The sequence below is a fragment of the Phyllobates terribilis genome, unplaced genomic scaffold (assembly GCF_046119375.1).
Source record: "Phyllobates terribilis strain yellow unplaced genomic scaffold, ASM4611937v1 Scaffold_12__6_contigs__length_324123572, whole genome shotgun sequence".
Classification (NCBI taxonomy): Eukaryota; Metazoa; Chordata; class Amphibia; order Anura; family Dendrobatidae; genus Phyllobates; species Phyllobates terribilis.
In genome coordinates, this window is record NW_027362772.1 from 155,163,632 (window position 1) to 155,235,720 (window position 72,089).

The 72,089-nt window shown below is 48.0% G+C and overlaps 1 protein-coding gene across 1 annotated transcript; it reads left to right on the forward strand.

Moving 5' to 3' along the window:
- The first annotated feature begins 5,307 nt into the window (after positions 1–5,307).
- Positions 5,308–31,967, forward strand: LOC141171738 (NADH dehydrogenase [ubiquinone] 1 alpha subcomplex subunit 3-like). Its single transcript, XM_073655382.1, has 5 exons — positions 5,308–5,357; positions 21,036–21,124; positions 29,531–29,662; positions 30,875–30,952; positions 31,670–31,967. Exons 1-5 carry the CDS (start codon positions 5,308–5,310, stop codon positions 31,759–31,761), a joined length of 441 nt encoding a protein of 146 aa, XP_073511483.1. The 3' UTR covers positions 31,762–31,967.
- The last annotated feature ends 40,122 nt before the right edge of the window (positions 31,968–72,089 follow it).

Sequence of the window (72,089 nt, forward strand, 5' to 3'; positions counted from 1 at the left end):
CTGCCTGAGCATAGTGTTTTCCTTCAGTGTGTGCTTGCACTCTGAAGGTGCCAGGTCCCGTCTCTTGTCTCCTGCTTTTTGTATCAGTTCCCGTGTCTGAACTGAGTCCTGTATGTCTCCTGCTTTTCGGTATCAGTTCCCGTGTCTGAACTGAGTCCTGTATGTCTCCTGCTTTGCGGTATTAGTTCCCGTGTCTGAACTGAGTCCTTCCTGTGTTCTCTTGTCTGTCCTGTCTGAACACGCTCCTAGCCTGTTCCTCCCGCCTTCTAGGGGCCGATTTCCTAGACCCGCTTCTGTATCTTGTCTGTCCTGTCTGAACACGCTCCTAGCCTGTTCCTCCCGCCTTCTAGGGGCCGATTTCCTAGACCCGCTCCTGTATCTTGTCTGTCCTGTCTGAACATGCTCCTTGTCTGTTCGTCCCGCCTCTCTGGGGGCAGTATTCCCAGACCCGCTCCTGTATCCCGCTGCAGTGTCGGTCTCCTCCGTACACTCAGTTCCAGTCTGAACTCTCTCCTGTCCTTTACCTGTTTTGCCTCTATGTCCGTTCCCTTCCTTTTTCTGCAGAGTCTGAACTCGTACCTAACTCCTGCTTGTTGTCTCTGCAAGTACTGTGTGAGTATCTGGCTCTGTCTTTCCCTTCCTGTCTGTTCCGTGTGAACAGAGCCCTGTCCTCCCTGCTCAGCCTTGTCTGCACTCTAGCTGTGCTTGCCTGTAACCCTCTGCCTGTATTGTTCCTGAGTCCCGGTGTGTACTGGGTCCTATCCCGCCTGTGTTCCTATCTGCTAGTGCCTCCCTGTCTGCACTCTAGCTGTGCTTGCCTTTACCCCCCTGCCTGCATACCCGCCTGCCTGCATACCAGTCGTGCCTGCCTATACCCACCAGTCTGTGTGCCAGCCTACCAGCCTGTTCCTGTATTCCCCTGTGTGGGTCAACAGCCGTGTCCGGGGTCTGTCCTGGAGTAGCACCTGGTCCCTCTGCTCGGTTCCTCCTTGGTGCACTGGCGTCGTATGCCGTCGTGCGACCCTGGTCGGATCGGGTGAATACCTAGTCACGCCCCTCCAGGCATTCACTCTCCGGCACGGTCCAGTGGAATCACTACCAATCACACGCACACGCCGCTTAGCCCGGGCGTGTGCATAACAAATTGTAACAGCCTCATCTAAAACGTTGATACATCTGACTGGCACCCGTCCATTCTTCACAATAGCCAGAGACCGGGCCACATGCGCCTTGGCGAACGAGGACTTCTCTGGGCCTGGCTCGATGAGTACTTCAAGCCCATTTAGTCTCTGCGCAGCCCCCACCGGTAACATTAAGAGTTCTTCATACCGGGGCGCTAGCGAGATCGTGGTCCGCGATGGCACTCGGACCAGGCCCACCCGACCCCCAGGGACCGCACTCTTCAGGAGATCGCAACTCAGCACTAGACGGTGTAACATTCTCTGGGTGGGTCGATGGTGGGTAGCACTTGCCCAGTATCGGGGTCCCTCCCTGGCATACATCTGATGATTTAAATCTCGCAGAATGTTCATTCCGAGAGTCACCTCCATCCCTCTTCTGGGAGGGTGGTCCACCAGCACTATCCCTTTCTGATCCAGCTCTTGATCAAACATTTTCAGTTGCATCCACACGATCCCCTTCACCGTCAGTTGGCCATTGTTAGCGGCTGTAAGCCTTATCACTCGGCCGTCCTGGGAAACCACGAGTTGACTGAAGTGCCTTTCATAGACCTCTAAGGGCATTATGGTACATTCGGATCCTGTGTCGACCAAGCATCTCATCTTCCGCCCTTCAAACTCTGCTTCCAGCACTGGACTGCATGCGAACAAATCTTGTTCTTCCCGTCGAGGGCTTTGTGGGGGGTTGGCCGCTGCTGCTCGCCCTCTCATGGCAGCGGCTGGGAGTTTAACGCCAGAGAAGGAGGCTCCGGGGCTGCAGACATCCGGCAGTATCGGGAGATGTGTCCCCGACGCCCACACCTCCAGCGGGTGACTGCTCCTCGTGGACAAGAACTTGGATCATTCGAGGGGAGCGACCTGGCAGACTGTGGAACCACCATTCCAGAGGACGGGGCGGGTGGCCCTTCCGTAGGAGTAGGGACCGGCCCAGCTCTGAGTTTAGACACCTCCAGCTTTAACTCCTTCAGTTCGGCACGCAGAGCCTGTACAACGTTTACCAGTCCACCCCCTCCTGAAACTGGTGCCAGACCTCCCTCCAGCTGTGCACTGTCCACTGCCCCCTCGGCCACTAGAGTAGACTCCTCCTCCCTTTCCACCGCGGCCCGATAAATCTGCCAGAAGGATAATTCCGGGGTAGCTCGGGACATCTCCATCAGTTTGTCTCGAAGGAGTCTATTGGCTAACCCCGTTATGAGTTGATCCCGGAGTAGGCGGTCAACCTCTCGGAATGCCCCCATGGCCCCTGGGTCTAGTCGCTGCACCTCATTCAATGTTTCCTGTAAAGTGCTCGAGTACTGCATCAACGTCTCACATTCCCTTTGGGGCCGATTGAAAAACAAGGAACGAAGCTGGGCCACACGAGCCTGGCTTCCTGAATTCCCCTCTAACAGCTCCAAGATTTTCTCTATCGTGCTCCTCTCTGACTCTGGATGTACCATCACCATCCGACTAGCGTCGCCCTCTAGTGCATTTAATGCCAACTCTGCCCGTAATGCGGGGGCCAGATTACACATCCGCAGCACACTCCGAACCCTCTCAGCCCAATCCTGCAACGGCATGTTACGCCCGTCGTATTTCGGCATGTGCTGGAGTAAAGCTCCTACCGGCACATATCCTCCCACAGTCGTCGCGGCTGCCAGGGGTTCCGCTACCAGAGTAATTTCTTCCCTCGTCTACGTCCATGACAAGCATTGGATCCTGCCGACTACGCCAAAAATGTAATGACCGGAGGTCCGAGAGAGATCCAGTGAGTCACAAATTGAGACAGAGACAGAAATAAACAACACTTTCTTTACTAAAACAGGGATTAAACTAAAATTCAGTATTGCATGAATCAGTCTCAAAAGCTGAAATCAATGTGCCAATCTCAAGGTTTCCAGCTCATGTAAATTATTCTAAAGATCTGGAACAATTTTACCTAAACACAGTGTCAGTCTAGTGAGGGCGTTCTATAGGGACCCTCCTGAGATGGCACACTGAGTACATTCCTACCACTATTAACAATAACAATGCATGAAACTATATCAATTGCTCTTATACCCTTATTATCAGGATATCCGTATATCTTAACGTTATGGTACCATTAACCTCAGATGCAGTCTATCACAGGCCTGTGAATCGCAGTGGCTGCAGCTAGTCCCGGAAAACTTTGGCGCCAAAACAAAAACAAAGTTCACAAAACAGCAAAAATTCCTTGTCTTGTCGGCCGATGCCGAGCCCACACGCCGGGGACTTTAGTCCTGTAGCCCCAGATTAAGGTCTGGGAAGATCTCTTCACAAAGTCTTGTCAATAACCTCTCAGTGGAAATGGCACCAGAAACCTGCTTTCCTCCCGAAGTCTTTCACTGTTATCCATTACACCAACCGCGTGCTCAGTCACAGAAATGGATTTCTCAGTCCCTTCATCACTCGACACGTGACTCCTTCAGCACAAAGTCTATAATCCACTCAGCATGGACTTCCACAAAACTCCACAGAGCCACACAGCTTCCCCAGCTCAGCACTTGTCCTTAAACAGAGTTAGGGGTAAACAAACTCCACACAGAAGAGTGTAAAGACAGCGTCTTCTTGCAGCTCCTTTTCACAGACTTCCTGTCTAGACTCACACATCAGATGCTCTCAAAATACACACAGTTTCTAGCACTGCCCCTCCTCTGAGCCCAGCCAGGCAAAAGTCACAGGGTCCTAGTGCTCTCCTGTTATCACATTTCACACTCTCACACGTGTAGTCATTATTATACAGCCCCCTATGTCTGAAGGTCCCATACACATTAGAATGAATATGGTCGAACCCCCGATATCATGACTGTCCTGTGGTGATAAATCAGCTGATTGCTCTGATTCCTGGGAGTGTCAGGTCTGGAGCAGGAGATGCTGTTGCCTTTCTCAATTCGGCTAATAAATGAGAACACTGAGCCGGTTTCTTCTCTAATTCCTTAAAAGGACATAGGAAAGACTGGGTTTCGTAAACCAGACATTAATTGTACTGGTCATTTAATAGAGGAGAGGGTTTGTTGCAGTGTGTCAGAGCAGCTGGGAACTATTCAGCTTACAGAGCATAGCCTGTTCTGGATACATTGGATGCGGCACAGTGGGGTATAGAGGATCTGCTACAACGCTGCCCCCTGAAGTCAGGACCCCCCCCACTCCAAGTAATCAGATCCTCCAGAGAACATTCACATAGCTCCCAACCATCCCAGATTCAGCGGGACTGTCCCACTTCTATACTCCCCTCTCCGAGGTTTTCATCACTCCGTTGCTGCTCCTCCTCCTCGGGGCAGGGCCGCTTATCTCTGCTCAGTGCATAAATTTAATTATATATTCACTTCCGCTCCCTGCTGTGATCAGGTCTCACCAGGACTTGAACTCGCATCTCAGTTCTTGCAGGCTACTGCTCTACCAACGCGCCACAGCCCACAATGATGTGAATAGGAGAATTTGGTAATCTTGACCACTATTGCAGGCAGTGAACCAGAAGCAGAGTATACATGGCCATAGAGATACATTGTGTATAACTGTATTTTTATGGTTCCTGTATACTGAGGTGAAGAAAGCACTTGTGGTCTCGCGGCTCTGGTGCGGTTGTTGTGTCATGTGACACCAGCGCCCAAGTCTCCACCGACGTATGGATTGAACATGAAGAGGAATTGAGAGATCACCTGCCGCCTGGACTCTCTCTTCATGTTCAATTCTTACATAGGTGGAGACAGTGACCCCAGCGATGATTGGGCGTCGGCGTCACAACAACTGCACCAGAGTCCCGGGACCAGGAGTGCTGACACGGAGCAGGCACAGGAGGGGAGTATAGGCTTTTTCATTTTATCAGCGCCAAACATTTAGTTCAAGAAGGGGTTTTTCTAGTAGTGCACAACCCCTTTAAGCTGCTGAGCCACCAGCTCTAGTGATGTAAAAGGGAGACTTTTGTTATTGTGTAGTATGGTGAGGACATCTGCAGAAAACAAAAAACACAGTATATATGCAGTCTGTGAACACGACCTTACAGATACAAGAAAGCCGGATGTCGTATAGTGAAGCTACATAAAGATGAGACAGTTCTGGCGGCTCCGACAGTGAATGAGGACCAAAAAATAATCCACAGGTCCCAACTAGAGATGAGCAGGACGCACAGATGACGGCGCGCTGCCCGGACAAATCAAAAGCCGCCGGGGACGCTGGAAGGTAAGAGCTTCACGGCCTCCTGTTCAGCCGCCAGGTAACCCTGATCTGGACACTGGACAAGAGACCCAGGAATCCATCCAGTCATCTCTAGTCCCAACTGTCCCCGATATAGAGGACAGCCCCAGATTTGGGTCTACACCCTGCAGTTTCGAGCGTCTGCTGAATGTCATCCACTACCACCGCCCCTCTGACAACTCCTCTTGCCAGGGGAGAAAGAAATGGTAAATGAGCGTGGATTGGGGTGTGGCCAAAATTTGCTGCAATGCGCACTGCATGATCTGTCCCTTTTTCTGTCCCTCAAAAGTTGGGAGGTATGTATTCATGAGGAAGGGGAATCACCTGCCTGTTAGTTCTTCGACCCATAGTAAAAAATGTAAATAATTCTGGATACCCCATTTAAGCCTACCCAGTCTTTTTTGTTTGCCCCTCCCAAAAATAATGCCCCTAATGAAGCCCCTTAGTGTTCACACCAAATGTAATAGCTCGTTTATGGCTTCAATGAAGTATAACACCCCAAAGATACTAATGGCCCCCTACAGACTGTATGATGCCTCCACAGTGATCTCCACGCAATGATGCCCCCACATGAGGATTCCCCTAGCGCCCCCACACAATTATACTTGCTCCAAAGTGTAATGCCCCCATAGTCCACCACCGCACTTTATAATTCCCTCAGTGACCACACACATATAATGCCTCATGTGCCCCCACACAATGATACCCACCACACAGTATAAGACCCCCACACAATGAGACCTACCACACAGTATAAGGCCCCCACAGTCCCCACACACATTATGATGTCACCTACACTTTATGTCCTCAAGGCCCCTCAAATAATGATGCCCCTACAGTCCTACCCCACACAATATGATGCCCCTAATTCCCCCACCAGTCTATTACCAGCGCAGGAGTCTTGATGAAATGAGGCCATTAGGCCTCCTGCGCCAAACCTCAGGCGACAGAGGTAAAGATGCAGATACAATTGAAATTCGGACATGCACCCTTCTTCAGGACTGCCCTACAATCATAGGACCGTCCAGAGGGAAACCGAATGGTTGGAGGCATGTATTTTGGAGTCATGTAGCAGGAAAGACACTCAAAAAATACATCTGCAATGATCAGCTGTATAGACTGGACGGTTAAATATGGTTGCACATTTTAGGTATTGGTGATTACACTGAAAGAGCAGGTTACTATGAGGCCTCCATCCTCCCTTCTTGTGAGGAACACATGGGTCAAGTGGCAGAAGTAGTTCTTCATAGCAGGCAAGTGAGGACCTACAGCAAGCGTGACCTATACTAGATAAGTCCGAGTGTGGCCAGACATGAGGGTTAAAGTGAAGACAGGCCGGGCTGGGACACATTATCGAAAAAAAACTATTATTCACATAGAGCAGGATCTCAGATACTTGAAAACCAAAAAACAAACTAAATCTCTAAAATGTAACTTTTATTAATATTTTAAAAGCATGCGGACTCACAACAAGACATGTAAAATATCCCCATGTGGATTGGTCACATTGCATAAGGGTATCTACATATATATTTAGGTAGTTTAGATTAAAGATGTCCTTAATAATCCTTGGCAGTCACACTACCCTATTGCGAAATATCTATTATCTAATAATATAACGCCCTCGATAAATATATATACTCCCGAATACCCTAAAGAACAAACTACCAGTAGTACAAATATAAAGAGAATAAAGCCATAAAACAATAATATACAGTATATACCACCATAATAAGCGATTTAAATATAAAAAGAAACACGGTGTCTCAAAAAATCACACATGATTGGTTCCAAAGGACCAAAGTGGGGTCAGATGAAGCTACAGAAGGTCAACTGTGCATTGAGTCCTTTAGAGACTCCAACCAATATATCCAACATGTTCCTCGTTGGAGTATTTTCTTGTCCCAATCTCCCTTTCTATCTGGTGGTTTGATAACTTCTATGACACAAAATGAAATACATCCCGCATCACCACCATGTTCAAGATTTACATGCCATGGCACTGCCGAAAAACCATACAGTCCAGCTAGTACTAGTACAGACGGGACTTGATATTATGAGCTCTTAACCTTTTCTAGATGTCATGGTAGCCCCTTCTAAAAAGAACTAATTTGGGATGAGATGCAAACGATCTCCAGATCTGCCATTATTGGTTCAAAATAAATAAATACGATGCATCGGAAATAAGAAAATAACACACAGCCAGTGTCTGTCAGTGTACAATTCGTGTCTGCCCTCAAATCTCAAGCAACAAGTATTTTATTACACCCCCAGGAGAAAGGGGAATGACTAATACATTACCTAAGAAAGTATTTGAATTGGGAATAACAAAATCGTAAATTATGGATCCTGCAGAAGTCCTTGAACTGGCTCCTTCCAATTAACTATACTTTTAAAAACTAAGTGTCATACTAGGTATGGAAAGAACCCAGCACATGCCGATGGGAAAAGGGGGAAAGCCCAGTACCTAGGGAAAGGGAGAGTGGAGACCCCTAAGAAGATCTAACAACACTCTGACTCCCCTATCGTCTCTAAATAGGTTCCGCACCCATCGCCGAGCAGGATACCTTAGCCCTGGCTGACCCTAGAGCTATGTCTTAGCTAGGGAGGGGGAAGGGTGAGCACTAGTCAGCGCCAATGCAACTAAAGACAAACAAGGGAAACAGACAATGGGATACACTTAGCTTTGAGAAGACACCAGAGAGATCACGACCACAATCCACAAAGGAACTCCAAGGAGAATCTAGCTGACTGCTAGAATACCAGACCTGAACAGAGGAATTTACTCTATCACCAGCAAGTCTCTGGAGAAACTGAGTGCATTTAAAGATCCAGCATGGGTGTGTCAATTAGCAGCAGAAGATGGAGATCACAACTGGGTCCTAGAGAGGGAAAGATGGTGAAAGGATCAAGAAGGTGTCTGCAAGGCCAAGCGTAGCGACCTTCTACGGCCGGATGCAGAATGACTGTCTGTGACACCTGACACACTAGTGACACAAACAAGGAAAACTTTAAAACAAAGACACCTCTATATCAGAGACAATGCCCTATGTTATTGCTTTTATCAACCCTTATAAAGCTAATACTAAAATACAAAATGATCAAAGATATATAGGTAGATTTAATTGTCTAAATAATAATCACAGCAAAGTATAAATATTTACCATAAGATAGTGATGGTCCAATTAGAGATGTAATATTATTCCGGTGGTTTCTGACTCTCAGAAAAATATTTGCGGGGCCCCAGTCCAGTGGCTATTTTGGTAGTCCATGGCCACCAAAGTACAGCCGTCCAAAACTCCACACACCTACCAAAATCCCTGGCTGTGAAATTTGATTAGCCAGTCTTGTGAGCTGCAACGATGACGTATAATCGAATGAAGAGCCTGGGATTCTGCACCGCAGGCTTAGTAGTGTCTGGTCTTGGTATTGCAGCTGTGCTCCATTCACCTGTATATGTCAAAGCCACAATAACAGTCACTAATGATACAATGACGTTCAACAGGTGCACTGAGTTAGGCCTGCCCAACATAGCATTGATAGCATAGATAGGTCATCAATTTTCAAGAATGGGATTATGAACAATCCAATATGGTTGCCTGTCCTGTACCTTCCAATATTCTTTCTACTTCCCAGGCAGGGGCTTATATAGAAACTATAGCAGAAGTCCTAATTGGGCTCTCCATAAACAAAAACAATTATAATAACAATAATAATATTCGGTGGGGTCACAGAAGAGCAGATCTCACAACTTTGTAGGACTCACAAAGCCATTTCCCCCAATTGAAACCCATAGATTCCCCATTCATTGCCCCCATAAAGTATGATGCCAACAAAAGTGTCCCCAGACACAGTATGATACCCCCATGGTGAATTCCTCCACATGTGCAGTATAATGACCCTACTACACCCCACCTCAATTCCACCGTCAAAGTATGGTGACCCCAACACAGTATAATCCCCCAACTGTGACCCCCACACAGCTCTCCGTGCACTATGATAGGCCTACAAACAGTATAATGGCCCGCACCAGCGATCCAAACAGTATAATGCCCCCCTCACCTCTCTACACAGTATTATGATGGCCCCAACACAGCCCTTCACACTGTATAATGGCTCCCACTAGCCCTGAAAACAGTATAATGGCCACAAAAACACAGCCAGGCAGAATAATGACGCCCAAAAAGCCCTCCACACAGTATGATGAACCCCACACAAACCTTCAAGCTGTACAATTGATTGCATATAACATAATGGCCCCACATAACCCTCCATACAGTATAATAGCCCCCACATAGCCCTCCAAATAGTATAATAGCCCCCACATAGTCCTCCATACAGAATAATGGCCCCACATAGTCCTCCATACAGAACAATGGGCCCAAATAGTCCTCCATACAGTATAATGGGCCCCACATAGTTCTCCGTATAGAATAATGGCCCAACATAGTCCTCCATACAGAATAATGGCCCCACATAGTCCTCCATACAGTATAATGGGCCCCACATAGTCCTCCATACAGAATAATAGACCCCAAACAGTCCTCCATACAGTATAATGGTCTCACATAGTCCTCCAAACAGATTAATAGACCCCACACAGTCCTCAATACAGTATAATGGCCTCACATAGTCCTTCAAACAGAATAATGGCCTCACATAGTCCTCCATACAGAATAATAGACCCCACACAATCCTCCATACAGCATAATGGCCTCACATAGTCCTCCATCCAGAATAATGACCTCACATAGTCCTCCATACAGAATAATAGACCCCACACAGTACCCTATACAGTATAATGGCCTCACATAGTCCTCCATACAGATTAATAGACCCCACACAGTCCTGCATACAGTATAATGGCCTTACGTAGTCCTCCATACAGGATAATGGCCTCACATAGTCCACCATACAGCATAATGGCCTCACATAGTCCTCCATCCAGAATAATGGCCTCACTTAGTCCTCCATACAGTATAATGGTCTCACATGGTCCCCCATACAGTACAATGGGCCTCACATAATCCTCCATACAGAATAATGGCCTCACATAATCCTCCATACAGAATAATGGCCCCACATAGTCCTCCATTCAGAATAATGGCCCCACATAGTCCTCCATACAGTATAATGAGCCCCACATAGTCCTACATACAGAATAAGAGACCCCACACAGTCCTCCATACAGTATAATGGCATCACATAGTCCTCCATACAGAATAAAAGACCCCATACAGTCCTCCATACAGTATAATGGCCTCACATAGTCCTCCATACAGATTAATAGACCCCACACAGTCCTCAATACAGTATAATGGCCTCACATAGTCCTTCAAACAGAATAATGGCCTCACATAGTCCTCCATACAGAATAATAGAATAGACCCCACACAATCCTCCATACAGCATAATGGCCTCACATAGTCCTCCATCCAGAATAATGACCTCACATAGTCCTCCATACAGAATAATAGACCCCACACAGTCCCCCATACAGTATAATGGCCTCACATAGTCATCCATACAGATTAATAGACCCCACACAGTCCTCCATACAATATAATGGCCTCACATAGTCCTCCATAAAGAATAATGGCCTCACTTAGTCCTCCATACAGTATAATCGTCTCACATGGTCCCCCATACAGTATAATGGGCCTCACATAATCCTCCATACAGATAATGGTCTCACATAGTCCTCCATACTGTATAATGGACCCCACACAATCCTCCATACAGCATAATGGCCTCACATAGTCCTCCATCCAGAATAATGACCTCACATAGTCCTCCATACAGAATAATAGACCCCACACAGTCCCCCATACAGTATAATGGCCTCACATAGTCCTCCATACAGATTAATAGACCCCACACAGTCCTCCATACAGTATAATGGCCTCACATAGTCCTCCATACAGAATAATGGCCTCACATAGTCCTCCATACAGAATAATAGACCCCACGCAGTCCTCCATACAGCATAATGGCCTCACATAGTCCTCCAACCAGAATAATGGCGTCACAAAGTCCTCCATACAGTATAATGGTCTCACATGGTCCCCCATACAGTATAATGGGCCTCAGATAATCCTCCATACAGAATAATGGCCTCACATAGTCCTCCATACAGTATAATGGGCCCACATAGTTATCCATACAGAATAATGGCCCCACATAGTCCTCCATACAGTATAATGGGCCCACATAGTCCTCCATACAGAATAATGGGCCCACATAGTCCTCCATACAGTATTATGGGCCTCACATAATCCTCCATACAGAATAATGGCCTCACATAGTCCTCCATACAGTATAATGGGCCCACATAGTTCTCCATACAGAATAATGGCCCCACATAGTCCTCCATACAGTATAATGGGCCCACATAGTCCTCCATACAGTATAATGGGCCCACATAATCCTCCATACAGTATAATGGGCCCCACATAGTCGTCCATACCGTATAATGAGCCCTACATAGTCCTCCATACAGAATAATGAGCCCCACATAGTCCTCCATACAATATAATGGCCCCACATAGTCCCCCATACAGCATAATGGGCCCACATAGTCCTCCATACAGTATAATGGGCCCCACATAATCCTCCATACAGTATAAAGGGCCCACATAGTCCTCCATACAGAATAATGAGCCCCACATAATCCTCCATTCAGAATAATGGCCCCACATAGTCCTCAATACCGTATAATTGGCCCCACATAGTCCTCCATACAGTATAATGGGCCGCACATAGTCCTCCTTACAGTATAATGGGCCCGCATAGTCCTCCATACAGTGTAATGAGCCCCACGTAGTGCTCCATAAAGTATAATGGGCCCTCATAGTCCTTCATACAGTATAATGGGCCCCATATAGTCCTCCATACAGTATAATGGTCCCTCATAGTCCTCCATACAGTGTAATGAGCCCCAGATAGTCCTCCATACAGTATAATGGCCTCACATAGCCCTCCATACAGTATATTGGCCCCACATAGTCCATCCATACAGTATAATGGGACTTCATAGTCCTCCATACAGAATAATGTGTCCCACATAGTCCTCCATACAGTATAATGGCCCCACATAGTCCTCCATACAGTATATTGGCCTCACATAGTCCTCCATACAGTATAATGGTCCAACATAGTTCTCCATACAGTATAATGGGCCCCACTTAGTCCTCCATACAGTTTAATGAGCCCCAGATAGTTTTCCATACAGTATAATGGCCCACATAGTCCTCCATACAGTATAATGGGCCCTCATAGTCCTCCATACAGTATAAAGGGCCCCACATAGTCCTCCATGGAGTATAATGGCCCCACATAGTCCTCCATACAGTATAATGGGCCCTCATAGTCCTCCATACAGTATAATGGGCCCCACATAGTCATCCATGCAGTATTATGAGCACAATATTGTCCTCCATATAGTATAATGGGCCCCACATAGTCCTCCATACAGTATAATGGGCCCCACATAGTCCTCCATACAGTATAATGGCCCCACATAGTCCTCCATACAGTATATTTACCCCACATAGTCCTCCATACAGTATATTGGCCCCACAAAGTCTTCCATACAGTATAATGGCCCCACATAGTCCTCCATACAGTATATTGGCACTACATAGTGCTCCATACAGTATAATGGGCCCACATAGTCCTCCATACAGTATAATGTGCCCCACATAGTCCTCTATACAGTATAATTGCCCCACGTAGTCCTCCGTACAGTGTAATGAGCCCCACATAGTTCTCCATACAGTATAATGGCCCCACATAGTCCTCCATACAGTATATTGGCCCCACATAGTCCTCCATACAGTATAATGGGCCCACATAGTCCTCCATACAGTATAATGGCCCACATAGTCCTCCATACAGTATAATGGGCCCCACATAGTCCTCCATACAGTACTATGGGCCCCACCTAGTCCTCCATACAGTATTATGGGCCCACATAGTGCTCCATACAGTATAATGGGACCACATAGTCCTCCATACAGTATAATGGGCCCACATAGTCCTTCATACAGTATAATGGGCCGCACATAGTCCTCCATACAGTATAATGGGCCCACATAGTCCTCCATACAGTATATTGGCCCACATAGTCCTCCATACAGTATAATGGGCCCCACATAGTCCTCCATACAGTATAATGGGCCCCACATAGTCCTCCATACAGTATAATGGGCCCACATAGTCCTCCATAAAGCATAATGGGCCCACATAGTCCTGCATACAGTATAATGGCCCCACATAGTCCCCCATACAGTATAATGGGCCCTCATAGTCCTCCATACAGTAAAATGGGCCCACATAGTCCTCCATACAGTATAATGGGCCCCACATAGTCCTTAATACAGTATAATGAGCCCACATAGTCCTTCATACAGTATAATGGGCCCACATAGCACTCCATAAAGTATAATGGGCCCCACATAATCCTCCATACAGTATAATGGGCCCACATAGTCCTCCATACAGTATAATGAGTCCCACATAGTCTTCCATACAGTATAATGGGCCCACATAGTCCTCCATACAGTATAATGGGCCCCACATGGTCCTTCATACAGTATAATGGGCCCACATAGTCCACCATACAGTATAATGGACCCCACATACATAGTCCTCCATACAGTATAATGAGCCCACACAGTCCTCCATACAGTATAATGGGCCACACCTTGTCCTCAATACAGTATAAGGAGTCCCACATAGTACTCCATACAGTATAATGGCCCACATAGGCCTCCATACAGTATAATGAGCCCCATATAGTCCTCCATACAGTATAATGGGCCCACATAGTCCTCCATACAGAATAATGGGCCAACATAGTCCTCCATACAGTACAATGGGCCCACATAGTCCTCCATACAGTATAATGGGCCCACATAGTCCTCCATACAGTATAATGGGCCTACATAGTCCTCCATACAGAATAATGGGCCCACATAGTCCTCCATACAGTATAATGAGCCCCACGTAGTCCCCTATACAGTATAATGGGCCCTCATAGTCCTCCATACAGTAAAATGGGCCCACATAGTCCTCCATACAGTAGAATCGGCCCCACATAGTCCTCCATACAGTATAATGAGCCCACATAGCCCAACATACAGTATAATGGGCCCATAGTCCTCCATACAGAATAATGGTCTCCACATAGTCCTCCATACAGTATAATGGGCCCCACATAGTCCTCCATACAGTACAATGGGCCCACATAGTACTTCATACAGTATAATGGACCCACATAGTCCTCCATACAGTATAATGGCCCCACATAGTCCTCCCATGCAGTATAATGGGCCCACAGAGTACTCCATACAATATAATGGCCCCACATAGTCCTCCATACAGTATAATGGGCCCACATAGTCCTCCATACAGATTAATGGGCCCGCATAGTCCTCCATACAGTATAATGGGCCCCACATAGTCCTCCATACAATATAATGGGCCCACATAGTCCTCCATACAGTATAATGGGCCCACATAGTCCTCCATACAGTATAATGGGCCCCACATAGTCCTCCATACAGTAAAATGGGCCCCACATAGTCCTCCATACAGTATAATGGGCCCACATAGTCCTCCATACAGTATAATGGATCCTACATAGTCCTCCATACAGTATAATGGGCCCACATAGTCCTCCATACAGTATAATAAGCCCACATAGTCCTCCATACAGTATAATGGACCCACATAGTCCTCCATACAGTATAATGGGCTGACTTAGTCCTCCATACAGTATAATGGGCCCCACATAGTCCTCCATACAGCACAATGGGCCCACATAGTCCTCCATACAGTATAATGAGCCCACATAGTCCTCCATACAGTATAATGGGCCAACATAGTCCTCCATACAGTTTAATGGGCCCACATAGTCCTCCATACAGTATAATGGTCCCCACATAGTCCACCATACAGAATAATGGGCCCACATAGTCCTCCATACAGTATAATGGGCCCCACATAGTCCTCCATTGAGTATAATGGGCCCACATAGTCCTCCATATAGTATAATGGGCCCCACATAGTCCTCCATACAGTATAATGGGCCCCACATAGTCCTCCATACAGTATAATGGGCCCCACATAGTCCTCCATACAGTATAATGGGCCCACATAGTCCTCCATACAGTATAATGGCCCACATAGTCCTCCATACAGTATAATGGGCCCCACATAGTCCTCCATACAGTATAATGGGCCCCACATAGTCCTCCATACAGTATAATGGGCCCACATAGTGCTTCATACAGTATAATGGGACCACATAGTCCTCCATACAGTATAATGGGCCCACATAGTCCTTCATACAGTATAATGGGCCGCACATAGTCCTCAATACAGTATAATGGGCCCACATAGTCCTCCATACAGTATAATGGCCCACGTAGTCCTCCATACAGTATAATGGGCCCCACATAGTCCTCCATACAGTATAATGGGCCCCACATAGTCCTCCATACAGTATAATGGGCCCACATAGTCCTCCATAAAGCATAATGGGCTCACATAGTCGTCCTGCATACAGTATAATGGCCCCACATAGTCCCCCATACAGTATAATGGGCACTCATAGTCCTCCATACAGTATAATGGGCCCACATAGTCCTCCATACAGTATAATGGGCCCCCACATAGTCCTCCATACAGTAAAATGGGCCCCACATAGTCCTCCATACAGTATAATGGGCCCACATAGTCCTCCATACAGTATAATGGATCCTACATAGTCCTCCATACAGTATAATGGGCCCACATAGTCCTCCATACAGTATAATAAGCCCACATAGTCCTCCATACAGTATAATGGGCCCACATAGTCCTCCATACAGTATAATGGGCTGACATAGTCCTCCATACAGTATAATGGGCCCCACATAGTCCTCCATACAGCACAATGGGCCCACATAGTCCTCCATACAGTATAATGAGCCCACATAGTCCTCCATACAGTATAATGGGCCAACATAGTCCTCCATACAGTTTAATGGGCCCACATAGTCCTCCATACAGTATAATGGTCCCCACATAGTCCACCATACAGAATAATGGGCCCACATAGTCCTCCATACAGTATAATGGGCCCCACATAGTCCTCCATTGAGTATAATGGGCCCACATAGTCCTCCATATAGTATAATGGGCCCCACATAGTCCTCCATACAGTATAATGGGCCCCACATAGTCCTCCATACAGTATAATGGGCCCCACATAGTCCTCCATACAGTATAATGGGCCCACATAGTCCTCCATACAGTATAATGGCCCACATAGTCCTCCATACAGTATAATGGGCCCCACATAGTCCTCCATACAGTATAATGGGCCCCACATAGTCCTCCATACAGTATAATGGGCCCACATAGTGCTTCATACAGTATAATGGGACCACATAGTCCTCCATACAGTATAATGGGCCCACATAGTCCTTCATACAGTATAATGGGCCGCACATAGTCCTCCATACAGTATAATGGGCCCACATAGTCCTCCATACAGTATAATGGCCCACATAGTCCTCCATACAGTATAATGGGCCCCACATAGTCCTCCATACAGTATAATGGGCCCCACATAGTCCTCCATACAGTATAATGGGCCCACATAGTCCTCCATAAAGCATAATGGGCTCACATAGTCGTCCTGCATACAGTATAATGGCCCCACATAGTCCCCCATACAGTATAATGGGCCCTCATAGTCCTCCATACAGTAAAATGGGCCCACATAGTCCTCCATACAGTATAATGGGCCCCACATAGTCCTCAATACAGTATAATGAGCACACATAGTCCTTCATACAGTATAATGGGCCCACATAGTCCTACATACAGTATAATGGGCCCCACATAATCCTCCATACAGTATAATGGGCCCACATAGTCCTCCATACAGTATAATGAGTCCCACATAGTCTTCCATACAGTATAATGGGCCCACATAGTCCTCCATACAGTATAATGGGCCCCACATGGTCCTCCATACAGTATAATGGGCCCACATAGTCCACCATACAGTATAATGGGCCCCACATATATAGTCCTCCATACAGTATAATGAGCCCACACAGTCCTCCATACAGTATAATGGGCCACACCTTGTCCTCCATACAGTATAAGGAGTCCCACATAATACTCCATACAGTATAATGGCCCACATGGGCCTCCATACAGTATAATGAGCCCCATATAGTCCTCCATACAGTATAATGGGCCCACATAGTCCTCCATACAGAATAATGGACCCACATAGTCCTCCATACAGTACAATGGGCCCACATAGTCCTCCATACAGTATAATGGGCCCACATAGTCCTCCATACAGTATAATGGGCCTACATAGTCCTCCATACAGAATAATGGGCCCACATAGTCCTCCATACAGTATAATGAGCCCCACGTAGTCCCCTATACAGTATAATGGGCCCTCATAGTCCTCCATACAGTAAAATGGGCCCACATAGTCCTCCATACAGTAGAATCGGCCCCATATAGTCCTCCATACAGTATAATGAGCCCACATAGTCCAACATACAGTATAATGGGCCCATAGTCCTCCATACAGAATAATGGTCTCCACATAGTCCTCCATACAGTATAATGGGCCCCACATAGTCCTCCATACAGTATAATGAGCCCACATAGTCCTCCATACAGTATAATGGGCCCACATAGTACTTCATACAGTATAATGGACCCACATAGTCCTCCATACAGTATAAAGGGCCCCACATAGTCCTCCATACAGTATAATGGCCCCACATAGTCCTCCCATGCAGTATAATGGGCCCACAGAGTACTCCATACAATATATTGGCCCCACATAGTCCTCCATACAGTATAATGGGCCCACATAGTCCTCCATACAGTTTAATGGGCCCGCATAGTCCTCCATAAAGTATAATGGGCCCCACATAGTCCTCCATACAATATAATGGGCCCACATAGTCCTCCATACAGTATAATGGGCCCACATAGTCCTCCATACAGTATAATGGGCCCCACATAGTCCTCCATACAGTAAAATGGGCCCCACATAGTCCTCCATACAGTATAATGGGCCCACATAGTCCTCCATACAGTATAATGGGCCCCACATAGTCCTCCATACAGTATAATGGGCCCACATAGTCCTCCATACAGTATAATAAGCCCACATAGTCCTCCATACAGTATAATGGGCCCACATAGTCCTCCATACAGTATAATGGGCCGACATAGTCCTCCATACAGTATAATGGGCCCCACATAGTCCTCCATACAGTACAATGGGCCCACATAGTCCTCCATACAGTATAATGAGCCCACATAGTCCTCCATACAGTATAATGGGCCAACATAGTCCTCCATACAGTTTAATGGGCCCACATAGTCCTCCATACAGTATAATGGTCCCCACATAGTCCACCATACAGAATAATGGGCCCACATAGTCCTCCATACAGTATAATGGGCCCCACATAGTCCTCCATTGAGTATAATGGGCCCACATAGTCCTCCATATAGTATAATGGGCCCCACATAGTCCTCCATACAGTATAATGGGCCCCACATAGTCCTCCATACAGTATAATGGGCCCCACATAGTCCTCCATACAGTATAATGGGCCCACATAGTCCTCCATACAGTATAATGAGCCACACATAGTCCTCTATACAGTATAATGGCCCACATAGTCCTCCATAGAGTATAACGGGCCCACAGAGTCCTCCATACAGTATAATGGGCCCACTTAGTCCTCCATACAGTTTAGTGGTCCCCACATAGTCTCCATACAGTATAATGAGCCCCACATAGTCCTCCATACAGTATAATGTGTCCAACGTAGACCTCCATACAGTATAATAGGCCCACATAGTCCTCCATACAGTATAATGGGCCCACATAGTCCTCCATGCAGTATAATGAGCCCACATAGTCCTCCATACAGTATAATGGCCCACATAGTCCTCCATACAGTATAATGGGCCCACATAGTCCTCCATACAGTATAATGGCCCACATAGTCCTCCACACAGAATAAAGGGCCCACATAGTCCTCCATACAGTATAATGGGCCCACATAATCCTCCATACAGTATAATGGCCCACATAGTCCTCCATACAGTATAATGGGCCCACATAGTCCTCCATACAGTATAATGGCCCATATAGTCCTCCATACAGAATAAAGGCCCCACATAGTCCTCCATACAGAATAATGGCCCCACAGAGTCCTCCATACAGTATAATGGGCCCACGGAGTCCTCCATACAGTATAATGGCCCCACATAGTCCTCCATACAGTATAATGAGCCCCACATAGTCCTCCATACAGTATAATGGGCCCACATAGTCCTCCATACAGTATAATGAGCCCCACATAGTCGTCTATACAGTATAATGTCCCACATAGTCCTCCATACAGTATAATGGGCCCCACATAGTCCTCCATACAGTGTAATGAGCCCCACATAGTTCTCTATACAGTATAATGGCCCACATAGTCCTCCATACAGTATAATGGGCCCACATAGTCCTCCATACAGTATAATGGGCCCCACATAGTCCTCCATACACTATAATGGCCCAAATAGTCCTCCATACAGTATAATGGGCTCACATATTCCCCCATACAGTATAATGGGCCCTCATAGTCCTCCATACAGTATAATGGGCCCCACATAGTCCTCCATACAGAATAATGGCCCACATAGTCCTCCATACAGTATAATGGGCCCCACATAGTCCTCCATACAGTATAATAAGCCCACATAGTCCTCCATACAGTATAATGGGCCCCACATAGTCCTCCATACAGTATAATGGGCCCACATAGTCCTCCATGCAGTATAATGGGCCCCACATAGTCCTCCATACAGTATAATGGGCCCACATAGTCCACCATACAGTATAATGGACCCACATAGTCCTCAATACAGTATAATGGGCCCACATAGTCCTCCAAATATATTTATTGCATTTGTTTCTAGCACTCAGTGCACACAAGGGCCCGGCCTTCCTTCCTGTGAGCTGGGTATTAGGTTTATGTAGCTTCCTATCCCTGTGTCCATAGTCGGCCCCGCTCCTGCTCGGCCCTCATTCACATTGAGGTAATTTTTTTATTACCAGAGATTAGAACTGTTCTGATTGGGTACTTTTATTGGTGCCCACCTTGTCGTGGTGGGATGGCTTTTATGCTTTTTTTTATCAAAAATGGTGTGAACTATTGCTTTTTCTTACAGCAGGGTATAGGCTCATTTTGTTTCTGTTAGGTTTTGCCTTATGACCAGTGTGAACGTGCGCCTACAAGCTGCATGTATACCAACTCCAGCTCATTGCTTTACGTTGGCTGCAGTGCCACAGACTAGACGGTCCTTCTCTCTTGGCGGCAGAGGAGCGAGTTACCACTGCGCTGCTATTAGGCCTTAGGTCTGGGTTCACACTACGCTTATTGCGCATGTCAGGGGCTCCATTAGACTCCACTTCAGTAAGAGGGATGTTACCAGACTCATCGTCAGAAAGCATCTGCTCTAGCAGGGCTGCGGGCTGAGCCCGGAAAATAAGCCCCGCCCTCTGACATGTAGAAGACTACAATTCCCGGCAGTCATAGCGTGCCGCACTTCCGCTTCCGCTCGCAGGTCAGAGGGAAAGGTGGAGGTGTTCTCCCTAAGTGTCGGTCAAGGAGACTCCTGGGATTCGCAGGTGCTGGGCGTTACGGTGCTGACAGGTGTGGGCTCGTGCAGGGCCGGGCAATGACGGTCGGGTGAGAGGGCTCCGTGACGTCATGTCATTGCCCCGTCCACACTGACAGCAGCCGGGACTCGCTCACCCCAATAGCTTCTTTTTTTGTAATATGTTTATTGGCAGTGAATTATAACACTACTATGATATATATACATATATATATATAGTTAAAAAGAATATATCTGTATATGCAAAATATCTACTATATAATCGGCTTATCCCGTCTGTCCGTCCAGGAAATCCCGCTTCGCTGATTGGTCCGGCCGCGGCCAATCAGCGACGCGGTATTTCAGAACAAGATGGCGGCCGCTAGCGGCTCATCTGGCGCATGGAGGTCAGCGGCGATGCAGCCGGGAGATGACTGGTGCTAGCCGGTCATCTCCCGGCTACTCGCAGCAGAAGTAACCCGACCGGCGGCCTCGCTCCCCGGTTCTCCCTTCACACTTGCCATCGGGAGATCAGCGGGCCCTAGCCGCTGATCTTCCCGACGGTAGCCGCATGGAGGTCAGCGGCGATCTCCTGGCTTAGCGCCGGTCATCTCCCGGCGGCTCTCAGCGGAAGTACCCGCACAGACAGCGCCACTCCACAGTCCTCACTAACACGGTTTGCTATTTGCGGCTGCAGCCAAGGGGGTCTCCTGTTTCACGTTCCACGGTGAGAGATGGGCTGTGGGCGGGGTTATCCCCCATCCCGTCACACCCGGCATCCACCGCACGCGCATTCATTGACAGAGCGCGCGGTGGATGCTGGGTGTGACACGATGGGGGTTAACCCCGGCCACAGCCCGTCATTCACCGTGGTACGCGGAACAGGAGACCCCTGGCTGCAGCCGCAAATAGTCATGATGTAAGCGGAAGCAGGAGCCAGCTGCAGCCGGGGGAATTACGTGCTGGCTGTGCGTGGTCAGCGATGTTGTCACAAGCAGTATTGACAACGTGACATAATTGCAAAATTCATTAGGGGCCCTGGGGGGATACATTGGGGGGTTAATTTAACCCCTTTACAACCCAAGGTGGTTTGCACGTTAATGACCAGGCCAATTTTTACAATTCTGACCACTGTAATTTTATGAGATAATTATTCTGGAACGCTTCAACGGATCCCCCTGATTCTGAGAATGTTTTTTCGTGACATATTGTACTTCATGATTGTGGTAAAATTTCTTCGATATCACTTGCGTTTATTTGTGAAAAAAATGGAAATTTGGCGAAAATTTTGAAAATTTTGCAATTTTCAAAATTTGAATTTTTATGCCCTTAAATCAGAGAGATATGTCACACAAAAGAGTTAATAAATAACATTTCCCACATGTCTACTTTACATCAGCACAATTTTGGAACCAAAATTTTTTTTGTTAGGGAGCTATAAGGGTTAAAAGTTGACCAGCGATTTCTCATTTTTCCAACAAAATTTACAAAACCATTTTTTTAGGGACCACATCACATTTGAAGTCACTTTGAGAGGTCTTTATGACAGAAAATACCCAAAAGTGACACCATTCTAAAAACTGCTCCCCTCAAGGTGCTCAAAACCACATTCAAGAACTTTATTAACCCTTCAGGTGCTTCACAGGAATTTTTGGAATGTGTAAGAAAAAAATGAACATTTAACTTTTTTCACAGAAATGTTACTTTAGACCCAATTTTTTTTATTTTTGCAGGGGTAACAGGAAAAAATGGACCCCAAAATTTGTTGTGCAATTTCCCCTCGGCACGCAGTTACCCCATATGTGGGGAAAAAACACTGTTTGGGCGCATGACAGGGCTCGGAATGGAAGGAGCGCCATTTGACTTTTTGATTGTAAAATTTGCTTGAATAATTAGCGGTCGCCATGTTGCGTTTGGAGAGCCCCTGATGTGCCTAAACAGTGGAGCTCCCCCACAAGTGACCCCATTTTGGAAACTAGACCCCCCAAGGCACCTATCTAGATGCATAGTGAGCACTTGGAACCCTCATTTGCTTCACAAATTGATTCGTAAAAATGAAAAAGTGGAAAAAAAAATACTTTTTCATTTTTACGAATCAATTTGTGAAGCACCTAGGGGTTCCAAGTTCTCACTATGCATCTAGATAGGTGCCTTGGGGGGTCTAGTTTCCAAAATGGGGTCACTTGTGGGGGAGCTCCACTGTTTAGGCACATCAGGGGCTCTCCAAACGCAACATGGTGTCCGCTAACAATTTGAGCCGATTTTCCATTCAATTTGTTAGCGGACACCATGTTGCGTTTGGAGAGCCCCTGATGTGCCTAAACAGTGGAGCTCCCCCACAAGTGACCCCATTTTGGAAACTATACCCCTCAAGGATTTTATTAAGGGGTATAGTGAACATTTTGAACCCAGAGGTACGACACAGAATTTGATAACATTAGGTCATCATATTGAATAAGTTGTCATTACTCTTGAGCGCAAGTGCTCACTACTTGAGTTTGCATCGGGTACTCAGGTATGCACCATGTATCACGGGTGCTCAAGTGAAATGCTCGAGTCCCCGCCCGCATGTTTCACGGTTATTAGACACCCCAAAAAAACCACGCGGGGATCGCTCGTGCATGGCAGGCAATCCCCGCGAGGTTTTTTTGGCCTAGAAGCATATGGGGCGGAGACTCGAGCACCCGCGATGCTCAGTGCATACCTGAGCACCCGATGAAAGCTCAAGTAGCGAGCACTTGTGCTCAACACTAGTTGCCATATCGTCATTTTTTTTTTTTTTTTTTTTTACTTTTGAAAAAAAAACAACCCCAACCCTAACATTAGCACAACCCCAACCGCAGCCCTAGCGTTTATTTTTTACGCCGTTCCTTGTGCGGTATAAGTGATGAGATTACTTTATTCTTCGGGTCGGTGCGATTACAGCGATACCAGAATCATATCGGGTTTTTATGATTGACAGCTGTCACACACTAAAAGACACATTTTGTAAAATCTAGTTTTTGCATCGCCATATTTTGGCCGACAGAGTCATGTGATGGCTTGTTTTTTGCGGGATGAGTTGACATTTTTATTGGTGCCATTTTCAGGCATGTGACATTTTTTGATCGCTTTCTATTCCAGCTTTTGGGAGGCAGAATAAACAAAAACCAACAATTCAGGAATTGTTTTTTTGTTTTTTTTTTATTCTGTTCCGCGTGTGGTAAAATTGATAAGGTAGCTTTATTCTTCGGGTCAGTACGTTTACAGCGGTACCACATTTATATCGTTTTTTATGGTTTGGCGCTTTTACACAGTAAAAGCTATTTTATAGAAAAAAATATTCTTTTGCATCGCTTTATTATGAGAGCTGTAACTTTTTGATTTTTCGGATGATGGAGCTGTATGGTGGCTTGTTTTTTGCGGGACGAGATGACGTTTTCAGCGGTACCATTTTTATTTATATTCGTCATTTTTATCGCGTGTTATTCCATTTTTTGTTTGGCAGTATGATGATAAAGCATTGTTTTTTGCTTTGTTTTTTATTTTATTTTTTTTACCGTGTTCACTGAAGGGGTTAACTAGTGGAATAGTTTTATAGGCCAGGTCGTTACGGACACGGCGATACCAAATATGTGTACTTTTATTGTTTGTTTTATTTTCATAATAATATTTATTGATGGGTACATTATATTTTTATTTTTAGTGGATTATTTTTTTTATTTATTTTATTTTATTTTATTTATTTTTTTCACTTTCTGGGAGTTTTTACACTTTTTTACTTTGTCCCACTGTGGGACTTTCACTTTTTTTATCCTGATCGCCTGCACAGCATAGGGATGGAGCACCATCCCTGTGCCATGCAGGCAGTCAGCGCTGGACAGGGAGAAGATAGTTTGGAGATGCACTGCGCATGTCCAAACAATCTTACTGCTGTCTGGTGACACGGATGTTGTCATGACGACATCGGGTCATCATGGCAACACCCGGGAAGCCGCGGCAGACAGCGCTGGAGGCCTGAAGAGGAGGTGAGTATACCGATCACCTCCCCTTGCCTCCGCAATGCTGCGATCGACTTCGATCGCAGCATTGCGGGGGTTAATGTGCTGGGAGCGGTGCGGGACTGCTCCCTGCACATAGTACCGGGTGTCAGCTGTGACAATCAGATGACACCCGGCGGCGATCGCGCCAGCACAGCCTGTGTGCGCGCGAGATCGCGATGACGTACTAATACGGGTCAGGCTCTTAAAGCCCAGGGCACTGACGCGTATTAGTACGTCATGGGCTTTAAAGGGGTTAAAGTAGTGCACAACCCATTTAAACACTGCTTCGCTGATTAGTCGCGCCCGGTCGGCCGCATACATATTGTAGAATACCCGATGCGTTAGAATCGGGCCACCATCTAGTATATATATATATATATATATATATATATATTATACAAAAAGAACAAGGAAAAGTGATTTTATGTGTGTACAAAGTAATTTTTTTATCCTATATATTTACATTTATTTTTCTTATGTGTGTAATATATGTACACATATATACATAATAATACACGCATATACACTGTGTTCCAAATTATTATGTAAATAATATTTTCTCAGATTTTCCCAAATTACCTATATGAATTGCAGTCATTGTAATTTTCCAGTCAAATAACTATTAGAGTACAATTGAAAGGTTTTTGTACAAACTGCCTATGATAACAGTATATTTTTAAAAAAATAAAAATCTCAAACTGCATTCAAAATGCATGTTCCAAATTATTATGCACAGCAGAGTTTTCAACCTTTTCATTTTAATAAAGAACAAAAAAATGGTCATTTTTGAAATTATAAGCATTAGCAGGTTATTACAAACTGAAATCAAACAGTTTTCCACTCAAAATGTTATTCTAGATGATCTTACATTTGCACATAGGACCCCCTGTTCGAAAGGAGCTTCTGAACTCTCTCGTCCATTGAATTTGTCAGGTTTTGGATGGTTTCTGCTTTAATTGTTTTGCATGAGGACAGAATACCCTCCCAGAGCTGTTGCTTAGATGTGAACTGCCTCCCGCCATCATAGACACTCCTTTTGATGATGCTCCAGAGGTTCTCAATGGGGTTGAGGTCAGGGGAGCATGGGTGCCACACCATAAGTTTGTCCCCTTTTATACCCATAGCAGCCAGAGATGCAGATGTGTTATGTGCAGCATGAGACGGGGCATTATCATGCATGAAATGATCTCGATGGTCCAGATGGATGGAGTGGAGGATGGCTGGTTGATAAACACCCAATGCAAACACGGCTACGGCGCTAACAAGGAGGAGGTGGAGTAATGTTTTGGGCTGGAATCATGGGGAGAGAGATTGTCGGCCCTTTTAGGATCCCTGAAGGGGTAAAGATGAACTCCATAATGTATGTTGAGTTTCTCAAACAGCACTTCCTTCCATGGTTCAAGAAGAAGAACCGTGCATTCCACAGCAAGATCATTTTCATGCATGATAATGCCCCGCCTCATGCTGCACATAACACATCTGCATCTCTGGCTGCTATGGGCATAAAAGGGGACAAACTTATGGAGTGGCACCCATGCTCCCCTGACCTCTACCCCATTGAGAACCTCTGGAGCATCATCAAAAGGAGTGTCTATGATGGCGGGAGGCAGTTCACATCTAAGCAACAGCTCTGGGAGGGTATTCTGTCCTCATGCAAAACAATTGAAGCAGAAACCATCCAAAACCTGACAAATTCAATGGACGAGAGAGTTCAGAAGCTCCTTTCGAACAAGCGGTCCTATGTGCAAATGTAACATCACCTAGAATGAAGTTTTGAGTTGAAAACTGTTTGATTTCAGTTTGTAATAACCTGCTAATGCTTATAATTTCAAAAATGACCATTTTTTGTTCTTTATTAAAATGAAAATGTTGAGAACTCTGCTGTGCATAATAATTTGGAACATGCATTTTGAGTGCAGTTTGAGTTTTTTATTTTTTTAAAAATATACTGTTATCATAGGCAGTTTGTACAAAAACCTTTCAATTGTACTCTAATAGTTATTTGACTGGAAAATTACAATGACTGCAATTCATATAGGTAATTTGGGAAAATTTGAGAAAACATTATTTGCATAATAATTTGGAACACAGTGTGTATATATATATATATATATATATATTATACATATATCTAGAAAAATAATACACACACTTGTGTATATATAGACAATATACATATATATATATATCAGAAAATATATGGTTGAGAAATAATATATATATATATATATATATATATATATGTATATATGTATGTATGTATATTACAGTACAGACCAAAAGTTTGGACACACCTTCTCATTTAAAGATTTTTCTGTATTTTCATGACTATGAAAATTGTACATTCACACTGAAGGCATCAAAACTATGAATTAACACATGTGGAATTATATACTTAACAAAAAAGTGTTAAAAAACTGAAAATATGTCTTATATTCTAGGTTCTTCAAAGTAGCCACCTTTTGCTTTGATGATTACTTTGCACACTCTTGGCATTCTCTTGATGAGCTTCAAGAGGTAGTCACCGGAAATGGTCTTCCAACAATCTTGAAGGAGTTCCCAGAGATGCTTAGCACTTGTTGGCCCTTTTGCCTTCAGTCTGCGGTCCAGCTCACCCCAAACCATCTCGATTGGGTTCAGGTCTGGTGACTGTGGAGGCCAGGTCATCTGGCGTAGCACCCCATCACTCTCCTTCTTGGACAAATAGCCCTTACACAGCCTGGAGGTGTGTTTGGGGTCATTGTCCTGTTGAAAACTAAATGATGGTCAAACTAAACGCAAACCGGATGGAATAGCATGCCGCTGCAAGAAGCTGTGGTAGCCATGCTGGTTCAGTATGCCTTAAATTTTGAATAAATCCCCAACAGTGTCACCAGCAAAGCACCCCCACACCATCACACCTCCTCCTCCTCCATGCTTCACGGTGGGAACCAGGCATGTAGAGTCCATCCATTCACCTTTTCTGCGTCACACAAAGACACGGTGGTTGGAACCAAAGATCTCAAATGTGGACTCATCAGACCAAAGCACAGATTTCCACTGGTCTAATGTCCATTCCTTGTGTTCTTTAGCCCAAACAAGTCTCTTCTGCTTGTTGTCTGTCCTTAGCAGTGGTTTCCTAGCAGCTATTTTACCATGAAGGACTGCTGCACAAAGTCGCCTCTTAACAGTTGTTGAAGAGATGTGTCTGCTGCTAGAACTCTGTGTGGCATTGACCTGGTCTCTAATCTGAGCTGCTGTTAACCCGCGATTTCTGAGGCTGGTGACTCGGATAAACTTATCCTCAGAAGCAGAGGTGACTCTTGGTCTTCCTTTCCTGGGGTGGTCCTCATGTGAGCCAGTTTCTTTGTAGCGCTTGATGGTTTATGCAACTGCACTTGGGAACACTTTCAAAGTTTGCCCAATTTTTCAAACTGACTGACCTTCATTTCTTAAAGTAATGATGGCCACTCGTTTTTCTTTACTTAGCAGCTTTTTTTTCTTGCCATAATACAAATTCTAACAGTCTATTCAGTAGGACTATCAGCTGTGTATCCACCAGACTTCTGCACAACACAACTGATGGTCCCAACCCCATTTATAAGGCAAGAAATTCCACTTATTAAACCTGACAGGGCACACCTGTGAAGTGAAAACCATTTCCGGTGACTACCTCTTGAAGCTCATCAAGAGAATGCCAAGAGTGTGCAAAGCAGTCATCAAAGCAAAAGGTGGCTACTTTGAAGAACCTAGAATGTAAGACATATTTTCAGTTGTTTGACACTTTTTTGTTAAGTATATAATTCCACATGTGTTAATTCATTGTTTTGATGCCTTCAGTGTGAATGAGAAGGTGTGTCCAAACTTTTGGTCTGTACTGTGTGTATATATATATAATATATAAATATATATATATATATATATATATATATATATATATACACACACATACAGGAAAAATATACCGGTATGTGGTTAAACAAATAATTTCGTTTTGTGTCGTTAGCGTCCGCCACTTGTTCGCTTTAAGTCAGTTTGTTTTTTTGTTTTTGGGGGCTAAGAGAGGTGATTAAAACTTTTTTTTTTTTTAATTTTGAAGGGAACCTGTCACCATGAAGATGCAGTCTAATCTGCGGGCAGCATGTTATAGAGCAGGAGGGGCTGAGCAGATGGATATATAGTTTTGTGAGGAAATATTCACTTTAACCCGTGTTTTCATCATTTAATCTTCGGCACTTTCTGGGGTTTTGGTCCAGTGGGCTGTCCTGTCGGTGGGGTGGTCCTGTCGGTGAGCGACAGCCTTCCATATATGAATGCATACAGAGGTAGCTGTCAGTCACTGATAGGACCGTCCACTGGACCAAAACCTGTCAGAGGGAATCGATCACTCATCTCAAGTATGAGGGCCGTCATAGAGATGGATTGGGCATGTTGAATTTTGGTGCCTCATCCTTTTACAAGCTATAGGCTGTAAATTGCTTCATCATCTTATTTTCTTCTTTGTTTTGTTTCTTAAAGAAGTGGGAGCGTTCCTCAAAAATGCCTGGAATAAAGAGCCCGTTGTAACTGTGCCCGTTGGCATCGGGATTTTGGGTAAGATCTCCTGGCATAGAATTAAAAAGGCTGAGTGTATAGGGACTTGCTCTAGATAGCCCAGGTACGGTCCAAACAGTGCTGACAGTGTCTAAGGACTCATCCCACCCACAAAGGGACTGGCACTCGCCCATATGGACTATGGACGTGCAGCGCTTTGAAATATAAATCCATCAACACCTTTATATCTTCTATCTGTTGCTGCATTCCTGAGAAATCAGCATTCAAATGCAAATGAAGCTTTAAGTGTTCTGGGCGTGACATAGCACTCCGAGGTTGTTTTCCCATCCAGCACCAGAACCTTTAGATTGATTGATGGCTTACTGTTTGATATCACACAGACAGCTGTCAGTCAAGATAAGGGGGCTTATGCTGGGGCGGAAAACAACCTCTAGAGGCTGAGGCTCGGGAAGTGCTCTGTCACACCCTGAGCACTTAAAGACTCATTTTCATATGAATGAAAAAACGAGTTATTTGGGAATGCAGCAACAGATAGAAGATATAAAGGTGTCAATGGATTTACATTTCAAAGACCTGCATGCTCATGTATACAGTTTGGAGGGGGTGGGGGGTTCATCTTACTGACAGATTCCCTTTAAGGGTTTTTTAAATGTCGTATTGCTAAGATATCACTGGTGGGGCTGACCTCTGTGAGCGTCCCTGGCTTTTCTACCATAGATTACCAACAATAACAATGATAACCTATCCTCTTGATTTAGTCTTTTAAAGTTTTTTTTTCCACTTATGGGGCCAATTTCTTTTATTTTTTTTACCTAAATTCATGTATTTAAGGTTAAGTCATTTTGGATTTGATTAAAAATTTTCCACCGTCCTCCTTACAGGCTCTTTTTTTTCACCACACTTTGATCTCTGCTACACTTTGTGTTGATAAATCGGCTCAGAAACACACTGCCTGCAGACCATCATAGTGAGCTCACCGACAGATTCTCAGTTAACTCTTTCTGCAGCCTGTCAGACAGTGCAGTCCAGAGGCAAATGGTGCAAAATGTTGAATGCAACCCAATTGCATAAATGATTATTCGCTCCAATAATATGCATTTAATATAAAAAAAATTGGTCCCCAAAGGTAGATGGTTCCTTTTAATTTCAGATACGGGGGTTTGTCAGAGCTCCAGCATTTCCCATACAGCCCTTGTACATGAGTGTGCCGTGTTCTGATGAGACAATAATTTGTCACCTTTCTCGTTGCAGCCGCTATTACCCCTTTCGTCAGTCCTTATACAAAATACACCGCCATGTACAACAAAGCTGTACCCTACAGTTACCCAGGTGAGAGAGGTTTCATGTCTCTGACTGATGGACCATATTAAAGTGTACGTCTATGGGCAAGAACCTTTGCTAGCTCCTGAAAAAAATGTAAAAAAAATTCTGGCAAATACAGTATTTTCTCACTTTTCTTTATTTTTAAAGCAGGTCAGCTCAGAAAATACCGGAAGAAGTGTAGGTCGTAGACAGCTGAATAAAATGATACCTTGATATCTACGATCCGATGTGTTATTCCAGAGAAACCCACTTTTTTTCTTAATATGTAAATGAGCTGTTAAGATCTATGGGAGGGACATAGCTCTCCCTGAGAATCTGCCTCCAGAGCTTAGTTTACCAGCATGAGACATGTAATGACTGACAGTCTGATCTCCTGATCTACATGTCTCACACTGGTAACCCCCCTTTCATTTACAATAATCTCAGGAGGCAGATTCTCATGGAGATCTATGTCCGGCCCCTAGATCTTAACACCTCATTTACATATAAAGAATAATGTGTATTTCTCTGGAATAATACATCGGATCACAGATATCAAGGTATCATTTTATTCAGCTTCCTATGACCTACATGGCCATATAGATGCCCAGATCCTACTGACTGATGCCCTTTAATGTGCTGCACGTATCATACACCATACAAGATGAGATTCCCTCTTTGCAGGCTGGGATGCAGTAAGATTCCAACGTACTTCATTGTTTCATTAATGTGTTTTTCTATCAGTTCCTGTTCGGGATGACGGGAACATGCCGGATATCCCCAGCCATCCCTGCGACAAAGTTGGGCCTAACTTGGATTGGCTGAAGAACCTGTAATTGTGAAGACCCCGTCTGTGTCTCCTTAGCAACCTTCTATGGACTTGTTAGGTCTGATGGTCACACATTGCACCGCGTCAGCCAGGAATGCCGAAATAGGAGTAAATTATTCTTCTGGAAGAGCGATGTGTAAAGGACGTCTGCTTCTCCAGAATTACCGCCTAGTATTGTATCATTAACACAATAAATCTACTTTCCCAATAGAACGCGCTCTACCTTTTACTGTCCCCCCTTTGAGCTAGTGGAGGGCAGAGATTGTTCCACAGAAGCTCTTTGGAAACTTTCTGCATATCCCTCCATTAGAGAAAACGGGCCATTGCCTCCAAAAGGTTAAAGCACCACTCCAGAGTTTTCTTTATTTCATTGCTGGGGTGGTGCTTAAAATCCAAGTCCCCTGTCTTCTATCTGTTTTCGCTGCCTCTCCTGCAGTTTGTGACCTGCCAGTTGCTCCAGTGTTTCATGGAGCGGCGCCGAGTCTATGAAAACCTCATTCTGGCTCTCATAGACTTGTATTCAGAGCTTGTGACCATTACTTCCAGCCAATCAGAAGCTGCGCTCACAAGATGGCGCCGTTCTTCTTTCTGCAAACCCTGCGGGTGGCACATCCCGTCACAGGGTCCAATATTTGCTGTAATAAATAGATATGTGAATGATCTGCTCTGTGCAATAGTGCATTTTAAAGTGGCTTTTTTTTTATCTCTGGGAACTTTTTTTTTTTCTTCCTCACTTTATTTATACTCGGGGCTAAAAATAATTTTTGCAATTGAGTTTTACTAAAAATCTTGCCCTATTTGGCTTTTATAGGCTCTTTGCACACTTAAGAATGTAAAAAAAAAAAAAAAGCAAAAAAATTCTCTGTGGACTACCAGAATGAGCTCACTGATGGATTCTCAGTTACCTCATTCTGCAGTGAGAAATAAACAGAGGCCGTTTGTTACTGAAACCTAATTGCAAAAATGAATTGTAGCCTCAAATACATGCATTTAAGTAAAAGAAAATTATAGCCAGCCACGTGAGGATTTTTCATGTAGCATAGTGAATCCGATCATTGTACACTGCTCAAAAAAATAAAGGGAACACTCAAATAACACATCCTAGATCTGAATGAATGAATGAATGAATGAAATATTCTCATTGAATACTTTGTCCTGTACAAAGTTGAATGCTTTGATGTAATGTCCTTAAAACAAGTCAAAATGAGGCTCAGTATTGTGTGTGGCCTCCACGTGCCTGTATGACCTCCCTACAATGCCTGGGCATGCTCCTGATGAGGTTGTGGATGGTCTCCTGTGGGATCTCCTCCCAGACCTGGACTAAAGCATCCGCCAACTCCTGGACAGTCTGTGGTGCAACGTGACGTTGGTGGATGGAGCGAGACATGATGTCCCAGATGTGCTCAATCGGATTCAGGTCTGGGGAACGGGCGGGCCAGTCCATAGCTTCAATGCCTTCATCTTGCAGGAACTGCTGACACACTCCAGCCACATGAGGTCTGGCATTGTCCTGCATTAGGAGGAACCCAGGGCCAACTGCACCAGCATATGGTCTCACAAGGGGTCTGAGGATGTCATCTCGGTACCTAATGGCGGTCAGTCTACCTCTGGCAAGCACATGGAGGGCTGTGCGGCCCTCCAAAGAAATGCCACCCCACACCATTACTGACCCACTGCCAAACCGGTCATGCTGAAGGATGTTGCAGGCAGCAGATCGCTCTCCACAGCGTCTCCAGACTCTGTCATGTCTGTCACACGTGCTCAGTGTGAACCTGCTTTCATCTGTGAAGAGCACAGGGCGCCAGTGGCGACTTTGCCAATTCGGTGTTCTGTGGCAAATGCCAAGCGTCCTGCACGGTGTTGGGCTGTGAGCAGAACCCCCATCGGTGGACGTCGGGCCCTCACACCACCCTCATTGAGTCGGTTTCTAACCGTTTGTGCAGACATATGCACATTTGTGGCCTGCTGGAGGTCATTTTGCAGGGCTCTGGTAGTGCTCCTGTTCCTCCTTGCACAAAGGCGGAGGTAGCGGTCCTGCTGCTGGTTTGCTGTCCTCCTATGGCCCCCTCCACGTTTCCTGGTGTACTGGCCTGTCTCCTGGTAGCGCCTCCAGCCTCTGGACACTACACTGACAGACACAGCAAACCTTCTTGCCACAGCTCGCATTGATGTGCCATCCTGGAGGAGATCCCACAGGAGACCATCTGCAACCTTATCAGGAGCATGCCCAGGCATTGTAGGGAGGTCATACAGGCACGTGGAGGCCACACACAATACTGAGCCTCATTTGTTTTAAGGACATTACATCAAAGTTGGATCAGCCTGTAGTGTTTTTCCACTTTAATTTTGGGGGTGACTCCAAATCCAGGCCTCCATTAGTTAATAAATTTGATTTCCATTGATGATTTTTTTTTGTGATTTTGTTGTCAGCACATTCAACTTTGTACAGAACAAAGTATTCAATGAGAATATTTCATTCATTCAGATCTAGGATGTGTTATTTGAGTGTTCCCTTTATTTTTTTGAGCAGTGTACAATGATCGGATTCACTATACTACATGAAAAATCCTCACGTGGCTGGCTATAATTTTCTTTTACTTAAATGCATGTATTTGAGGCTACAATTCATTTTTGCAATTAGGTTTCAGTAACAAATGGCCTCTGTTTATTTCTCACTGCAGAATGAGGTAACTGAGAATCCATCAGTGAGCTCATTCTGGTAGTCCACAGACAATTTTTTTGCTTTTTTTTTTTTTTACATTCTTAAGTGTGCAAAGAGTCTATAAAAGCCAAATAGGGCAAGATTTTTAGTAAAACTCAATTGCAAAAATTATTTTTAGCCCCGAGTATAAATAAAGTGAGGAAGAAAAAAAAAAAAGTTCCCAGAGATAAAAAAAAGCCACTTTAAAATCCACTATTGCACAGAGCAGATCATTCACATATCTATTTATTACAGCAAATATTGGACCCTGTGATGGGATGTGCCACCCGCAGGGTTTGCAGCAAGAAGAACGGCACCATCTTGTGAGCGCAGCTTCTGATTGGCTGGAAGTAATGGTCACAAGCTCTGAATACAAGTCTATGAGAGCCAGAATGAGGTTTTCATAGACTCGGCGCCGCTCCATGAAACACTGGAGCAACGGGCAGGTCACAAACTGCAGGAGAGGCAGCGAAAACAGATAGAAGACAGGGGACTTGGATTTTAAGCACCACCCCAGCAATGAAATAAAGAAAACTCTGGAGTGGTGCTTTAACCTTTTGGAGGCAATGGCCCATTTTCTCTAATGGAGGGATATGCAGAAAGTTTCCAAAGAGCTTCTGTGGAACAATCTCTGCCCTCCACTAGCTCAAAAGGGGGACAGAAAAACGTAGAGCGCGTTCTATTGGGAAAGTAGATTTATTGTGTTAATGATACAATACTAGGCGGTAATTCTGGAGAAGCAGACGTCCTTTACACATCGCTCTTCCAGAAGAATAATTTACTCCTATTTCGGCATTCCTGGCTGACGCGGTGCAATGTGTGACCATCAGACCTAACAAGTCCATAGAAGGTTGCTAAGGAGACACAGACGGGGTCTTCACAATTACAGGTTCTTCAGCCAATCCAAGTTAGGCCCAACTTTGTCGCAGGGATGGCTGGGGATATCCGGCATGTTCCCGTCGTCCCGAACAGGAACTGATAGAAAAACACATTAATGAAACAATTAAGTACGTTGGAATCTTACTGTATCCCAGGATGCAAAGAGGGAATCTCATCTTGTATGGTGTATGATACGTGCAGCACATTAAAGGGCATCTGTCAGTAGGATCTGGGCATCTATATGGCCATGTAGGTCATAGGAAGCTGAATAAAATGATACCTTGATATCTGTGATCCGATGTATTATTCCAGAGAAATACACATTATTCTTTATATGTAAATGAGCTGTTAAGATCTAGGGGCCGGACATAGATCTCCATGAGAATCTGCCTCCTGAGATTATTGTAAATGAAAGGGGGGTTACCAGTGTGAGACATGTAGATCAGGAGATCAGACTGTCAGTCATTACATGTCTCATGCTGGTAAACTAAGCTCTGGAGGCAGATTCTCAGGGAGAGCTATGTCCCTCCCATAGATCTTAACAGCTCATTTACATATTAAGAAAAAAAGTGGGTTTCTCTGGAATAACACATCGGATCGCAGATATCAAGGTGTCATTTTATTCAGCTGTCTACGACCTACACTTCTTCCGGTATTTTCTGAGCTGACCTGCTTTAAAAATAAAGAAAAGTGAGAAAATACTGTATTTGCCAGAATTTTTTTTACATTTTTTTCAGGAGCTAGCAAAGGTTCTTGGCCATAGACGTACACTCCCATTCTTGGGTGCTTGTGCCTTTAATATGGTCCATCAGTCAGAGACATGAAACCTCTCTCACCTGGGTAACTGTAGGGTACAGCTTTGTTGTACATGGCGGCGTATTTTGTATAAGGACTGACGAAAGGAGCAATAGCGGCTGCAACGAGAAAGGTGACAAATTATTGTCTCATCAGAACACGGCACACTCATGTACAAGGGCTGTATGGGAAATGCTGGAGCTCTGACAAACCCCCATATCTGAAATTAAAAGGAACCATCTACCTTTGGGGACCAATTTTTTTATATTAAATGCATATTATTGGAGCGAATAATCATTTATGCAATTGGGTTGCATTCAACATTTTGCACCATTTGCCTCTGGACTGCACTGTGACAGGCTGCAGAAAGAGTTAACTGAGAATCTGTCGGTGAGCTCACTATGATGGTCTGCAGGCAGTGTGTTTGTGAGCCGATTTATCAACACAAAGTGTAGCAGAGATCAATGTGTGGTGAAAAAAAAGAGCCTGTAAGGAGGACGGTGGAAAATTTTTAATCAAATCCAAAATGACTTAACCTTAAAAACATGAATTTAGGTAAAAAAAATAAAAGAAATTGGCCCCATAAGTGGAAAAAAACCTTTAAAAGACTAAATCAAGAGGATAGGTTATCATTGTTATTGTTGGTAATCTATGGTAGAAAAGCCAGGGACGCTCACAGAGGTCAGCCCCACCAGTGATATCTTAGCAATACGACATTTAAAAAACCCTTAAAGGGAATCTGTCAGTAAGATGAACCCCCCACCCCCTCCAAACTGTAAACATGAGCATGCAGGCCTTTGAAATGTAAATCCATTGACACCTTTATATCTTCTATCTGCTGCTGCATTCCCAAATAACTCGTTTTTTCATTCATATGAAAATGAGTCTTTAAGTGCTCAGAGTGTGACAGAGCACTTCCCGAGCCTCAGCCTCTAGAGGTTGTTTCCCCCCCCAGCATAAGCCCCCTTATCTTGACTGACAGCTGTCTGTGTGATATCAAACAGTAAGCCATCAATCAATCTAAAGGTTCTGGTGCTGGATGGGAAAACAACCTCGGAGTGCTATGTCACGCCCAGAACACTTAAAGCTTAATTTGCATTTGAATGCTGATTTCTCAGGAATGCAGCAACAGATAAAGATATAAAGGTGTTGATGGATTTATATTTCAAAGCGCTGCATGTCCATAGTCCATATGTGCGAGTGCCAGTCCCTTTGTGGGTGGGATGAGTCCTTAGACACTGTCAGTGACGCGCCCCCTGGGCCAGTGCTGTTTGGGGATACCCGGAGCCGGATCAGATGGGGGTTGTAGTCTCCGAGTGGCGGCGACCCGGTCCGTGCCCAGGGTGTCAAACTCAGTGTGTGGCAGTCTTTACAGATGTTGTTTGATGTTCTTAGTGTCGACTACGCCACCCGTTGATTTGCGGTCAAAAGGCCGCCGCTGCAGCAGGGTCCGCTGAGGCTGGTGGTATGTGTGCAGCTGTGGTAGTATAACCCCCAACGGGAGGGGTATAGCCTCAGGGGGTCAGATGTAGAGGATGGTGGTTGTGGAGGTGCAGTGTGGATGGTAAGAAGACTCAGAGTCGGGCTGTGCTGTTCAGGGTTTTTACTTACTGCTGTTGTGTTGGTCACTCCGGCCTTGAGTGACCGCCCGAGCCGTGCTGCGTCCACCAGGTCCTGGACTCGGCCAACCCCCAAGCAATTCTGGAGCGTGGTCCTGAGCTCCCTTTCTGACTGTCCTTTTCTACGGCCGTTCCCACCAGGGATCCACTTATGTCCGGCTCCCTCGGGTCTCTTGTTGGTTAAACCCTTTTCTCTGGGTTCCCTGACCCTATACTCGGTGTGCCTTCTTAGTGGATTTAGTGAGGGTCGTGGCAGATCCTGCCCACGACCTCCGGTCTCTGGCTGAGGATTAGTGGCCTCCACCAGCTTGGGATCCGGTACCCTTGTGCCAACCCTTCACCCTTCTGGTCTGTTTCTGGGTTCTTGGGGTTCCTTCTTCTTTTCCCCTCTGGGTCCTTCTTTTCTCCTCTCTCTCTTCTCTCTGCAGGCTCTCCTGGACCTCTCTTCAGACTGACTGACTCTCTACAAAAGACCCTGTTCTAAGATGGTGCCCACCTTATATACTCCCTCTATGTGTGAGCTCAGGTGACCAGCACCCAATGAGCTCCTAGCTTTACCCAGACTGCTCCCCCTATCTGCCCCTACACTACTGGGATGTTCCACCCCCCTCCCACTCCAGCCAGGGACAGACACTGTCGTACCTGCACATTTATCTAGTGGGAGTACCATCGATCTGTCCCCCGGAAATGGGATGTATGCAGTGCATGTGTAGCACCCTGAGGATTCGGCTGCTACAGGAGTATTGCACCTCAACCCAGAGGTGTGATATTCCACTCCCGGGCAAGGATGGAGTGTGGGACTGAGCTCGGTAGGCTGCATGCACTACACACATCCCATTTCCGAGGGGCAGGCCGACGGTACTCCCACTTAGAAATGTGCAGGTACGACCGTGTCTGTCCCTGGCTGGAGTGGGAGGGGGTTGGAACATCCCATGTAGTGTAGGGGCAGATAGGGGGTGCAGTCTGGGTAGTGATAGGAGCTCATTGGGTGCTGGTCACCTGAGCTCACACATAGAGGGATATATAAGGAGGGCACCAACTAAGATCAGGGTCAGTTGCAGAGAACAAGTCAGTTGGAGACAGCAAGACAGCTGCAGAGGAGCCAGACAGAAGACAGTTGGAGAGGAGGAAGTCAGCCTGCAGCAAGGGAGAAGAGAGACCCTGAATGAGAGAGGAGCAGAGAAGGAGTACCCAGAGGGGAAAACAGAGAGGACCCAAGAACCCAAATTAAAGCACCGGGTGAGGAGTCGGCACAGGGTACCGGAACCCAAACTGGTGGGGGCAGAAAACACACCCTAGCCAGAGACCGGAGGCCGTGGGCAGCATCTGCCACGGCCACCCACCACATCCACCCCGAAGGCATACCACGTGGAGGGTCAGGGAACCCAAGGCCAAGGGTGTCCCAACAGAAGGCCCGAGGGAGCTGGACCTAGGTGGATCACTGGTGGGGACGGCCAGAGGAAAGGACAGAAGGAGAGCTCAGGGCCACGCTCCGGACCTGTTTGGGGGTTGGCTGGATCCAGGACCTGGTGGACGCAGCACGGCTCGGGTGGTCACTTGGAGCTGAAGTGACCAGGAAAGTCAGCAGTAAGTAAATACCCTAAACTGCACAACCCGACTCTGTCTTTAATTGCCGTCTGCACTGCACCACCACAACCCCCATCCTCTGCACCTGTCCCCCTGAGGCTATACCCCTCCCGTTGGGGGTTATACTATCAAGCTGCACCAACACCATCAGCCTCAGCGGACCCTGCTGCAGCGGCGGCCACAGTGACCGCAACACAACGGGTGGCGTAGTCGACACAACGAACTTAATAACATCTGTAGGACTGCCACATAACACTGAGTTTGACGCCCTGGGCACGGGCCGGGTCACAGCCGCTCGGAGACTACAACCCCCATCTGATCCGGTGCCGGGTATTCCCCTCAAAAAGGAATATGTCCCAGGGGGCGCGTCACATGCAGCCTACTGAGCTCAGTCCCACACTCCATCCTTACCCGGGAGTGGAATACCACACCTCTGGGTTGAGGTGCAATACTCCTGTAGCAGCCGAATCCTCAGGGTGCTACATTCCCCCCTGGTAAATCACAGCACGTCCTCGGGCTGTAAGAGAACAAAACATCCAAAACATACAATTTTTTCTTTTTTCATAACAACATAAACATATTAAACATCATATATATATCAACTTTGCAGCAGCATAAAACTTTTCCATAATAAACATTCTTGTACCTCCGGCCACGGTGCAACTTGTGACCGGGTAAAGTGCGACAGTCTCTTTTAGAAAAACGGTTTCCTATAAAACCAGTAGGGGGCGCCTTAGAAAGCGCAACTATATACAATGGGGAAGGTGGCCGCTCTCAGTCCTCGGCCAGGTATAAGGAAGGAATGACCGCTCTCAGTCCTCGGTCAGTGGGATTAGGGACACACGGGTTAAAGTTCACACTTGTCCCAACGGGGAACATATTTAAAGCAGCAACAGTTCTGGTACCCCGACGGGTAACTATATACAGTCTCTCTACCGTACTTTAATGACGGCGTCCTCCTGCTCCTTCTTTGTATTCTTCAGACCCGTCCGGGTCCTCTTGCTCCTCTTCACACCGCAGCTCCTCCTCCGTCAGCCGGTGTACATGGAGGGCGTAGGGTCCTTTGGCACACTTGTGCCGGGTGAATGTGACCTCGTCCCCTACATATAGGTCACGACCTCTGTGTCCCTCCGGCAGATGGCTTTCTACGTCTCTGCGGGTGACAAAGACGTCGCCGGGGGTATGATGGTCTCTTATGAAGCCCCAACCGTGCTGCATATGAAATTTAATCACAGTCCCGGTGGTACGGGGACCATGAGTTGCACGGGGGTCTCTCCTGGTCCGGCTCTTCTGCCCTGCGCTCTGTTCCTGCAGCCGCTGCTCACGGATCCGCCTCTCTCTCCGTTCTTGCTCGAAGACTGCCAACTGCTGGCGGCAGCACTCCACACGCTCCGCTGCGGCTGCCCGTGTTTCTTGAGTGAATCCCATGAGGTCTCCTCCGGTGGGGTCCCACTCAAACTGCGCTTCTTCCAGCGGGAGCGGGGTCCTCTTAACGGGCTTCGGAGCCGGAATCAGGGGCTCGCACAGGGGCCTTGCTTTTTGGAGTTCCAGTTGGTAGTACTCCTGTGGCCATATAAAAGGCTGCCCATCCGGGCACGTGTGCTGGGCAAATAGATCTTCACCCAGGTGCGGCACTCGAGATGTTGAGGGCGCGGTGGTGGTAGCGGCGCCCGGGTTGACCAGGCCTTGCGACCAGGCTTGGGGCACCCTGAAGGTAAAGGGCACCGTAAGGACGGCGGCGCCCGGGGTTACTCGGCCCTGCGACCAGGCCGGTGGCTCCGCGGAGGTAGGGGGCGCTGTTGGAATTGCGGCGCCCGGGGGCACTAGACCTTGCGACCAGGCCGATGGTATTTCCTGTTTGGCCGCGCTCAGGGTTGAGGCGCGTGACGTCACAGGGGTCGCGGCCGCGGCTTCTACTTGAGGCCTAGTCTGAAGCGGTGACGGTGCAGCGACGGGCACGGCAGGGGGAATTTCGGGCTCTGCGACGGGGAGCTGGGGCAGGTACGCGGTTTCTCGGCTCGGGGTAGTGACGTCCCCTTTACCTGCCTCCGTCTGTTCAGCTCCCTTCTCGGCGCCGTCTCCGGCCTTCACTCCTCCTGCACCATCCTCAGAGGCGGTCTGTCTCCTCGTCTCGGGTGGCGTGCTTCGCTGGCGGGTTCCAGCCTGCTGGGCCATCTCACGGCTCCACTCCGTCAGCGTGTCTCGCTGCACCTGGGCCATCCTCCGTGCGAGGCCCTCTAGCGCGGTCTGTGCACACTCCCGGTCTCGGGGAAGCTGTGCCAGGATCTCCACTAAGCCTAGTGGAGTGGTTGCTTGCAGCAGGCTCCTGACCACTGGGTCGGTGCTGCCTGTCTCTCCTTCCATCTCCGGGTATGCTTTCTCCATACTCCTCTCCAGACTTCTTGTCTCCGGGTGCGCTCTCTCCAGACTCCTCCAGGCTGCACCCATCTTCGCTCTTTTGTTCTGTCTCCGCCCCCATTGAGGGTGGTCCCGGGGCAACTTGGTGATTGTCAGCTCCAGGGGCAGTTCTCTCACGCTGATGGACACTTCTAGCATCACAGTCTCTGTTGGTGGGGACGGTTTCCTCCTTTGGCGCCATTCTTCGACCTGGCCCACGATGGGAGGTGGCCTCCTGCCACCCTCTGGCACGCCCATAATGGCGTCCGCTCTTCCAAGGCGGGAAATCTTCGGAAATGGCGGGAATCGTCTCCCAGTGGCGGGAAACTCCGTGGATGGCGGGAAAAAGCTGCAAATGGCAGACAACAGGCGGGAAACGACCTGTGATGGGGTCCGATGGCGGGGACCCTCCGGAACCGGCGGGAGACTTCTTTTTGAGGTAAAGGTGAACTTTTCTTCAGGCACGCAGTACCCGGTTGTTGCGGGCACGAAATCCTGCCGACTACGCCAAAGTTGACGCGCCCCCTGGGCCAGTGCTGTTTGGGGATACCCGGAGCCGGATCAGATGGGGGTTGTAGTCTCCGAGTGGCGGCGACCCGGTCCGTACCCAGGGTGTCAAACTCAGTGTGTGGCAGTCTTTACAGATGTTGTTTGATGTTCTTAGTGTCGACTACGCCACCCGTTGATTTGCGGTCAAAAGGCCGCCGCTGCAGCAGGGTCCGCTGAGGCTGGTGGTATGTGTGCAGCTGTGGTAGTATAACCCCCAACGGGAGGGGTATAGCCTCAGGGGGTCAGATGTAGAGGATGGTGGTTGTGGAGGTGCAGTGTGGATGGTAAGAAGACTCAGAGTCGGGCTGTGCAGTTCAGGGTTTTTACTTACTGCTGTTGTGTTGGTCACTCCGGCCTTGAGTGACCGCCCGAGCCGTGCTGCGTCCACCAGGTCCTGGACTCGGCCAACCCCCAAGCAATTCTGGAGCGTGGTCCTGAGCTCCCTTTCTGACTGTCCTTTTCTACGGCCGTTCCCACCAGGGATCCACTTATGTCCGGCTCCCTCGGGTCTCTTGTTGGTTAAACCCTTTTCTCTGGGTTCCCTGACCCTATACTCGGTGTGCCTTCTTAGTGGATTTAGTGAGGGTCGTGGCAGATCCTGCCCACGACCTCCGGTCTCTGGCTGAGGATTAGTGGCCTCCACCAGCTTGGGATCCGGTACCCTTGTGCCAACCCTTCACCCTTCTGGTCTGTTTCTGGGTTCTTGGGGTTCCTTCTTCTTTTCCCCTCTGGGTCCTTCTTTTCTCCTCTCTCTCTTCTCTCTGCAGGCTCTCCTGGACCTCTCTTCAGACTGACTGACTCTCTACAAAAGACCCTGTTCTAAGATGGTGCCCACCTTATATACTCCCTCTATGTGTGAGCTCAGGTGACCAGCACCCAATGAGCTCCTAGCTTTACCCAGACTGCTCCCCCTATCTGCCCCTACACTACTGGGATGTTCCACCCCCCTCCCACTCCAGCCAGGGACAGACACTGTCGTACCTGCACATTTATCTAGTGGGAGTACCATCGATCTGTCCCCCGGAAATGGGATGTATGTAGTGCATGCAGCCTACTGAGCTCAGTCCCACACTCCATCCTTACCCGGGAGTGGAATACCACACCTCTGGGTTGAGGTGCAATACTCCTGTAGCAGCCGAATCCTCAAGGTGCTACATTAGCACTGTTTGGACCGTACCTTGGCTATCTAGAGCAAGTCCCTATACACTCAGCCTTTTTAATTCTATGCCAGAAGATCTTACCCAAAATCCCGATGCCGACGGGCACAGTTACAACGGGCTCTTTATTCCAGGCATTTTTGAGGAACGCTCCCACTTCTTTAAGAAACAAAACAAAGAAGAAAATAAGATGATGAAGCAATTTACAGCCTATAGCTTGTAAAAGGATGAGGCACCAAAATTCAACATGCCCAATCCATCTCTATGACGGCCCTCATACTTGAGATGAGTGATCGATTCCCTCTGACAGGTTTTGGTCCAGTGGACGGTCCTATCAGTGACTGACAGCTACCTCTGTATGCATTCATATATGGAAGGCTGTCGCTCACCGACAGGACCGCCCCACCGACAGGACAGTCCACTGGACCAAAACCCCAGAAAGAGCCGAAGATTAAATGATGAAAACACGGGTTAAAGTGAATATTTCCTCACAAAGCTATATATCCATCTGCTCAGCCCCTCCTGCTCTATAACATGCTGCCCGCAGATTAGACTGCATCTTCATGGTGACAGGTTCCCTTCAAAATTAAAAAAAAAAAAGTTTTAATCACCTCTCTTATCCCCCAAAAACAAAAAAACAAACTGACTTAAAGCGAACAAGTGGCGGACCCTAACGACACAAAACTAAATTATTTTTTTAACCACATACCGGTATATTTTTCCTATGTGTGATTGTGTGTGTATATGTGTGTGTGTGTGTGTATATGTGTGTGTGTATGTGTGTGTGTGTGTGTGTGTGTGTATATATGTGTGTGTCTATATGACTCGCCCCCTGGGCCGTGGGGCACTCGGATCCGGGCAATAGGGGAACGTGGGGGTAGTAGTGGCAACCCGGTTCCGTGGCTCAGGGTGGTTAGACCGGTGGTAGTCTGCGATGCGCTGTTGGTCAGTGCGGACCGCCGCTGCCAGGCAGACCCTGGGGCTGAGGATGTATGCAGCTGGGATGGTGTGACTCCCCACGGGAAGAGTGCGGCCCCAGGGCAGTATAATGGAAGATGAGGGTGATGGTGCAGGGCATCCCAGTACCGTTAGTGCTGGAGGAGCAAGGAGCACACAGACAACAGTTTGCAGTCCAGGGTCTTTACTAGAACAGGTAAACTGTCAGCCTCTGCCACAAGAACATGTCAGTACCCGCTAGTAAGGTCCAAGGTAGAAAAGAAGTTAGCTGATTTTAGTGCGGCTAAAGACTCCTCTATTCTAGGCAGCGGATATGCGTCTTTATGGGTGATACGGTTGATTTGTCTATAGTCCACGCACATTCTCACGGTGCCGTCTTTCTTTTTCACCAGAACCAAGGGGGCTGCCCAGGGGCTACAGCTGTCTCTAATGACCCCAGCTTCTTTCATTTCCCTCAGCATACCCTTGGCGTTCTGATAATGTGCAGGGGGTACAGGCCTGTGTCTCTCTTTTATTGGTGGGTGGCTCCCTGTGGGGATGTGGTGTTCTATCCCTTTTACTCTGCCGAAGTCTAGCGGGTGCTTACTAAAAACTCTCTCGTACTCCTGTACCACCCGGTAGACTCCTTGTTTTTGGTGCAGGGGAGTGGAGTCAGCACCCACATGGAGTTTCTGGCACCAGTCCTCCTTTTGTTTCTGGGAGCCATTACCCTCCGCCTGAGGAGATGGAGGCAAGGGTTCCACGGCCCTGATAGCTTTGTGTTCGACAACAACCAGTTTGACGAGTGTAGCGTACCTGGGTAAGTGTACTTCCCTCTCCCCAATGTTGAGAATGCGAACGGGCACCCTCCCATGACGGACATCAACCACCCCCCGGGCTGTCAAAATGGTGGGCCTGCTGTCTGAGTACACGGGTTCTACCATGGCTTGGTAGTCTCTACCTCTCAACCCGATTGCAGTCCGACACCAGATCATCATTTCACTTTTGGGAGGCATGGAAATGGGGAATGAGTCACTCAGTCTTACTCTACCGATCTCACCACCAGACAGTTCTACCTGCTGCCGTCTCATCAGGGCTTTTATCTCCTTGTTGAGGACTCTCTGTTGGCTGGAACTAGCATTCACCGTCACCTGTTGTAGAATTACAATTACCTCTGAAAGACAATTTTCAATCACGTTAGTACCCACAGTTATTTTAGGGTGACTTTCACGACGGTCAATGTCCACAATAATCACTCCCTGTGCCGGTAGTTCAACGTTACCAATTTTAATGGTCATCTCCTTGAACCCCATCTGCGGCATGGGTAAGCCATTGCTGGCGATGATTCTCAAGTTACTGTCTGGACACCATATGATATCAGCATCAGTCCAATACTGCTTAAAAAGTACATAAGGGATGGTGGTTACTTGTGACCCAGTATCCAGCAAGGCGCTCATGGGGATGCCGTCGAGCACCACGGGTAAAACCGGGCGCCCCCCAACGTACTTATCATGCCAATTACAAGGGCCTGGTGATCTTATGCCTGGGGGTTGGCCCTCTGCCCCAGGTTGGACCCGTTTAAATTACAGTACCTGGAAATGTGTCCGGGCTGGTTGCATCGACGGCAGATGGGCTGTCCATCCTCTGTGTAGCGGTCTGTGGGCCTCCCTCAGAATGACGGGATCCTCCTCTGTCGACGCCACGGGACATCCTCCGGACTTGAAGCTAACTCGATGGGTCTTGACGGGTCCACCTGCAACGCCTGGACGGTCCTGGTCAACGCTGCGACGCTCCTGGTCAGCTCCTGGACTTGGTGGTGCAGGTCTTTCGATGGGGCTTGATTCAGGGCCTGTGCATCAGCCCCCACAGAGTCCATAGGGGAGGGCGCTGCCTCCTGGTGGTAGGTGAGAGCAGGACGCCGGGGGTTTACAGTGCCACTGGTTGCGGGTTCACGGACCACCCTTATGGCCCTGTCCTTAAATTGGGCAAAGGTCAGGTCAGGGTTCTGAAAGAACATGAGGCACAGTTGGGCCCTGTGGGCGCTGGACAGCAGACCTTCTTTGAATTGTTCTGTTAGTAGTTTATCCGTTTCCTGCACACTGCCAGGGTCAGTTTGTTGGATAGCCCTCAAGGCTTCCTGCAAATTTAGGGCATAGTCTCTGATGCTGTCCTGTGCCCGCTGCTTACATCCATAGAACCTCATTTTAATCTCAGCGGAGGTACGTGTGTCAAAGGTACCCCGCAGCCGGGCCAGAATACCCTTCACGGTCATTTTCTCCTCAGTGGGCCATGACTTTACCTCCCTCTGGGCTGCGCCAGTTAACTGCCCTGTTAGTATGCTGACCTTCTGTTCCTCTGTCAGGGGGTAAACTTGGAACAAACTGTACAGCCTTTCCTTGAAGTCAGTTAGGGCATGGGGCTCCCCTGAATACTTAGGCAGCCAGGCCGCTCCAGGGATGTAGGGCAGGGAAAATGGCATCACCGCTGCTGCAGCCGCGTTGGTGGTAGTGGGCGTCTCTGTGTCTGACATCTTCCTCCCCCCTAGTTAAGCGTGGCCTACCTTCCGACGATTCTCTTCTGTAGGCCGCGGCTCCGCTGATGCTGCTCCGGACGAGGACCTTGCGTCGCGTCCTGGTGACGTCAGTGTCGCTCTCTCTCCTTTTCAGGACCTTGCGCAGCGTCGGTGCGTGGGGCGGAGCTTCGGGTCTCGCGCGGTTTGGACGTCCATGCCCCTCTTCTTCCCGCGCGGCGTCCTGAAGATGGCGTTCGATGGCGGGAAAACGGCTGAAGATGGCGGGAACCAACGGAAGATGGCTGGAAATGGCGGGAAACGGCTCCGGATGGCGGGAAGCCTCTTTTCAGGTACGTGTACAGTCTCTTTCAGGCACGCAATACCCGTGTGTGGCGGGTTGGTTACAATCCTGCCGACTACGCCAAAGCTGACTCGCCCCCTGGGCCGTAGGGCACTCGGATCCGGGCAATAGGGGAACGTGGGGGTAGTAGTGGCAACCCGGTTCCGTGGCTCAGGGTGGTTAGACCGGTGGTAGTCTGCGATGCGCTGTTGGTCAGTGCGGACCGCCGCTGCCAGGCAGACCCTGGGGCTGAGGATGTATGCAGCTGGGATGGTGTGACTCCCCACGGGAAGAGTGCGGCCCCAGGGCAGTATAATGGAAGATGAGGGTGATGGTGCAGGGCGTCCCAGTACCGTTAGTGCTGGAGGAGCAAGGAGCACACAGACAACAGGTTGCAGTCCAGAGTCTTTACTAGAACAGGTAAACTGACCCACAAACAGTCCCGGCTAGGAGGGGACCTGGATGTCTGAGAGCAATTGGGAAATTGGCCCTTGTCAGGGTGAGGGTGTAGGCCTACCATGCTTTCTGCGCTCCTTCTGGCTATCTCCTCCTTATAGGGTAACAGCCCACGTTTCCGAGCTCTCCGTGTATTCTCGCCTGTATGGCCTGCAACGTGGGTTCCTTTCTGCTCCCGGCCTGGTACGGCTTTGCTGGTCCCTTCTATTGTGGCAGGGCCTCCGGGCTTCTTAGGCCAAGGAACATACAGTCCCCTGCGGACTGGTTATCTGCTGCAGGACGTGGAATCCTCACAGCCTCAGACACCAAAGTCTGGTAAATTGAGTTCTTTGTCTGCCAAGACAGGCTCACTTTGCCTCTTGTCTCTGGCTTGTGGCTCTCCTACTGCCACACTTCCTCTTAGGGTGCAATACAACTGTCCCTCTCTGCTCTGGGACGCTTCTCAGTCCTGAGACAGGTCGTCCAGTTCTCTCTAACCCTGCCCCCAGTTCCAGCTTTTATAGGGGCAGCCGGCTCCCCCTACTGGCCTGAGACAGGAGGTATTGCATGCTAATGTTCCCCTGACTAGAGAACCTCCCCCTTGCTCTCAGACACAGCTTTATTAGATTTTGTGGCATCCAGGCCAGGGTGACACATATACAGTTATATGAAAAAGTTTGGGCACCCCTATTAATCTTAAGCTTAATGTTTTCTTAAAATTGGTGTTTTTGCAACAGCTATTTCAGTTTGATATATGTAATAACTGTTGGACACAGTAATGTTTCTGCCTTGAAATGAGATTTATTGTACTAACAGAAAATGTCCAATCTGCATTCAAACAAAATTTGACAGGTGCATAAGTATTGGCACCTCACCAGAAAAGTGACATTAATATTTAGTAGATCCTCCTTTTGCAAAAATAACAGCCTCTAGTCGCTTCCTTGTAGCTATTAATGAGTTCCTGGATGAAGGTATTTTTGACCATTCCTCTTTACAAAACAATTCCAGTTCAGTTAAGTTTGATGGTCGCCGAGCATGGACAGCCCTCTTTAAATGATCCCACAGATGTTCAATGATATTCAGGTCTGGGGACTGGGATGGCCATTCCAGAACATTGTAATTGTTCCTCTGCATGAATGCCTGAGTAGATTTGGAGCCCTCTCACCCGACCGTCATTGCCCGGCCCTGCACGAGCCCACACCTGTCAGCACCGTAACGCCCAGCACCTGCGAATCCCAGGAGTCTCCTTGACCGACACTTACTGGAGAACACCGCTACCTTTCCCTCTGACCTGCGAGCGGAAGCGGAAGTGCGGCACGCTATGACTGCCGGGAATTGTAGTCTTCTACATGTCAGAGGGCGGGGCTTATTTTCCGGGCTCAGCTCGCAGCCCTGCTAGAGCAGATGCTTTCTGACGATGAGTCTGGTAACATCCCTCTTACTGAAGTGGAGTCTAATGGAGCCCCTGACATGCGCAATAAGCGTAGTGTGAACCCTGACCTAAGGCCTAATAGCAGCGCAGTGGTAACTCGCTCCTCTGCCGCCAAGAGAGAGGGACCGTCTAGTCTGTGGCGCTGCAGCCAACCTAAAACAATGAGCTGGAGTTGGTATGCATGCAGCGTGTAGGCGCACGTTCACACTGGTCATAAGGCAAAACCTGACAGAAACAAAATGAGCCTATACCCTGCTGTAAGAAAAAGCAATAGTTCACACCATTTTTGATTTAAAAAAAAAGCATAAAAGCCATCCCACCACGACAAGGTGGGCACCCATAAAAGTACCCAATCAGAACAGTTCTAATCTCTGGTATTAAAAAAATGACCTCAATGTGAATGAGGGCCGAGCAGGAGCGGGGCCGACTATGGACACAGGGATAGGAAGCTACATAAACCTAATACCCAGCTCACAGAAAGGAAGGCCGGGCCCTTGTGTGCACTGAGTGCAAGAAACAAATGCAATAAATATATTTGGAGGACTATGTGGGCCCATTATACTGTATGGAGGACTATGTGGGCTCATTATACTGTATGGAGGACTATGTGGGCTCATTATACTGTATGGAGGACTATGTGTGCCCATTATACTGTATGGAGGACTATGTGGGGCTCATTATACTGTATGGAGGACTATGTGGGGCCCATTATACTGTATGGAGGACTATGTGGGCTCATTATACTGTATGGAGGACTATGTGGGCCATTATACTGTATGGAGGACTATGTGGGGCCCATTATACTGTATGGAGGACTATGTGGGGACCATTATTCTGTATGGAGGACTATGTGGGGCCATTATACTGTATGGAGGACTATGTGGGGACCATTATTCTGAATGGAGGACTATGTGGGGCCATTATACTGTATGGAGGACTATGTGGGCCCATTATACTGTATGGAGGACTATCTGGGTCCATTATACTGTATGGAGTACTATGTGGGGCCATTATACTGTATGGAGAACTATGTGGGGACTATTATACTGTATGGAGGACTATGTGGGCTCATTATACTGTATGGAGGACTATGTGGAACCATTATACTGTATGGAGGACTATGTTGGGACCATTATTCTGTATGGAAGACTATGTGGGGCCATTATACTGTATGGAGGACTATGTGGGCCCATTATACTGTATGGGGGACTATGTGGGGACCATTATTCTGTATGGAGGACTATGTGGGGCCATTATACTGTATGGAGGACTATGTGGGGCCCATTATACTGTATGGGGGACTGTGTGGCGTCTATTATTCTGTATGGAGGACTATGTGAGGTCATTATTCTGGATGGAGGACTATGTGAGGCCATTATGATGTATGGAGGATTGTGTGGGGTCTATTAATCTGTATGGAGGACTATGTGAGGCCATTATACTGTATGGAGGACTGTGTGGGGTCTATTATTCTGTATGGAGGACTATGTGAGGCCATTATTCTGTTTGAAGGACTATGTGAGGCCATTATACTGTATGTAGGACTGTGTGGGGTCTATTAATCTGTATGGAGGACTATGTGAGGCCATTATACTGTATGGAGGACTGTGTGGGGTCTATTATTCTGTATGGAGGACTACGTGAGGCCATTATACTGCATGGAGGACTGTGTGGGGTCTATTATTCTTTATGGAGGACTTTGTGGGGCCCATTATACTGTATGGAGGACTATGTGGGGCCATTATTCTGTATGGAGGACTATGTTGGGCCATTATTCTATATGGAGAACTATGTGGGGCCCATTATACTGTATGGAGGACAATGTGGGCCCATTGTTCTGTATGGAGGACTATGTGGGGCCATTATTCTGTATGGAGGACTATGTGGGGGACATTATAATAAGTGAAGGACTATGTGAGGGCCATTCTACTATTTGGAGGGCTATGTGGGGGCTATTATACTATTTGGAGGACTATGTGAGGGCCATTCTACTATTTGGAGGGCTATGTGGGGGCTATTATACTATATGGAGGGTTATGTGGGGCCATTATATTATATTTGTAACGGGTCTGGGAGGTGGAACCTCTGAGCAACTATACAAGGGGGCGGTCCTTGTAAGGAAGCGGGTGGCTCCCAGGGAAGACGGGCAGGTAGTCACGGCAAGTGACAGGGACAGTCTCTGGGTAGAAGGGCAGGTAGTCACGGCAAGTGACAGGGACAGTCTCTGGGTAGAAGGGCAGGTAGTCACGGCAAGTGACAGGGACAGTCTCTGGGTAGAAGGACAGCAGGCAAGTGGCTGGTGAGCGCTCCCAGGTGAGCGGGCGAGAGTCTCTGGACAGGCAGGTGGTCACGGCAAGTGACGGCAGAACCTCCAGGTAGACTAGCAGACAGGTAGCAGGTGGATGCTACCAGGTGAGCGGGCAAGAGTCTCTGGACAGGCAGGTGGTCACGGCAAGTGACGGCAGAGCCTCCAGGTAGACTAGCAGACAGGTAGCAGATGGACGCTCCCAGGTGAGCGGGCAAGAGTCTCTGGACAGGCAGGTGGTCACGGCAAGTTACGGCAGAGCCTCCAGGTAGGCTAGCAGGCAGGTAGCAGGTGAGCGCTCCCAGGTGAGCGGGCAGGCTGGTCCATAGACAGACTGACAGGTGTCGGAGGGCAGACCGTCGGACCGCAGGCTTGCAAGCAAGTAAGCGGATATCAGGCAGGTATCAAGCAGGAATCTGGCAGGTGACTGGCAGGTAACAGGCAGGAATCTGGCAGGTGACTGGCAGGTAACAAGCAGGAATCTGGCAGGTAACTGGTAACGGGACCTGAGGGCTGAAGCAGAGTGAAGGCTTTGCAACAACATTGCTCGGGCACCTCCATTTTGGAGGAGGTGCCTTATATATGGTGAAGTCCTCCGGCCATTGGTCGGGGACTCCTTAGGGCCAACAAGTGCTAAGCATCTCTGCGAACTCCTTCAAGATTGTTGGAAGACCATTTCCGGTGACTACCTCTTGAAGCTCATCAAGAGAATGCCAAGAGTGTGCAAAGCAGTCATCAAAGCAAAAGGTGGCTACTTTGAAGAACCTAGAATATAAGACATATTTTCAGTTGTTTCACAATTTTTTGTTATGGAATTATATACTTATGTGTTAATTCATAGTTTTGATGCCTTCAGTGTGAATGTACAATTTTCAAAGTAATGAAAATACAGAAAAATATTTAAATGAGAAGGTGTGTCCAAACTTTTGGTCTGTACTGTAAATCTTGAACATGGTGGTGACGCGGGATGTATTTCATTGTGTGTCATAGAAGTTATCAAACCACCAGATAGAAAGGGAGATTGGGACAAGAAAATACTCCAACGAGGAATATGTTGGATATATTGGTTGGAGTCAATGCACAGTTGACCTTCTGTAGCTTCATCTGACCCCACGTTGGTCCTTTGGAACCAATCATGTGTGATTTTTTGAGACACCGTGTTTCTTTTTATATTTAAATCACTTATTATGGTGGTATCTACTGTATATTATTGTTTTATGGCTTTATTCTCTTTATATTTGTACTACTGGTAGTTTGTTCTTTAGGGTATTCGGGAGTATATATATTTATCGAGGGCGTTATATTATTAGATAATAGATATTTCGCAATAGGGTAGTGTGACTGACAAGGATTATTAAGGACATCTTTAATCTAAACTACCTAAATATATATGTAGATACCCTTATGCAATGTGACCAATCCACATGGGGATATTTTACATGTATTGTTGTGAGTCCGCATGCTTTTAAAATATTAATAAAAGTTACATTTTAGAGATTTAGTTTGTTTTTTGGTTTTCAAGTATCTGAGATCCTGCTCTATGTGAATAATAGTTTTTTTTCGATAATGTGTCCCAGCCCGGCCGTTCTTCACTTTAACCCTCATGTCTGGCCACACTCGGACTTATCTAGTATAGGTCACGCTTGCTGTAGGTCCTCACTTGCCTGCTATGAAGAACTACTTCTGCCACTTGACCCATATGTTCCTCACAAGAAGGGAGGATGGAGGCCTCATAGTAACCTGCTCTTTCAGTGTAATCACCAATACCTAAAATGTGCAACCATATTTAACCGTCCAGTGTATACAGCTGATCATTGCAGATGTATTTTTTGAGTGTCTTTCCTGCTACATGACTCCAAAATACATGCCTCCGACCGTCCGGTTTCTCTCTGGACAGTCCTATGATTGTAGGGCAGTCCTGAAGAAGGGTGCATGTCCGGATTTCAATTGTATCTGCATCTTTACCTCTGTCGCCTGAGGTTTGGCGCAGGAGGCCTAATGGCCTCATTTCATCAAGACTCCTGCGCTGGTAATAGACTGGTGGGGGAATGAGGGGCATTATATTGTGTGGGGTAGGACTGTAGGGGCATCATTATTTGAGGGGCCTTGAGGACATAAAGTGTAGGTGACATCATAATGTGTGTGGGGACTGTGGGGGCCTTATACTGTGTGGTAGGTCTCATTGTGTGGGGGTCTTATACTGTGTGGTGGGTATCATTGTGTGGGGGCACATGAGGCATTATATGTGTGGGGTCACTGAGGGAATTATAAAGTGCGGTGGTGGACTATGGGGGCATTACACTGTGGAGCAGGTATAATTGTGTGGGGGCGCTAGGGGAATCCTCATGTGGGGGCATCATTGCGTGGAGATCACTGTGGAGGCATCATACAGTCTGTAGGGGGCCATTAGTATCTTTGGGGTGTTATACTTCATTAAAGTCATAAAAGAGCTATTACATTTGGTGTGAACACGAAGGGGCTTCATTAGGGGCATTATTTTTTGGGGGGCACACAAAAAAGACTGGGTAGGCTTAAATGGGGTATCCAGAATTATTTACATTTTTTACTACGGGTCGAAGAACTAACAGGCAGGTGATTCCCCTTCCTCATGAATACATACCTCCCAACTTTTGAGGGACAAAAAGGGACAGATTATGCAGTGCGCATTGCAACAAATTTTGGCCACACCCCAATCCACGCTCATTTACCATTTCTTTCTCCCCTGGCAAGAGGAGTTGTCAGAGGGGCGGTGGTAGTGGGGGACATTCAGCAGACGCTCGAAACTGCAAGGTGTAGACTAGTGTTGAGCCACCCCCGTAGTGTTCGAGTTCGGTTCGGTTCGTCGAACACCCGTGTGTTCGCCGAACTGTTCGTCGAACTGTTCGTCGAACACCTTCGAACACCGTTAAAACCAATGGCAGGCAAACAAAAACACATAGAAACACATAGAAAACACCTTCAAAGGTGTCCAAAAGCTGACAAACTGCTCAGAAGACACAACTAACACATGGAAAAGTGACAAGTACATATAGTCATGCGAAAAGAAAAGAGGTGGAGGAGTAAAAGGAGGGGGAGACACAGATATAGGCATGTCATGCCCTTCTAAAATCCAAAAAGTGAGAAGCCGACACGGCCAGTCCGTTCCTGCCTGTGCCACCTCTGTGTCGCCGGGTTTGTGCCAGAGCCGCGGTGGACCCTGACGGCCAGCCCCCCTATCCCAATACTGGTGCCTGTCCGCCGGTGGGTCGAGGCCCCCCACGGTGGGGGGGGGAGTAACATCTGCAGAAGAAAGACCATTTTCCAGCCAAACTAAGATGTCGACTTCTTTTCGTGGACAATGTGATACGATCCCATTCTTACGGACACGCCCATCGCTACAAATTCTAGATGAGGCACAAAAACAGCAGGTGCTTCAACAGATATCAAGTGCTCCTTCAAGTGGGCTCTCCATCACCTCAATTTCAACATCACAAATACTCCAGTCCTCAGAGGTGTCACCCCAATCGCACTTGCTTCCTCACAGCTCCCAAGTCTCCAGCTGCCCGTCTGAGTATGGGGTAACACAGATGGCTGAGTCTGCCCAGCTGTTTACTCATACTATAGCCTGGGAAACGGAGGTCTGCTCCAGAGCTTCTGTTAATCCAGATGAGGAAATGATCTGATCCGATGCCCAGAATCTTTATAAGTTGGATCCAGGACCAGATGAAGAAGGTTCTGAGCATAATGTAGACCCTTGTTCCCAAACTGTAACTCCTGTTGGTGGAGACAATGATGAAGACGATGATGAGACTCAAATACCTGATTGGAGCGACAACTTGACTTTTCGGTCAGGGCAGGAAGAGGTTGGCTCTGAGGGCGACGGGTGTGATAACACACAGGGTGATGATGACGAGGTTGGAGATCCCACTTACTGTCAACCCACAGTCAGACAGTCGATGAGGTCAGCAGAGGAGGTGGAGGAGGATGTGACTAGCCCTGGGGATGGGGATGACTCGGTACCCGGGCATTTGCCTGGCCTTGGGGATGTCGCGGTGGTCGGCTCCCTGGCCCGTACCCTGGGGTCTCTCTTTAAAAGGGTGGATAATTGTTAATTTTATAAGAGTTCATGACGCCACCTGTGGTATCTGGTGACAAGCACCAGCGCTGCAGCAGTCCACTGAGGCCGGTGATAAGGCAGCTCGATGGTATAGCTCCCCACAGGTGGAGCTAGGTCTCAGGGCAGCGTATGCAGGGGGAATGCAGGACAGGCGAGACCCAGCTGGGTCAGAGCAAGAACGGGAACGGACACGGTAGTCACTTCAGTACCTTTTACTGGTGGAAATTCAGGCACATCCCGGAGCACTGTAGGGTGAAGGGTGCATATCAGGATCCTCCCCAATGAGCGGGTGTAGGACCTCCTGTTTTTTGCCTCTGCGTAGTAAGTTTCTGACCTGCCTGGAGCTAGGCCTAACTTTGTCTCTGTCCTGCGCTGGCTGACCTTGTGGTAGGGCCTTCTCTTGGAGTTCACGCTCCCAGTATGCGGGGCCTAAGCGTCTCCTGGCTCTGTTACATATCAGCACCTTAGCGATCCTGGGACTTGTAGTTCTCCAGGGATTCCGGTTATGCCTTACTGGGTCATAGAGATACCGGTAAGCTCGGATCCTGTGTCCGGTAAATGCTTCGGGGTGAGCTGGTTAAGCTCCTCTGCCCCTTATGTACTAACTCGCCACTCGCCTTCGGCCTACTCGGGCCCTCACTAGGCTATACACACTAACGGCAGCTTGCCGCGCTTCACTGATCTTACGGCAACGGCACACCTTAAGCTCTATCTGGGCTCCCTGAATCTAGCAAGCAGGAGCCTCGTGCTCCACTGCTGAACTATTAACTGCGTTCTCTAGACTAGACTGAGCTCCACTGCAGACTGACCTCTCTTAGGCTTCTCTACTGCAGGAACTCTTCAGAGGAACTGAACTGCCTAGCTCCACCTTCCCTATTTATATCCCTAACGGGCTCCCTCTGCTGGTCTGAGGTGGAAGGTGGAGATGTGTGAATGTTTGTGGGGGCCTCTTGTGGAGGATTCCATCAATGCACTCTTGTAGGATCTGTGATACCAAGCGCAGCGGGGCATCACAGATGCTATTGACGACGAGGTTAGGTTGCGCCTTCCTGAACAGAGACGGAGTACTGGAAGCACGTCAACAACTGCATCCTCAACCACAACTCTGCCTCTGACCACAAGTCGTAGTGGCTCTTCAGGTCACATGGGCTCTAAGCCTTGCATAGCCTGGGCATTTATTCAGATCGATAAGGATGACCCAACTCGTGTTATCTGTAATATTTGTCAGCAAAAGCTAAGTAGAGGCCAAAAAATACATAGTTTGAGTACTTCATGCATGTACCGTCACATGGATATGAAGCATAAGTTGCAGTGGGAAGCTCACTGTGCTACAATGCGGCCTAGCCGGCTGGGCCAACCACCGTCTGCCCCATCTTGTGCATCCGCAGCCTCTTCATCCTCTGTGACTGGGGGGACAGCAGTCACACATGTTTTTGGACGCAGACCTGCCACCTCTTTACCCGCAACAGCCAGTGTGATTGGCAGGTCGTCAGTTCATTGGGAAGTGGAAACACCTGCTAGTGTTGAGCGCTCTCCGACATCGAGAGCACCACCTTTGGATCAAGGCAACCTAACATGTCCGCCTGCATCTTCCTCACAGACCGGCAGTTGCCGGGGACACCGTACTCAACACCGTCTAAGCACAACAGCCAGCCCTCGGTCCCTCAGATGTGGAAAAGTAAAAGACCATTTCCTCCTAGCCATGAGAAAGCTAAGAGGTTGAATTTCACCATCTGCAAGCTGTTGGCTACAGAAATGCTGCCTTTCCACCTGGAGGACACAGAGGATTTTCAAGACCTTATGTCCGTCACAGTGCCCCAGTACCAGATGCCCAGTCGGCACTACTTCTCAAAGAAAGGTGTGCCTGCGCTCCACTAGCATGTCGCACACAACATCACCGCTTCTTTGAGAAACTCTGTGTGTGACAGGGTGCACTTCACCACAGACACTTGGACGAGAAGGCATGGACAGGGGCGTTACATGTCGCTGACTGGGCACTGGGTAACTATGGTGACAGCAGGACAAGGGGCTGCTGTCCAAGTCTTACCGTCCCCACGAGTTGTGTGTTAATCCTCTTTATCTCGAACTTCCTCCACTGCTTCTGCCTCCTCAACCTCCTCTCGGTCCTCCACCTGCACCCAAAGCCTGTCTGGTAATGCCACCTGCTTTCTAACTGCGCAGAAGGAATCCTGCACACCTCCTTACTATGCTGGCAGCAGGGCTCAACGCATCAGTGTTTACTTTGAAATGTCTGGGAAATGTGAGTCACACAGCTGAGGAGTTTTGGTCAGCTCTGGAGACCCAGTTTCATGAAAGGTTGTCTCCACTGGACCTGCAACCAGGGAAGGCCATGTGCGACAATGCTGCAAACCTGGGTGCGGCACTTCGCCGGGGCAATGTCACACACGTGCCTTGTATGGCTCACGTGTTGAACCTGGTTGTCCAGCAATTTTTAGCCCACTATCCCGGACTAGATGGCCTTCTGCAGAGTGCACGGTCGCTGTGTGCTCACTTCCGCCGTTCGCATCCCGCAGTTCAACGACTTACATCTCTACAGAAGTCGTTGGGCCTGCCAGTTCACCGGCTGAAATGCGATGTGCCGACATGGTGGAATTCAACTCTGCACATGTTGCAGCGACTGTGGCAGCACCGACAAGCCCTGGTGCAATACGTTCTGACGTATAGCCTGGGCCAACGAGATCCAGAGGTGGGGCAAATCACGCTGGAGGAGTGGTCTCAGATCAGGGACCTATGCACCCTTCTGCACAGTCTTGAAATGGCGACGAAGATGTTTAGTGCTGACGATGCCATTATCAGCATGACTATTACGGTGATTTACATGCTGGAGCACATGTTAAACAGAATTCGGAGTCAGGTGGTGGGACAAGAGGAGGTGGAGGAAGTAGAGGAGGAGTCGTATGCGGAAGGGATAACATCTCCAAGGTCCAGACGGTTGGCAGCACCAAGGCGGCAGGCATGGGAGGGTGGGGGAGAGGGATTAACCAGGGCGCATGGTAGCAGCCAAACTGTTGAGGAAGGTGCAGGAGCCGAGGAAGAAGTGGAGGACGAACTGGCAATGGGCATGGAAGACTCATCAGATGAGGGAGACCTTGATCACATTTCTGTTGTGCGAGGTTGGAGGGAGAGGGCAGAGGAAGGAAGCATGATTCTTACCTCGCTACCAACACAACAAGGACTTGGTCCTTCTGGATGCGCAAGACACATGAGTGCCTTCTTGCTGCACTACCTGCAACATGACCCCCGGATTGTCAGAATTCGAAGTAATCCCGACTACTGGGTTGCCACACTCTTAGATCCCCGGTACAAAAGTATATTTGCCGAAATAATTCCTGCCATAAAAAGGTATTGACGAATGCAGGAGTATCTGTTGCAGAATCTTACATGTGCTTTTCCACAAAACACCAGTGGTGCACGTAGTGAATCTCACAGTTCTAACTTGGCAACGGTGGGACTGTCGAGTCTTCATCACTCAAACAGTAACAGTAACACAGTATCTGCTGGTAACAGCAATTTTGTGGAATCGTTTCACCACTTTTTTAGACCATCCTTTGCAAGGTCACAGGAGACAAGAAGTCTGACACATAGTCAATGCCTAGAGAGGATGGTACAGGAGAATCTCCAAGTGAACATCGAAGCCATGACTGTGTCACTGGACCCTTGCTCATTTTGGTATTCCAATCTTGAAAAATCGCCGGAGCTCGCCACTCACGCCTTGGAGATCTTGTCATGCCATGCAGCCAGCGTTCTCTCTGAACGTGTGTTCAGCGCTGCTGGTGGTGTGCTGACAGATAAGCGCACGCGGCTGTCCACTGAGAATGTAGACAGACTCACGTTCATAAAGATGATCAAATCATGGATTCGCAAGGACATTTCTACCCCTGTGTCATCCTTGGGAGACTAAAAGCTTGGGGGTTGGACCTCACCAACCGTTTTAAGCAACAGTGGGGCAATTGATGCCACTTAACCCTAGAACGCATGACCATAAAAATCTACACTTTCACATACCTGGGGCCCTTTAGGCCCGTGTGCAAATAACATGGAATAACTCAAACTCAAATGACAAACAACTATATACATGAAGAATACCTAGAGTTTCAAAATTCTAACTAAAGCAATCTTGCAGAAAATAGAAAACAATTAACTGGGCGGGCCTGCAAGGCCACAGGTATGCGTTCTAGGGTTAAGTGGTGTCTGTGCCACAATTTTGGGAGTCCCCTTGCTGTGTCTTACGTGACGTTGGCATCGTCAATTCCAGGTGGGTTGGGTCGCACCCCCCCCTTTTAACTGTAAGAAACTACATACACTATGGCTTGGGGTAACACAGATGGTTGAGTCTGAAGAGCTGTTTACTCAGAGGTCTGCTCCAAATCTTCAGTGTCTGCTAGTCAGCGTAGAATTTTTAACTGCATCTAGCCTAGGCAATACTTTGGGCGTAGTAGCCCAGCTGCGAAGCAAGCTGCACCGCCTGTGTATCTAATAAGAATTTTTAAATTAATCTAGCCTAGGCAGACTGTGGGGACCCCCAACCAAACCCAGATGCTCAGCCCCCCTACCGCCCCCCTTTCATGGACAACCCAATAATGTAACTCTTACAACTGGATGGGTGAGGATCGGTCACAGCTTTATTAACTCTTTATACTCATTCCATTAGAAAGGCATTTTATTTCTAAAATAATTCAGCTTGTTGCAGCATGCCCTGGGTCCCCACTCCGGCAAGTTGGCCAACAAGTGTAACTCTCCAACATGTCCTTTCTATTTCCAGGCCACGGAGGATCCAGCGTACTCGTATGCAGGACTCTGACCCCCACCCATCACTCTTAACGCTTGTTCCACTCCGTCCTGGAGTCCTGACAGGAATATGTCCAGTCCAATATCTATTAAGTGAACACCGTCGGGCCGTATGAGGCCTGCTTTATCTCCTTCCAGTTGTCGGTGTCGTATCACTACACCGCCTCTGTCTCTTCTAAATTTTGCCATCCGAATATTTATTACCCGCCTTGTCCATTCGATGGCCGTGATGTCTCGCGCACCTTGCCATACCGCTATCGGCACAATCTCTGACCATACTATAGCTAATTTTGTGAAAAATTCTCTGAAGCGCTCAGTGTCTAGTTTCATTATTGCCATTAGTTATGCGCTCTTGTGATGACCTAGGTTGTTTCCCCCGGCCTGTATAACTAAGATGACCGGACCTCTTGCCTCTCTCCCTACCTTGATTACCTCCATTAGTACCTGTGGCCATAGCAGGCCTCTAATACCTCTCCAGTTGAAATATGTGTTATGAAACTCTAATTTCCTCCCGCCTGGGCGGACTTTCGCCCTTTTTTGTGCCCAATATATATACGAGTGGCCTATCACTCACACTGTTGGCTTAGCGTCACCTGTAAAAGAAACAAACCACGTTAGGATAACAAGTCCGGTCTTATGTATCTCGCCAAACACGTGGATCGCCATCTCCCTATCCTCTGAACTTCCGTTTCTGACAGTCCTGCTCTTGCTGCTTCCGTGGCCGCACCTATGCGGAATGAGTGTGTCCCGTAATCTTTGGGGTGGTTCCCTGCCGATGTTATGCATTTATTAAATATAGCTTGGAACAGGTATCTTGATAATGGCGTTCCATCAATGTGTGATACGAAGAAATTACTTTGTGATCTGATGGTTAGATATGTTTTTACTATTGTTACCCGACTCAGTGTACCGTTTGTGGGTTGTAGAAGTACCCAAGTACCCCTGCCCGCTGGAACCGTTTTCGATTGGTGTATGCGTACACGTATTGCATTATTGGCTATGACTACTTCCTGGTGTAATAAGCGTCCACTGGTGGTAATTTTGGATTGAGGGACTAATTCGCTTATACATAGCGCCCCGAAGAAGGCGATCACAAATGCAGTAGACATTAGTGTTGCTTCAAATTGTGAGTGTCATGTTAATGGTGTTAGGGATAAGATGTGAGAAATCAGTTTTAGTGACACGGGACGGGACGTCTACATTCCTGACTTGGCTGACCCCTTTTCCACCCTTTTATGGATTGTCTGATGATGAATCTTTGTCACATCTCCCCAATTCAGTAGTTGGAAGTGAAATGCTACTCCGGTCAGACACCGCTGCGCTGACGCCCCTGATATGCCCCTCATCATTAGCTGGTGGAGAAATTCTATGGTGACTTGTGATCTGGCTTGTTCACATTGGTCAACCCGTCTGCCTGCTACTAGTCGTGTCCACTCTTCCCATGCCTTACCGTATGCTTGCCACGTTGACGGGGCAACTGACGCTCTGATTAATGGCATCAACTATTCGCCACTAGATCCCATAGGGAGGGTGGGCAACTGTTGCCCGATGGGTGGGCGTTGTGGAAGAGCTCTGTGAAAATCTGCCAATTGAATTGTTATAAAGCGTTAGCAGCAGCTTTATACCCCTCAGCATAGTGGCTAGCGCGGACCCATACATTGTGTTTTTGGCACAGGAATACTAGCCTGCGTAGTAGGCCTAGCACTGGGAGAGACGATGATGCCATCTTATTAATGCAGTGCGCTAGGCTGGTGTTTTGTGTTATGAAGCGTATATTTTTGTTAGCCAGGCGCGCGCCCCATATTTCTATTGCTACCACTATTGGGAAAAATTATTTTCAGGGCTAGATGCAGCTTAAAATTATTATTAATTTCAAAGCTGGTGGAGCTTGGTATAGATGGCCTAATACAATGAGTCCCACACACTGCTAGAAGCCCAAATATTTTTTCAGAGGTAGATGCAGATAAAAATTATTTTTAATTTGCAACCTGATGGAGGTCAGTATAGATGGACTAATAGAGAAAGTCCCACACACTGCTAGAAGGCCAAATATTTTTTCAGAACTAGATGCAGATAAAAATTATATTCAATTTGCAACCTGATGGAGGTCAGTATAGATGGACTAATAGAGAAAGTCCCACACACTGCTAGAAGGCCAAATATTTTTTCAGAGCTAGATGCAGATAAAAATTATATTCAATTTGCAACCTGATGGAGGTCAGTATAGAAGGACTAATAGAACAAGTCCCACACACTGCTAGAAGCCCAAATATTTTTTTCAGAGGTACTGTAGATGCAGATAAAAATTATTTTTAATTTGCAACCTGATGGAGGTCAGTATAGATGGACTAATACAACAAGTCCCACACACAGCTAGAAGCCCAATATTTTTTCAGAGCTAGATGCAGACAAAAAATTATTTTGAATTTGCAACCTGATGGAGGTCAGTATAGATGGACTAATAGAGAAAGTCCCACACACTGCTAGAAGGCCCAATATTTTTTCAGAGGTAGATGCAGAAAAAAATATATTCAGTTTGCAACCTGATGGAGGTCAGTATAGATGGACTAATACAACAAGTCCCACACACAGCTAGAAGCCCAATATTTTTTCAGAGGTAGATGCAGAAAAAAATATATTCAGTTTGCAACCTGATGGAGGTCTGTATAGATGGATTAATAGAACAAGTCCCACACACAGCTAGAAGCCCAATATTTTTTCAGAGGTAGATGCAGAAAAAAATATATTCAGTTTGCAACCTGATGGAGGTCAGTATAGATGGACTAATACAACAAGTCCCACACACAGCTAGAAGCCCAATATTTTTTCAGAGCTAGATGCAGACAAAAAATTATTTTGAATTTGCAACCTGATGGAGGTCAGTATAGATGGACTAATAGAGAAAGTCCCACACACTGCTAGAAGGCCAAATATTTTTTCAGAGGTAGATGCAGAAAAAAATTATATTCAGTTTGCAACCTGATGGAGGTCTGTATAGATGGATTAATAGAACAAGTCCCACACACAGCTAGAAGCCCAATATTTTTTCAGAGGTAGATGCAGAAAAAAATATATTCAGTTTGCAACCTGATGGAGGTCAGTATAGATGGACTAATACAACAAGTCCCACACACAGCTAGAAGCCCAATATTTTTTCAGAGGTAGATGCAGAAAAAAATATATTCAGTTTGCAACCTGATGGAGGTCAGTATAGATGGACTAATACAACAAGTCCCACACACTGCTAGAAGCCCAAATATTTTTTCAGAGGTAGATGCAGATAAAAATTATTTTTAATTTGCAACCTGATGGAGGTCAGTATAGATGGACTAATAGAATGATGCTATGCCCAAAAGATTTTACTTCACTAGGTGCAGTAAAAAAATTGGTATTCTATACACAGGTGGTATATCTTGCAACACAGATAGGCTACTCCACTGACTAACACACTCTGCAATAGGCCAAAAAGGATTAGCTTTGCTAGATTCAGCCAAATGCTGTGAAAAAAACTTGCACAGCACTGGCACAGACCTGCCTGGCAAAAACTGATAGGAACTGATGTAACCTAGTCCTGAAAAGGACTCCAATTACAATTAGTCTTTACTCCCACAACCTATCTATTTAAGAGCACAGACCTGCCTGATAAAAGTCATAGGAAATGCTGTAACCTAGTCCTTAAAAGGACTGCAATCACAACTATTCCCTACTCCCAAGCTATCTGTAGATTTGTGCGAAAATTGGATTGAAATTAACAAGGTATAGCGCACACAGCAACAGCGGTGCCGTCTAACACGCAGCTGCAGCAGTGAGAAAATGGTGGCGACGGGGAAAATGGCTTGGTCTTATAGGGCAAGGACATGTGACATACACTGCCAATGACACATGCCCTTGCTTGTGTGAAAAAAAGCACTTCGCTCCGTGTGTGCGCTGCTGATAGGCTGACAGATTGCACCTCCCCACTGTAAATGCGGGAAAGAGAAAAAAAAAATGGAGATCTTCATTGTTCCTGCAGAGATCCATCCCCTGCCCCTCCCCCCGCCCCGCTGTACACTCAAACTGCGTATTAACATTAATTTTCATCATTACTGAGAAAAAATCCAGTTATGATTTTGGTGCACGAACAGTTATCGAACATAACCTCGAACAGCCGAATTTTTCTCAAATTGTTCGTGTTCGCCGAACGGCTCGAACACCGCCCAAAACAGCTCGAATTTGAGATTGGCGAACAGTTCGAATAGAACAACGCTCATCTCTAGTGTAGACCCAAATCTGGGGCTGTCCTCTATATCCGGGACAGTTGGGACTAGAGATGACTGGATGGATTCCTGGGTCTCTTGTCCAGTGTCCAGATCAGGGTTACCTGGCGGCTGAACAGGAGGCCGTGAAGCTCTTACCTTCCAGCGTCCCCGGCGGCTTTTGATTTGTCCGGGCAGCGCGCCGTCATCTGTGCGTCCTGCTCATCTCTAGTTGGGACCTGTGGATTATTTTTTGTTCCTCATTCACCGTCGGAGCCGCCTGAACTTTCTCATCTTTATGTAGCTTCACTATACGACATCCGGCTTTCTTGTATCTGTAAGGTCATGTTCACAGACTGCATATATACTGTGTTTTTTGTTTTCTGCAGATGTCCTCACCATACTACACAATAACAAAAGTCTCCCTTTTACATCACTAGAGCTGGTGGCTCAGCAGCTTAAAGGGGTTGTGCACTACTAGAAAAACCCCTTCTTGAACTAACTAAATGTTTGGCGCTGATAAAATAAAAAAGCCTATACTCCCCTCCTGTACCTGCTAGGTGTCGGCACTCCTGGTCCCGGGACTCTGGTGCAGTTGTTGTGACGCCGGCGCCCAATCATCGCTGGGGTCACTGTCTCCACCTATGTAAGAATTGAACATGAAGAGAGAGTCCAGGCGGCAGGTGATCTCTCAATTCCTCTTCATGTTCAATCCATACGTCGGTGGAGACTTGGGCGCTGGTGTCACATGACACAACAACCGCCCCAGAGCCCCGGGACCACAAGTGCTTTCTTCACCTCAGTATACAGGAACCATAAAAATACAGTTATACACAATGTATCTCTATGGCCATGTATACTCTGCTTCTGGTTCAATGCCTGCAATAGGGGTCAAGATTACCAAATTCTCCTGTCCTCATCATTGTGGGGTGTGGCGCGTTGGTAGAGCAGCAGCCTGCAAGAACTGAGATGCGAGTTCAAGTCCTGGTGAGACCCAATCACAGCAGGGAGCAGAAGTGAATATATAATTAAATTTATGCACTGAGCAGAGATAAGCGGCCCTGCCCCGAGGAGGAGGAGCAGCAACGGAGTGATGAAAACCTCGGAGAGGGGAGTATAGAAGTGGGACAGTCCCGCTGAATCTGGGATGGTTGGGAGCTATGTGAATGTTCTCTGGAGGATCTGATTACTTGGAGTGGGGGGGGGTCCTTGTGTCACCCTGGCCTGGATGCCACAAAATGTATTAATGCTGTGTCTGAGAGCAAGGGGGAGGTTCTCTAGTCAGGGGAACATTAGCATGCAATGCCTCCTGTCTCAGGCCAGTAGGGGGAGCTGGCTGCCCTATAAAAGCTGGTACTGAGGGCAGGGTTAGAGAGAACTTGATGGCCTGTCTCAGCACTGAGACTTGTCCCAGAGCAGAGCAGGGACAGACAGTTGCACTGCACCTAAGAGGAAGTGTGGCAGGAGGAGAGCCACAAGGCAGAGACAAGAGGCGAAGAGAGCCTGTCTTGGCAGAAAGAGGACTTAATTTACCAGACTTTGGTGTCTGAGGCTGAGAGGATTCTACATCCTCCAGCAGATAACCAGTCCGCAGGGGACTGTACATTCCTTGGCCTAAGAAGCCTGGAGGCCCTGCCACAACCGAAGGGACCAGTAAAGCCGTACAAGGCTGGGAGCAGAAAGGAACCCACATCGCAGGCCATACAGGCGAGAATACACGGAAAGCTCGGAAACGTGGGCTGTTACCCCATAACGAGGAGATAGCCAGAAGGAGCGCAGAAAGCACGGTAGGCCTACACCCTCACCCTGACCAGGGCCAATTTCCCCGTTGCTCTCAGACATCCAGGTCCCCTCCTAGCCGGGACTGTTTGTGGGTCAATTTACCTGTTCTAGTAAAGACCCTGGACTGCAACCTGTTGTCTGCGTGCTCCTTGCTCCTCCAGCACTATCAGCACTGGGACTCTCACTACCATCACTCCCAACATCCACTACACTGCCCTGGGGCCGCACTCTTCCCATGGGGAGTCACACCATCCCAGCTGCATACATCATCAGCCCCAGCGGTCTGCATGCAGCGGCGGTTCCTAATGACCGCAAATCCACGGGTGGCGTAGTCGGACATAATTAAGAACACATAACGGACTACCACTGGCCTGACCACCCTGAGCCACGGAACCGGGTCGCCACTACTACCCCCATCGTTCCCCTACTGCCCGGATCCGAGTGCCCCCCGGCCCAGGGTGCGAGTCAGCTTTGGCGTAGTCAACAGGATTTCGTGCCCGCAACCACCGGGTACTGCGTGCCTGAAAAAGACTTTTGTAACTTACCTGTGGCGAAGTTTCCCGCCGTCCGGAGTCGTTTCCCGCCATCCGGAGCCGATTCCCGCCATCAGACGCCATCTTGGACCGTTTCCCGCCGTCTTCTGCCGTCTTCCCGCCATCCGCAGCTGTTTCCCGCCATCGGACGCCATCTTCAGGACGCCGCGCGGGAAGAAGAGGGGCGTGGAGGCCGAAAGCGCGCGAGACCCTAAGCTCCGCCCCACGCACCGACGCTGCGCAAGGTCCTGGAAGGGAGAGAGAGCGACGCTGACGTCATCAGGACGCGACGCAAGGTCCTCGTCCAGAGCAGCAGCAGCGGAGCCGCGGCCTACAGAAGAGGATCGTCGGAAGGTAGGCCACGCTTAACTAGGGGGGAGGAAGATGTCGGATACAGAGGCGCCCACTACCACCAACGCAGCTGCAGCAGCGGTGATGCCCTTTTCCCTGCCCTACATCCCGGGAGCGGCCTGGCTGCCCAAATACTCAGGGGAGCCCCATGCCCTAACTGACTTTAAGGAAAGGCTGTACAGTTTGTTCCAGGTTTACCCCCTGACAGAGGAACAGAAGGTCAGCATACTAACAGGGCAGTTAACTGGCGCAGCCCAGCGGGAGGTAAAGTCATGGCCCACTGAGGAGAAAAGAACTGTGAAGGGTATTCTGGCCCGGCTGCGGGGTACCTTTGACACACGTACCTCCGCTGAAATTAAAATGAGGTTCTATGGATGTAAGCAGCGGGCACAGGACAGCATCAGAGACTATGCCCTAAATCTGCAGGAAGCCTTGAGGGCTATTCAACAAGCTGACCCTGGCTGTGTGCAGGAAACGGATAAGCTGCTAACAGAACAGTTCATAGAAGGTCTGCTGTCCAGCGCCCACAGGGCCCAACTGCGCCTCATGTTCTTTCAGAACCCCGACCTGACCTTTGCCCAATTTAAAGACAGGGCCATAAGGGTGCTCCGTGAATCTGCAACCAGTGGCGCTATAAACCCCCGGCGCCCTGCTCTCACCTACCACCAGGAGGCGGCGCCCTCCTCTATGGACTCCGTGGGGGCTGATGCACAGGCCCTGAACCAAGCCCCGTCGAAAGATCTGCACCACCAAGTCCAGGAGCTGACCAGGAGCGTCGTGGTGTTGACCAGGACCGTCCAGGCGTTACAAGTGGACCCGTCAAGACCCATCGAGCTGGCTTCAAGTCCGGAGGATGTCCCGTGGCGTCGACAGAGGAGGATCCCATCGTTCCGAGGGAGGCCCACAGACCGCTACGCAGAGGATGGACAGCCCATTTGCCGTCGATGCAACCAGTCCGGACACATTTCCAGGTACTGTAATTTAAACGGGTCCAACCTGGGGCAGAGGGCCAACCCCCAGGCATAAGATCACCAGGCCCTTATAATTGGCGTGATAAGTACGTTGGGGGGCGCCCGGTTTTACCCGTGGTGCTGGACGGTATCCCCATGAGCGCCTTGCTGGATACTGGGTCACAAGTAACCACTATCCCTTATGTACTTTTTAAGCAGTATTGGACTGATGCTGATATCACACGGTATCCAGACAGTAACTTGAGCATCATCGCCAGTAATGGCTTACCCGTGCCGCAGATGGGGTTCAAGGAGATGACCATTAAAATTGGTAAAGTTGAACTACCGGCACAGGGAGTGATTATTGTGGACATTGACCGTCGTGAAAGTCACCCTAAAATAACTGTGGGTACTAATGTAATTGAAAGTTGTCTTTCAGAGGTAATTGTAATCTTACAACAGGTGGCGATGAATGCTAGTTCCAGCCAACAGAGAGTCCTCAACAAGGAGATAAAAGCCCTGATGAGACGGCAGCAGGTAGAACTGTCTGGTGATGAGATCGGTAGCGTAAGACTGAGTGACCCATTCCCCATTTCCATGCCTCCCAAAAGTGAAATGATGATCTGGTGTCGGACTGCAATCGGGTTGAGAGGTAGAGACTACCAAGCCATGGTAGAACCCGTGTACTCAGACAGCAGGCCCACCATTTTGACAGCCCGGGGGGTGGTTGATGTCCGTCATGGGAGGGTGCCCGTCCGCATCCTCAACATTGGGGAGAGGGAAGTACACTTACGCAGGTACGCTACACTCGCCAAACTGTTTGTTGTCGAACACAAAGCTATCAGGGCCGTGGAACCCTTGCCTCCATCTCCTCAGGCGGAGGGTAATGGCTCACAGAAACAAAAGGAGGACTGGTGCCAGAAACTCCATGTGGGTGCTGACTCCACTCCCCTGCACCAAAATCAAGGAGTCTACCGGGTGGTACAGGAGTACGAGAGAGTCTTTAGTAAGCACCCGCTAGACTTCGGCAGAGTAAAGGGGATAGAACACCACATCCCCACAGGGAGCCACCCACCAATAAAAGAGAGACACAGGCCTGTGCCCCCGGCACATTATCAGAACGCAAAGGGCATGCTAAGAGAGATGAAAGAAGCTGGGGTCATTAGAGACAGCTGTAGCCCCTGGGCAGCCCCCTTGGTTCTGGTCAAAAAGAAAGACGGCACCATGAGAATGTGCGTCGACTATAGACAAATCAACCGTATCACTCACAAAGACGCATATCCGCTGCCTAGAATAGAGGAGTCTTTAGCCGCACTAAAATCAGCTAACTTCTTTTCTACTTTGGACCTTACTAGCGGGTACTGGCAGGTTCCTGTGGCAGAGGCTGACAAGGAGAAGACCGCCTTCACCACCCCGATGGGACTGAGCGAATTCAACTGTATGCCTTTCGGGCTCTGCAACGCACCAGGGACCTTCCAGCGGCTGATGGAATGCTGTTTAGGGCACCGAAACTTCGAGACGGTTCTCCTTTACCTGGACGACGTGATCGTCTATTCGAAGACCTACGAGGACCACCTAAAGCACCTGGCCGAGGTGTTCGAAGCCCTGGCAGGCTATGGCCTGAAGGTGAAACCATCGAAGTGTCACCTGCTGAAACCAAAGGTCCAGTACCTAGGGCATGTGGTAAGCGCGGAAGGAGTGGCCCCCGACCCTGACAAGGTCACGGCAATCAAGAGCTGGCCAAGCCCCTCGAACATCAAAGAGGTGAGACAGTTTCTCGGGTTGGTAGGCTACTACCGAAGGTTCATCCCCGGGTTCACTAAGATGGCAGCTCCTATGCAGGACCTCCTGATCGGACAGTCTAAGTCCAGGAGCCAAAAGCCGCCCTTCAAGTGGGATAATCCGGAAGAGGAGTCCTTCCGCCAGCTAAAGATGGCCCTCACAGGGGACGAGATCCTGGCCTACCCTGATTATGGCCAGCCTTTCATTCTCCACACAGATGCCAGTAATGTGGGACTGGGAGCCGTACTGTCCCAAAACCAACAGGGCAGAGAACGGGTGATCGCATACGCCAGCAGGAAGCTGAGGCCCACCGAGAGGAACCCGGAGAATTACAGCTCCTTCAAGCTAGAATTCTTGGTGGTGGTGTGGGCCGTGACGGAACGCTTCAAGCATTTCCTGGCCTCCGCAAAGTTCACAGTGTACATGGACAACAACCCGTTGACACACCTGGACAATGCAAGACTGGGTGCCCTAGAACAGCGGTGGATGGCCCGTCTCTCCAACTATGACTTCGTGATCAAGTACCGGGCCGGCAAAACCAATGCCAACGCTGACGCCCTATCAAGAATGCCTCACTTACCTGAAGGTGACGAAGACCCAGAAGAGCTGGAGGAGGTAGAACTCCCCGCGTTTCTCCGGTATGGAGCCACTCAATACTCTCACCGTGTGAAGGAAGAGGATCTAACAACTGTGATGATCAATCCCCTACCTCACCACAGCTGGGCCGAGACCCAAGATAGTGACCCTGCAATCCGCCTGGTGAAAGATCTGCTGACCCGGGAAGATGCCCGCTTAGATCCAGATGCCCCAGAGGATGCCAAGCAGCTATGGAAAGAGAAGAGCAAGCTGTTCCTCTACGAAGGCAAGTTGTGCAGAAGGATTGTCAACCACCGGACGCACGAGCTGACCTGGCAAGTCGTGGTTCCAAGGCGGGATGCAGCTATGGTCCTGGGAGCTTACCATGACAGAGCGGGACACTTCGGTTGGAAGAAACTGGAGTTCCTACTAAGAGGAAGGTTCTTTTGGGTCGGCATGAGAGGAGCTGTAGAAAAATGGTGCAGAGACTGTGGCCCTTGTCACCTAAGGAGGAAGGACCGTGCCAGCCAGAAGACACCCTTGAGGCCCATCGTCACCACGCAGCCTCTTGAGCTGGTAGCTCTGGACCATGTCAAATTGGCTCCCAGCCGGTCAGGATACATCTATGCTCTGACAATCGTGGACCACTATTCCTGTTTTCTAGTGGTGGTCCCGGTAAAGGACTTGACAGCCCAAACAGCAGCCAGAGCCTTCCAGCAATATTTCTGTCGTCCACACGGGTATCTGGAACAGGTCCTGACTGACCAGGGTCCAGCGTTCGAGGCTGAAATCTTCCAGGAGTTCTGCAACCTCTATGGCTGTAAGAAGATTCGGACGACGCCTTACCACCCCCAAACCAACGGGATGTGTGAGAAGATGAACAATATAGTCATTGATCTCCTGAAGACGTTGCCCCTGGAGGAACGCAGCCTGTGGCCAGAAAAACTGCCGGACCTGATAGACCTATACAACGATATCCCGGTGAATGCTACAAACTGCACCCCGGGTTACCTGATGCGAGCTAGACCAGGTAAGCTGCCCGTAGACCTGGAGATGGGAGTCCTAATACCTGAAGACACCTCCCCAGATGCGGACTGGGATACGGAAAGGCAACTGCAGTACAAGAAGGTACAGGAGAGTGTGGAGAAGAGCCTGGCCCAAGTGAGAGAGAGGCAAGAAAAACTCTTCAATCAACACGCCCCTGCTGGTCCCCTAGAACCTGGTGAGCAAGTCCTAAAGCGAAAAAGAAGGCTACATAAGTTGGACGACCAGTGGGAAAGGGAACCCTACACCGTACTGCAGTCTGACCACGACAACCCAAAGGTGTGCGTAATCACCAAGGACGGAGGAGAAACCACTAGTGTCGTCTCCAGAGACCACCTCAAAAGATGCCCCGAGCAACTCCGTAGTGCAGAAGAGGATCAGAGTGACCTTGAACCCGCAGAGGACAAGGAAGAAATGATCAGCACCGTTCTCGGAGAGTTCCCTCAGTCCTGGACTCGCATAAATGATGCCATAGTGGTACCCGTCCTGCATTTCCTGCAACCAGCACAGCAACAACCAACACCAGAGCCGGA

Bases quoted from the DNA above. Each gene is read 5' to 3' on its own strand.
- LOC141171738 (XM_073655382.1), top strand. From the start codon at position 5,308: ATGACGGCGCGCTGCCCGGACAAATCAAAAGCCGCCGGGGACGCTGGA. The intron at 5,358-21,035 runs GTAAGAGCTTCA...TTCCGCTCGCAG, and splicing joins GCCGCCGGGGACGCTGGAAG to GTCAGAGGGAAAGGTGGAGG. The intron at 21,125-29,530 runs GTGTGGGCTCGT...TCCTTTTACAAG, and splicing joins GGGCGTTACGGTGCTGACAG to CTATAGGCTGTAAATTGCTT.